The 72089-nt window shown below is 47.6% G+C and overlaps 2 protein-coding genes across 2 annotated transcripts; one reads left to right on the top strand and one right to left on the bottom strand.

Moving 5' to 3' along the window:
* Positions 1 to 20999: 20999 nt before the first annotated feature.
* Positions 21000 to 41682, bottom strand: LOC146021132 (WD repeat-containing protein 90-like). The gene is given in 26 exon segments (XM_083154931.1): positions 21000 to 21157; positions 22230 to 22288; positions 23044 to 23396; positions 26822 to 26941; positions 27169 to 27312; positions 27442 to 27572; positions 27648 to 27813; positions 27911 to 28033; positions 28218 to 28389; positions 28673 to 28784; positions 28869 to 29037; positions 29237 to 29427; positions 30291 to 30450; positions 30841 to 30962; positions 32084 to 32186; positions 32348 to 32424; positions 32641 to 32835; positions 32943 to 33045; positions 33139 to 33143; positions 33359 to 33485; positions 33618 to 33685; positions 33688 to 33739; positions 34016 to 34177; positions 34324 to 34454; positions 40333 to 40463; positions 40997 to 41682. Coding segments are annotated over 26 exon segments (3525 nt in total). The 5' UTR covers positions 41188 to 41682.
* A 1321-nt stretch (positions 41683 to 43003) lies between these two features.
* LOC146021130 (cyclin-dependent kinase 5 activator 1-like) lies at positions 43004 to 44134 on the top strand. Its single transcript, XM_083154930.1, has one exon. The coding sequence runs from the start codon at positions 43004 to 43006 to the stop codon at positions 43982 to 43984; it is 981 nt and encodes a 326-aa protein (XP_083011056.1). The 3' UTR covers positions 43985 to 44134.
* Positions 44135 to 72089: the final 27955 nt, after the last annotated feature.

Here is a 72089-nt window from a genome sequence, read left to right as displayed (position 1 = left end):
CTGCCGGGCGCCCTGGCTGTTTCAGAGGCGGACAAGCCGTGCGGCGCCCCGGGCTGCTGCACGGCTTGTCCGCCTCTAGAAACGGCCCTGACTGTAACTCACAGACCGGATAGAGCGTTCAGCAGGACGGTCACCAGGGGACAGGAATCGCCCAGCTGCAGTCAGGATAGATCTGCAGCGCAACTGTGGAGCCTCCAGCAGCGTGTTCAAACGGCGCCAAATGTCCAAGATGGCCGCCGCGACTGCAGGAACGCTGGGGTATGCCAAGGCCTGCTGAGAAGTACCGCGCGGTAACTCCGCCCCCCGCCTGGCAGCTCCGTCACCCATAATGGCGCCAGGTTTAAAAAACCCTCTGCTGCACCGCCATTTCTGACCTTCCTCTAATAGGAAGGCAGGGTAATACTCACAGTGCTGCGGCCATGCCGTCGGCGGTGGGGCTGGGGGAGGATCGGGTGCACGCTGCGTGAGAGCGGCGCCCGTTACAGCTCCAGAGACGGTGGTCTCTGTCAGCCAGGGAGCCGGGCGCAAACCCTTAAGCAGCAGCCGGCTCCCTCCGGCAGGCTCCCACGTCGCAGGCAGATAGTAGCAGCAACTATCTGCCTGTCCTCAAAGGCAAAACTTGCTGCTTTATGCCCTTATTATCAAAAAGCCCAGGAGATGAGCCAAATGTGACCTGCTCCCTTTTGGGCACGATCTAAGACTGCCTGGGAGGGGAAGTAGAAGGGGAGGAGTTGGTCACACTGATTAATTATTTTAAAGTGCCCATGCTCCCTGTGGTCGCCTTCTATTCCCACAGTGTAACTCCAGTGACACCTAGTGGATGAAGGAGAAATATTTGTTTTACAATAAAAAAATCGTTTTTATGAAAAATCACTGGAAGTACGTCCATATCTAAAGATACCTTGATGTGAGGATCCCCATGCATACGAAAGTAAGCATACAAGTAAGAATACTTGCTTAAAAGATACCTTGATGTGTGTTATAACCTCCTGCTATATGTAAGCATCAAATCAGGGTCAGGTATTAATTATGGGGGATTTTAATTTACCCGACATTGATTGGGAAAACGAAACAGGTAAATCAGCAAGAAGCAATGGGTTCTTAAGCTTACTTAAAGACCAGTTTATTACACAAACGGTAGAAACTCCAACTCGTGATGAGGCACTCTTGGACTTAGTATTAACAAATAACACAGACTTAGTTTCAAATACAAAAGTAATTGAACAATTAGGGAACAGTGATCACAATATGGTTTCACTGGACATCAACTTCAGTAAATTACATCAAAAAGGATCTGCAAAAATACTAAACTTCAGAAACGCGAACTTTGAATTATTCAGGGAAGCCCTAACAGGAATTGGGTGGGAAACTGTTATGGAGGGAAAAAATGCAGAGGAAATGTGGGATACTCTAAAAAAGGTGCTTGATTTACTAACTATTGAATACATTCCTAAAGTAACTAAAGGTAAATTCAACAAAAAAAAGCCACCATGGTTGGACAAAGAAGTAAGGTCAGCTATCAACAATAAAACCAGAGCCTTTAAATTCTATAAAAATAACTTGAATGAGGAGGCGTTCGCAAAATACAAAGAATCAAACAAAACTTGTAAAGGGGTAATCAAAGCAGCTAAAATATTATATGAAGAGTACATAGCCACTGAAAGCAAAATCAACCCAAAGAAGTTTTTTAAATACATAAATAGTAAACGTTTAATTAAGGAAAACATAGGCCCACTAACTGATACTAGTGGAAAAAGTGTTACTGAGGACAAGGGAAAAGCAAAACTGTTAAATGAGTTCTTCTCATCAGTATTTACTAAGGGAGAGCAGACTGTGGAACGAACATTTACCACAAACGGGACAAATAAGCCAGATCTCATTGTGGATTTCACGCCGAAGGAAATAATACTGAGGCTAAGCAAACTCAAAACAAATAAATCACCAGGGCCAGATGGGATTCATCCAAGGGTATTAATGGAATTAAGGGATGAACTAGCTACCCCCCTACATTATATCTTTAGCAAGTCACTATCGTCAGGTATAGTACCAAAAGATTGGAGAATAGCAGAGGTAGTGCCAATATTCAAAAAAGGAAGATCCCGCTAATTACAGACCCGTTAGTTTAACATCAATTGTGGGTAAACTATTTGAAGGATTTTTAAGGGATGGTATCCAGGAATATTTAGATCATCACCGTCTACTCAGTACTAACCAACATGGGTTCGTGAAAAATCGTTCATGCCAAACTAATCTACTAGGGTTCTATGAAGAGGTTAGCAAAAACCTCGACAATGGAAATGCTGTAGATTTGATTTTCCTAGATTTCGCTAAAGCATTTGATACTGTCCCACACAAGAGATTGATTAATAAAATGGAGAACCTAGGATTGGGTGAAAATATCTGCAGATGGGTAGGGAATTGGCTATGTAATAGAGAACAAAGAGTGGTTGTGAATGGTGCCGTATCAGATATGATACCGGTACTAAGTGGAGTGCCCCAGGGTTCGGTTTTGGGGCCCATTTTGTTTAACATTTTTATTAACGATATTGGGATAGGGTTACTCAGCAATGTATCCATCTTTGCGGACGATACAAAACTTAGCAAAGTCATCAAATCATCAGAAGATGTCACCATGCTTCAAAATGATCTTGCAATTCTAGAGGAGTGGGCAAAAAAATGGAAGATGAGGTTCAATGTAGATAAATGTAAGGTTATGCACCTTGGGAGACACAACCAGTGTGCAAGTTACAACCTTAGCGGAGAGGAACTGGGTAATTCCATACTTGAAAAGGATCTAGGAGTCCAAATAGACAGCAAACTGGGATGTAGTGCCCATTGTAATGTAGCTACAAAAAAGGCCAACAAAATTCTGGCATGTATTAAGAGGGGAATGGAAACTAGGGACTCAAGGGTAATTATGCCACTATATAAAGCATTGGTGAGACCTCACCTCGAGGTCGGAGTACAGTTCTGGGCCCCACACTATAAAAAGGACATCATAGAATTAGAAAAAATTCAAAGGCGAGCAACAAAGCTTATTAGAGGAATGGAGAATTTAAGCTACGGGGAGAGATTAAGCAATTTGGGACTATTTACATTAGAAAAGAGACGTTTAAGGGGGACATGCTCAACATGTACAAGTATATCAAGGGCCAATATAAGGAACTGTCACACACCCTCTTTTCTACTAGAAAGGAATCTAGGACACGAGTATAGATTAGAAGAAAAAAGATTTCATTCAGCTAGTAGAAAGAATTTCTTTACGGTCAGAACAGTCAAACTCTGGAACTCTCTTCCCAGAGAGGTGGTAACGGCTGGCTCATTAAATGCGTTCAAGACAAAGTTGGACAAACATTTACTGGAGAAAAACATCCATGGGTACAAATAAGAAATATAATTTGTCTGTAAAATACCAGAACCTACCAAATCAGCAATGGATATCTATACCAGGTTGAACTAGATGGACGCAAGTCTTTTTTCAGCCTTACCTACTATGTAACTATGTATGTCTTATCCCTTGGTGTTTGATAAACACGCGGTGAACCCCTAAAGTTTCTTTAACACAAGGGAAGAGGAGACATTTTTGGTGGCCCTGGAAACCCCGATATATTGAACTTATATACAAACAGGAATACACATTGTTTTATGTTATAAGGAGAGTTATGGTAGACCTACCTTTGTTAACTCCCTTTCCTTGAAGTCCATGGAAACCACAGGGGACATCAGGGTTGTAGGTGGATCCAGGGGGTCCGAGGCACCAATCAGCGAAGCTCTTCAAAGATTTCCCAGCATGCCCGGGCCCTCTCCCCTACAACCCCGCCTCCAGGCCACTACCGCCAGTTTTTGGTAACAAGCCGAGAGCAGGAAGCGGAGAAGAGGACAGAGAACACACATGCCCAGAGACTCATACATACATAGCATGGACATGGAATGGTCGGTACAGGTCACAGTATCAGAACATCACATAAAGGTGAACCTCAGTAGCAAATTAAAGGGAGGGCGCCCTGTGGTTCCCATGGACTTCAAGGAAAGGGAGTTAACAAAGGTAGGTCTACCATAACTCTACTTTTCCTTGTCAGGGTCCATGGGTCCCACAGGGGACATCGGGGATGTCACAAGCCGTATTTTAAGGGAGGGAATTTGCCTGAGGTGTCAGCAGAACCCGACGACCGAAGGAGGCATCCTGGGAGGCAAACGTGTCAAAGGCATAGAATTAAATGAAAGTCTGGACAGATGACCACGCTGCAGCCTTGCACAGCTGTTCGGCAGAAGCACCTCTGCTTGCTGCCCATGAAGGACCAACAGTAGGGTGTGCCTTGATTGAAACCGGGATAGGCCTGTTAGATTGAAGATAGGCCTGTTTTATAGCCATGCGAATCCAGCTGGCAATGGTTTGCTTACCCGCTGGCCAACCTTTTTTGTGAAAACCGTACAGGACAAAAAGGGAATCTGATATCCTGACCGACTTAGTACGGTCAATATAAATGGTCAGAGCCCTGACCACATCCAGCAATCTCTCATCTGGTGAGAGATCATCTGACGTGAACGCTGGCACCACAATTTCCTGGTTCACGTGAAATTTTGACACAACTTTGGGTAGGTAGGAAGACATAGTCCGCAACACTGCCCTATCACTGTGGAAAACCAGAAAGGGTGATTTACAAGACAGGGCGGACAAGTCCGACACCCTGCGTGCGGAGGCAATAGCCAGAAGGAAGACAGTCTTGGCTGTCAACCATTTAAGCTCCACTGATGGTAGTGGTTCAAAAGGTGGTTTGGTTAGTGCTTGTAGCACTAAAGATAGGTCCCACGGAGTAGTGGGAGGAACAAAGGGAGGCTGTATAAGTACAACTCCCTGTAAAAACGTGCGTATATCTGGTAAAAATGCAATCTTTCTCTGAAACCATACTGAGAGGGCTGAAATCTGGACTTTCAGAGAGGCCAGTCTCAGTCCCAAATCCAATCCTTTCTGAAGAAAGGCCAATATTCTGGCTATTTTGAAAATCTTGGGGTCATATTTCTTAGAAGTTACACCAAGTGAAAAAGGAATGCCATGTCCGATAGTATATTCTGGATGATGCTGGCTTGCGAGCCTGGATCATCGTTCTTGTCTCCTTATCAGAAAAGCCTTTGCGCTTTAGTAAGGCAGTTTCAAGAGCCACGCCGTCAAAGACAGGCGTTGAGGGTCTGGATGAAGACATGGCCCCTGACTCAACAGGTCTTGACGAATAGGCAATGGCCAGGGGGTCTGGTGTGTCAGTTGTTGCAGGTCCACGTACCAGTGTCTGCGAGGCCAGTCTGGGGCGATGAGAAGTAGAGTTCCCCCCCTCCTGCTTGAACTTCCTGATTACCCTGGGGATCATGTTTATTGGAGGAAACACGTATGGGAGGTGAAACTTCCAAGGTATGGACAGGGCGTCCGTGAAGCAGGCCAGAGGGTCCCTGGTCCTCTCCCCGAAGCATGGGACTTTGTTGTTGTGTCTGGATGCCATGAGGTCCACGTCTGGCGTGCCCCAGATTTGCGTCAAGCTGACAAACACTTCCGGGTGTAGGGACCACTCCCCCGGGTGGATATCTTGTCGGCTTAAGAAGTCTGCTTCCCAGTTCAGAACTCCTGGGATGAAGACTGCCGACAGGGCTAGAAGATGTTGCTCTGCCCAGACAAGAATCCTGGATACTTCCCGGAGAGCGGCGACACTTCGGGTTCCTCCTTGGCGGTTTATGTATGCCACCGCCGTGGCGCTGTCCGACCTGATCTGAACCGGCTTTCCTTGGAGCAGGTCCTGGGACTGGAGTAGGGCGTTGTAGGCTGCTCGTATCTCTAGAACATTGATGGACAAGCGAGATTTTGAAGCTGTCCACACGCCTTGCAAGGACAGGGATTCTACTACCGCCCCCCAGCCTCTGAGGCTGGCGTCTGAGGTTAGAATTAGCCATTCCTTGAACCAGAATGGTCTTCCCTGGTTGAGATGGTCCATCTGCCCCCACCACAGGAGGGAATCCCTGACTTCCTGTGTTAGGGAGAAGAACGTCTACTTGACGTGTTGTGGTAATCCATCCCATTTCACCAGGACGAGACTCTGGAGCGGACGGGAGGGGAACTGGGCCCACTCGACCATGTCGAATGTGGACACCATCCGGCCCAATATCTTCATGGCCCAGTGAACCGAGACTCTTGGACTCTGAGCAAATGTCTGGATTCGCTGTATTCAATTCCTGGCCTTGTCACTGGGTAGAAACAGCCTCAAGGTTCTGGTGTCCAAGAGAGCTCCCAGATGCAGCATCCTCTGGGAGGGGATCAGAGACGATTTTTCCCAGTTGAGGAGCCACCCGTGACTCTGTAATGTGGAGATTGTTATCTGTAGGTGAGATAATAGGACCTCTGGTAATTTGGCTACAATCAACAGGTCGTCCAGGTAGGGGAAGACCCCGATTCCCTGCCTGTGTAGAAGCTCCGCCATTATTGCCATGATTTTTGTAAAAATCCTTGGCGCCGTTGCTAGGCCGAATGGGAGGGCCTGAAACTGGTAGTGACTCTTGAGAATCGCAAAACGCAGGTACTTCTGGAGGGCTGGTAGAATGGGGATGTGGAGGTATGCATCTCTGATGTCTTAAGAGACAATGTAATCCCCTTCCTCCAAAGCTAGGATGATAGTCCTCAACGTCTCCATCCTGAACTTTGAGACTTACCACCTTGTTTAGTGCCTTGAGATTTAGAATGGGTCGGAACGTACCATTTGGTTTTGGCACCAGAAACAAGGTTGAATAGAAGCCTAGGCCCCTCTGGTGCTGAGGCACGGGAACAATGACCCGAGACCGAAGTAGGGTCTGTAGGATAATTTGCAGTTGTTCTGCTTTGTACGGGTCGTGAGGGAGACCTGTGCAGAAGAACTTTCTTGGGGGAGGCTTTGAGAATGATATGGCGTACCCCTGCGACACTACTTCCCTCACCCAGGCATCCTTTGTAGTGGATAGCCATTGGCGAGCGAAGTACAGGAGTCTGCCTCCCACTTGGGGCTCCCCTTGTGGGAGGCTGACCCAGTCATGCAGAAGGCTAATCGGCCTTGGGAGGGGCCTGTCTGGCTGCCCATGGCTGCTTGGGTTTGGGCTTGCCTGCCTTATGAGAAGGCATGGGTTTGGGGTAGGACTGACCCCGGGCCTTGCCTTGAGGATGAAAGGGCTGAAAGGACTGAGTCCTAGGTCTTTGAGGTAGAGCCGTTGGGAGGCAGGCTGTTTTAAATGCAGCCAAAGAAACCACAATTTTATTTAACTCCTCCCCAAATAAATTTTCCCCTTTAAAGGGTAAAAATTCCAGAATTCTTTTTGACTCCAGGTCCGCCTTCCATGGACGTAGCCAGATAATCCGGCGGGCCAAAACTGAACTAGCGGAGGCTCTGGCAGCTAAAGTGCCGGCGTCCGACATAGCCTCCATAATGTATGATCATGCCTGTCTGATGTGTTGAATACACAATCTTGCATCCTCGGATGCAACTGGAGCCAGTTCGTCCTCTATAACTTGTAACCAAGGTAAGATGGCCTTTGCCGCCCAAGTAGCTGCAATGGTAGGCCTCTGAACTGCCCCTGTATAAGTGAATATTGCCTTGAGAGCATTTTCAAGGCGTCTGTCTGTCTGGTCTCTCAGAGCTGACCCTGAGGATACAGGGAGCACTGAGGGTTTAACCAGTCTGGTCACATGCGCATCCACAGTCGGAGGAATTTCCCATGGAGTGCAATCCACTGGTGGGAGAGGATACCTGGACAATACTTTTCTAGGGATACTAGCCCTTTTTCCTAAGGCCTCCCACTGATCTTTCCTGATTTCTGATAAGTGATCAGAGTGTGGGAACTGGGCCTTGATAACTTTCTGCTTTTTAAAGACATCCCTGGTCTTAGCAGTGGGTTCAGGTTCATCTGCGTCTGACAGGAGTACTTCACGGATAGCGTGAATAAGCCCTGCTATATCAGGGGCCTCAGCGTGAGACGCAGGAGGATCAGAAGGCATAGGATCATCCTGATCATCATATAGGTTAATGTCATCATCATCAGCATTATCGGGGTCATCCCCGCCATCATCTGTATCATCAGAGTCATCCCTGGTTACCGGTAGCAACGGATTTATCAGGGGTCTACTGGGTTGTGCAGCATGTGGCAGTAGCTTTTGCATAGCTGCCGTAGTCTGCTGCAAGGTCTGCACCGTGGTCGACAGAGCATCCACCCATGGTGGAGGGGACTGGACTACAGGGGGTGCTACAGCGTTAGGAAGGCGGTCCACCAGGGTGCCCAACAACTGCTGAAAAGCTGCCCATGGTGGTTGAGGGGCCACCGGGGCATGTGAGTGGCCAGGAGGGATAAAGCAATTGACACATAGCCCATCCTGGATAACATCCATGTCAGACAGACCTGCAGCGCAGCTCTTGCAGGACAAGAGCAAGGGAGATTCTGTCTGGTTGCGCCCCCGTTTGGACATTGTGTAAACACACCCAACAATAGGGGGGTACAGTGCACAACAGGTAACTTCAGTATAAGAGGACCTAGAGTGATTCACTGACTGTATGTGACCTCTGAGGTAAAAACCTCAATTAGAAATAAAGTGGACAGTTAAGAGAAATAAAGTACTAGCACAAAGTGCTCAAGGGTAAATATGCCACTATATAAAGCATTGGTGAGACCTCACCTAGAGTATGGAGTACAGTTCTGGGCCCCACACTATAAAAAGGACATCATAGAATTAGAAAAAGTCCAAAGTCGAGCAACAAAGCTTATTAGGGGAATGGAGAATTTAAGCTACGGGGAGAGATTAAGCAATTTGGGACTATTTACATTAGAAAAGAGACGTTTAAGGGGGGACATGCTCAACATGTACAAGTATATCAAGGGCCAATATAAGGAACTGTCACACACCCTATTTTCTACTAGAAAGGAATCTAGGACGCGAGGGCATGAGTATAGATTAGAAGAAAAAATATTTCATTCAGCTAGTAGAAAGAATTTCTTTACGGTCAGAACAGTCAAACTCTGGAACTCTCTTCCCAGAGAGGTGGTAACGGCTGGCTCATTAAATGCGTTCAAGGCAAAGTTGGACAAACATTGGAGAAAAACATCCATGGGTACAAATAAGAAATATAATTTGTCTGTAAAATACCAGAACCTACCAAATCAGCAATGGATATCTATACCAGGTTGAACTAGATGGACGCAAGTCTTTTTTCAGCCTTACCTACTATGTAACTATGTAACTATGTAAAGTCACATACACACTATTAGCCAATATAAATATAAGCTAACACACCCTATATCAACCACAGTACTCTATGGAGCAAAGGGGGAATGAGGGTGGCTGTGAAAAGTACTACTTAGCCTGTAGCCTGTAGCCGGTTTCACAGGGGAGAGAGATGTGCCCGACCTCTGGAGACCTGCGTGCTGCAGCAATGGCGCCGGTTCAAGAGGGGGGGGCCGGCACAAACATAGTCAGCTAATAGACGGCAGATCTCTGGGAGATTGGCGCCAAAGCTGGGGGAGGGTCTGCAGGCCAAGCGCCACCTCCCCTTGCTGGACTTCCCCCACCGGAGCGGTGGTCTAGTGGGGTCCCTGGCTGAAGCGAGTGCCCACGCAAGCTACCGCGGGCGTCTCCCAGCGCGCCACGGCAGGACAGCGATTTGTGCTTCCTTAGGAAGCCTTATCTGCTCCTGGTCCGGCCACGCTGTCAGGGGGAGACGTCCAGCGGTGCTAGGCGCTGACGTCACCCCCGCCGTCTGCCTCACTGAGCGGGGCTGAGAGGAGGTCAGCGCCGGGAGGAGTGATGCGGACGCTCGCTCCGACGTCAATCACTGATTCAAAAGTGAAGAAAATAAAAAAAATAAAAAATGAGCTTCATATGGGATTACCTCAGAGAAGTAAAGGTGCGTCTGCTTCCTGCAGGCACCAACTAAAAACTGGCGGTAGTAGCCTGGAGGCGGGGTTGTAGGGGAGAGGACCCGGGCATGCTGGGAAATCTTTGAAGAGCTTCGCTGATTGGTGCCTCGGACCCCCTGGATCCGCCTACAACCCCGATGTCCCCTGTGGGACCCATGGACCCTGACAAGGAAATTTTGTTTTTATATATATCTCATCTGGAGGAGATCGGGCAAGGAAATCAGTGACTGCATAATACTCCTGGGACGTAAGCCTTTTCCCCAACAGTGGGCGCTTTTTCCTACTCTAATATTTTTGAGCACTGAATCATGTTGCAGACGGCTGAATGTTGTGAGTCTGACACTTATCCACCAGCCATTGTCACACCTTTTTTAAAGGGGAGGGGGCACCACATTTCAACTTCCTCTGGGCGACTGGGATGACCTTACACCTCTGTGTCAAGCAGGTTACAGACACCAGATGCTGATTTATAGGGATGTCACATTATAACACATGGGGGATCTTAGCAATGAGAACCTCTGCTGGCTGTGAGATCACAGGGATCACGTTACACAGCAATGATGTCAGCTTCAGAAGTTACATATAACCTCACCACAAGGGTACAAGTTGGTGAGATTGGCATCATTGTTGCACAGGCCTGTTATGCGATCGGGTACACTTCTTGCTAAGAGTCAATGTTCATACAGAAGCCTGCGACACAACATAAGAGACCTGTGCGTGGTGCCACATTACCTGCTGCAGAGAACACAGGTCCCAGATTCGGATCGTGTTGTCCTTGGACACAGTGGCCAGCTGAGGCTGAGATGGGTGGGTGGAGAAGGCTAGAAGAGAGTCTGTATGTGAGCGCATTAGAGTCTGGTAACCCCGGGAGGGCACATCCAGAACCCCCAGCTCTCCGCTGCTGGTGCAGGATAGGACGCGCAGACCTTCTGGACTGATGCACACGCAGCTCACCGGACCCTCGTGTTTTGCAGTGGAAGATCAAAGACTGTTACACACTTACCAGGTCTACCTTCCTCAGCCACCAGTAACACCCATTCTCCTACACATCTACCTTCCTCAGGCACCGGTAACACCCATTCTCCTACACGTCTACCTTCCTCAGGCACCGGTAACACCCATTCTCCTACACGTCTACCTTCCTCAGGCACCGGTAACACCTATTCTCCTACACATCTACCTTCCTCAGGCACCGATTACACCCATTCTCCTACACATCTACCTTCCTCAGCCACCGGTAACACCCATTCTCCTACACATCTACCTTCCTCAGGCACCGGTAACACCCATTCTCCTACACGTCTACCTTCCTCAGGCACCGGTAACACCTATTCTCCTACACATCTACCTTCCTCAGCCACCGGTAACACCCATTCTCCAACACATCTACCTTCCTCAGGCACCGGTAACACCCATTCTCCTACACGTCTACCTTCCCCAGGCACCGTGTCACCCATTCTCCTACACGTCTTTCTTCCTCAGGCACCGGTAACACCCATTATCCTTTACGTCTACCTTTCTCGGTAACCGATAACACCCATTCTCCTACACGTCTACCTTCCTCAGGCACCGGTAACACCCATTCTCCTACACGTCTACCTTCCATAGGCATCAGTAACACCCATTCTCCTAAACGTCTACCTTCCTCAGCCACCGGTAACACCTATTCTCCTTCACGTCTACCTTCCTCAGGCACCGGTAACACCCATTCTCCTACACGTCTACCTTCCTTGGCCACCGGTAACACCCATTCTCCTACACGTCTACCTTCCTCGGCCACCGGTAATACCCATTCTCCTACCGTCTACCTTCCTCAGGCACCGGTAACGCCCATTCTCCTACACGTCTACCTTCCTCAGGCACCGGTAACACCCATTCTCCAACACGTCTACCTTCCTCAGGCACCAGTAACACCCATTCTCCAACACGTCTACCTTCCTCAGGCACCAGTAACACCCATTCTCCTAGATGTCTACCTGCCTCAGGCACCGTGTCACCCATTCTCCTACACGTCTACCTTCCTCAGGCACCGGTAACACCCATTCTCCTACACGTCTACCTTCCTCAGGCCCCGGTAACACCCATTCTCCTACACGTCTACCTTCCTCAGGCACCGGTAACACCCATTCTCCAACACGTCTACCTTCCTCAGGCACCAGTAACACCCATTCTCCTACACCAACACAAACAGCTTAGATTTGTACTTAAGCCAAGGTGTGAAATACACAAACGCTAATGATCACCGAAGTAACAACTTACCTGCTTTCTGTCAAATTTGACAAAAAGAACGAAGTGGAAAAGGTTTGGGTTTGTTTGGGGCCAATGTCAAGTGAACATGCGGCCCCCTTATTAGAGTAGTGTCCAGAACTCTTTACCTTTCCAAGTCCACGTAGATGGAAACGTATGAAAAATTAGAAAACAATTGTCAAAGTTGACCTCGATCACGTCCACCTTTTGTCAATTCCACCTATACATCATCGACTTATAAACCAGATCCCTTTGGCACAGGGCAACAGTTGTAATTGGATAGTGTGACAGTGCCGTATGGTCACCGTCCTCAGAAGACTGGGTGAGAGGACCATATATCCAGCTACAGAGAGAGCGTCACTGCAGAGGCTGGTGGACACTAATCACAGGGGGACTCTGAAACTCCTCCCACTATGACAACAGCAAGGGCTACGGTATAACAGATAGACAATGTCTTGGTCCACAGTCACTCGATTGACAAATTCCTCAGTTTTGACTGCAAGCAACTCCTGTTCCCCGATGGGGTAATTCCTCTCTGCCGGGAGGAATTTTTTGGAGAGGAAGGCACAAGGGTGTAATTCTTGATCCTCACCCTTTTGTGACAAGATGGCCCCGATCCCTTCCGACGATGCGTCCACCTCGAGAATGAAGGGCTTGTCGAGGTCTGGTTGGAGGAGGATTGGTGCTGTCATGAATGCTCTCTAACTGCTGGAAGGCAGAGGATGCTTCTGGCGACCATCGGCTTGGATCAGCTCCCTTGCAAGTGAGAGCAGTGAGGGGAGCAGCGATAGTAGAGAAGTTCCGGATAAATCGCCGGTAATAGTTTGAGAACCCTAGGAATCTCTGAATTCCTTTGAGTGTTGTGGGGGCTGACCAGTCTTGGATGGCTCTCACCTTCTCTGGGTCCATCTCTATCCCAGTGGCGGAGAGAATGTGACCCAAGAATGGAATGGACGTGACCTCAAAAACGCACTTCTCCAACTTGCAGAACAGTTGATTTTGGCGAAGACGTCGTAGGACTTCGGACACTGTCTGTCTGTGAAGTTGAAGATTTGGAGAGAAGATGAGTATATCGTCTAGATAGACTATGATGGAGTGGTACAGCAAGTCCCGAAAGATATCATTTACAAACTGTTGGAAGACGGCGGGGGCGTTACAAAGGCCGAAGGGCATCACCAGGTATTCATAGTGACCGTCGCGCGTATTAAAAGCCGTCTTCCACTCGTCACCTGGATGGATCCGGATCAAATTGTAGGCCCCTCGCAGGTCCAATTTAGTAAAGATTACTGCCCCTCTGATCTTGTCGAATAGTTCTGCGATAAGGGGTAAGGGATAGCGGTTTTTAATGGTGATGTCGTTCAGGCCCCTATAGTCGATACATGGCCGAAGACCGCCATCCTTCTTTTTCACAAAGAAAAACCCGGCCCCGGCTGGAGAAGTAGATGGTCGAATGAAACCTTTGTTTAAGTTCTCTTGAATGTACGAGGACATGGCCTCAGTCTCGGGTAGCGACAGGGGATAGATGCGGCCACGAGGAGGGAATTTCCCGGCCACCAGCTCTATCGGGCAGTCCCATGGACGGTGAGGAGGCAGGGTGTCGGCACCACCTTTACTGAAGACATCTGTAAATGAACGATATGGTGCGGGTATTGACAAGGGTGGAACTGAAGAGGATGAAGGACAGTTACCCTCACTTTGTGGATGGGTCTGGTAGACCGGAAGGATCTGAGGAATGCAAGTAGACTGGCAATCTGTTCCCCAGGCCTTGACCTCCATATTGGTCCAATCGATGTGTGGGTTATGTTTGGAGAGCCAGGGAAGGCCCAGGACCATTTGGTGTGAGGACTGTGGAAGAATGAAGAATTCGAGGGTCTCTTGATGTAGAGCTCCTATGAGCAGTGTCACCGGGGTGGTCTGATGGGTGATTTGTCCACTACGAATTCGACTCCCATCCACTGCAGTGAGGACCAGCGAGTGATCCAGGGGTTGTACAGGCAGGGCATGTTGGGTGACAAATGAGGAAGAAAGGAAGTTTCCCGCTGCTCCAGAGTCCAATAGGGCCTGAACTCTTTTTCTCCCTTGGGGACACACAAGGGTAACCGGAATGGTGGAATCAGAAGAAGAGGGAGATGGAAGCAAGACTCCTAATCGGACCTCCCTCGGGGAGATTAGGAGCGGTCGTTTCCCGGCCGCAGCGGGCAGGAAGCCAATAAGTGAGCTGAGGAACCACAGTACATGCACAGATTCTCTCGCCGTCTTCGGGACTTCTCTTCGAGAGAAAGACGGGAGCGGTTGATTTGCATGGGCTCATCTGTTGACACCGCAGGAGGAGGGGTTGGTTTGGAAGCTGGTGCGACATTGGAAGGGAATCGAGGGCGAAGGCGATCAGAGCGATTCCTCTCAAGTTGGCGTTCTTGGAGTCGCAGATCGACCTTGTTACATAATGAAATGAGTTCAGCCAGGGTGGAAGGAGAATCGCGAGTTGCTAACTCGTCCTTGATGCGCCCGGCTAGGCCGTTCCAGAAGGCAGAAACGAGAGCCTCTTCGTTCCATCTGAGTTCGGAAGCCAGGGTTTGAAATTGTACGACATATTGTCCCACTGGGCGACTGCCCTGACGAATCCTTAGGATCTCCGTGGCTGCGGAGGACACTCTGCCAGGCTCGTCGAAGATGCGACGAAAGGAGGCCACAAATTCTTCATAGTTGTTGAGGATGGGATCCGCACGCTCCCAAAGGGGGGACACCCACTCCAGGGCTGGACCCGCCAGTAGGGAGACGATGTAAGCCACCTGAGTCTTGGGAGAGGGGAAATTGAAAGGCTGGAGGGTAAAATGGACGTCACATTGATTCAGGAATCCTCGACACCCCCTCGGGGACTCGTCATATTTACTGGGGGTTGATAGCTGTAGATGGTGAGGAGCAGCTGGCCCAGGAGGAGCAGCAGAGGTCGAAGCTCCGGAGGTTGGTGCTGCCGAAACTGGGGGAGCCGCCTGAGGTGGTGACAAGGTCTGGAGAAATTGAGCCACTTGACGCTGGGTAGCCTCTACCTGTTCCAAGCGAGCCATGATGCCTTGAAGAACATCCGTCATGGAGGCCTGTGCTTCACCCGATTCCATCGGGTCAGTGCAAACTGTCACGGCTAAAGGGCTGGATGGAGTCGTGTGGTGCACAGAAGCCGGAGACGGACCAGGAGGAGTAGGATTGAAACGTGCAGGTTTAATAACAGATTTCATAAATGATAAACTTAACTCAAATACTTCTTTAAGTGACAGTTGGGATAAATTAAATAGAGTCCAGCACAATATTAATAACGAGCAGGTAAATCTGGAAACGTGTACTTGATGAGCCAGAGTACATAGAGGAAGATCCGGAAAGAGGTTGATTTGATGACAGAAGAAATGGATCCAGATGACTGAAAGATGATGGAATGAATGAGTTGTATGAAGGAGGGCAGCGGAATGCTGTGCAGGGTAATTCTGGGACACAAGCAGGAACAAGCACTAGGTAGGACTTGCAGCATTGGTGTCAGGAGAAAACTTCCTTGTAGCAAGATGCAGGGAGCAAGGCACCAGAGTCAGGAGAGAAAGAGCCAGGATCCGGGAATCAGCTAGGAGTTGTGAATGACTCCAAAGACTCATTGCACTGACACTGAACAGCCTAGGCAGATCCCTTATATCCCCAGGGGACGGCTGCCATTGGCTGTCAGCGCAGGATGAGGAGGGAACCTCCACTCTGGGCCAATCTGTCTCCTGCCCACAACCAAGATGGCGACGCCGGCCTTCCAGCACCACTATCTGCAAAGACACCGCTACCCGACGCTCCCCTGCTGCCATCCCTACCCAGAGCTGCCGCTACCCGCACACCGCAGACCGGAGCCTGCACACGCTAGCCGGCGGCGGGCGCGGACGGGTGAGTACTGTATCCGCCGCGCTCCGTCGCGGCTACGTGTGACAGATACGGATGGTTCATCAACTGGCGTAAGTCCAGCATGATTCCCTCCCAGCACATGATTCTCCTGGGTACCCTTCTGGATACCTCGTCGCAACAGGTTTTCCTCCCCATGACAACAGAGAGTCTGTTCAGGACTTAGTGCGAATGTTTCTATATCTAAGGACCGTCTCCATTCACCTTGCATGTGCCTTCCCTCCATTCAGAGGTATTTCACCAGTTGGTGGTGCGGTGGGTTTGGCCTCAGATCGACCTGTTTGCCTCACAGCAAAACCACAAGGTTCTTTGTTACGGAGCATCCACAAGAGACCCAGTGCATTTCTAATAGGCGCACTGGCGGTTCCGTGGCCATTTCAAACAGTGTATCTCTTTCCTCCGATTGCCCTGCTTCAGTGGGTTCTTCAAAAGATTCAGGTGGAAAGGGTAATAGCCATTCTGGTTGCACCCAACTGGCCGAAGCGAGCGTGGTTCGCAGATCTCAAGGATCTCTCCAGTGCACCCCCGTGGCGTCTACCTCTACAGCCAGACTTACTCATGCAAGGCCTTTGTCTTCACCCAGACCTTTCCCGTCTGAACTTGATGGCATGGCGGTTGAGCGATCGGTCATAAAGGGTAGAGGTTTTTCAGACCAAATTATTTATACTATGATTGCTGCTCGTAAACCGTCTACAGTTAGCGTTTACCACAGGGTGTGGCGGACTTATTTTGCGTGGTGTTTAACGCGTCATTTGCCTAGGCAATATTTTTTGTCAAGGTTATCAACTTTTTACAAGAGGGACTGGATACAGGATTGCGTCTGGCATCCTTAAAGGTCCAGGTATCCGCCTTGTCTGTTTTATTTCAAAAGAGGATTGCTCTGTCTTCTTAAGACTTTACTGCAGGGTGTTTTACACTTGCAGCCTCCTTATGTTTCCTCCAGTTCACCCTTGGGATTAGATTATTGTTCTCGAGGCTTTACAGAAGGCTCCGTTTGAGCCTTTGGCGGAGGCCGCTTTTGCTTTAGATGACGTGGAAGACGGTTTTTCTCCTAGCCATGGCTTCGGCTCGGAGGGTTTCGGACATAGGTGCTTTATCAGTTAAGACACCTTTTGTAGTTTTCCACGAAGACCGGGCGGTACTCCGTTCTCGTTTGGACTATCTTCCTAAAGTAGTATCCAGTTTCCATTTGAATCAGGAGATTGTTGTCCCGGCTTTTTTTCCTTCTGGTTCTTCTTCCGACGATTTGGATGTTGTTACATTAGATGTTGTGTGTGCATTACGCCTTTATGTTCGGAGAACCAAGGCTCTCCGAAAAACTTATTCTTTGTTTATTCTTTATGATGGGCGTAAGAGAGGCTGGCCAGCCTCTAAACAGTCTATTCCACGATGGATCAGAACGCCCATTCGTCAAGCCTATCTTTTCTCGGGTAAGCCAGTTCCGGTCTCCGTTAGATCCCATTCTACTCGCTCAGTAGCAGCGTCCTGGGCGGCGGGCCAGGGTGCTTCTGCTGAGCAGATTTACAGTGCAGCTACCTGGTCTTCTCTACATACAGTTATCCGTTTTTACAGGTTTGACTCCTTCGCCACTGCTGATGCAGCATTTGGTAGAGGAGTCCTCAGTGCAGTTAGGGAGCGTTCCCACCCTTGAGGGACTGCTTTAGTACATCCCAAGGTACCAGTGGTCCACCATAGGCTGAAGGAAAAAACAGGAATTTTGGTCTTACCTGTTAATTCTGTTTTTCTGAAGCCATGGTGGATAACTGGGCACCCACCCTTCGCTCTTATCTGCTCTGTTTGAGTGTATCTCGGTCTTGTTTCTTCAAGACTCTGGTATTGGGGTGTGTGTGTATGTGTGTGTGGGTCGGCTTCGCCTTTTCCTGTTCCTTGGGCTTTGGTAGTAAGTAAACTGATTAGCCTGGGGGCAGGGCAGGGTATTAAGGAGACCATCCCAGCTGCACTCTCAGAAGTTTAACTCCTTGGTGCCCGGTCTGGAGGACCTACAATATCCCATGGTACCAGTGATTCACCATGGCTTCAGAAAAACAGAATTAACAGGTAAGACCAAAATTCCTGTTATCCACTACGCAAGGAGTTGATATTATATAGTGTGGCGAGCGCAGCAAGCCACAGAGCCCCGCGGATTACTGTGCTCGCCACACTACAGTATATAAAATCAACTCCATGCATAGTGGATAGTGGAGTTATGAACAGGCAAAAAATTGCATCGGATCGCATCTGATATATCGACGACGACCCCCATAGAGAGAAAATAGAATAGGTGGCGAGCATAGCCCGTGCCCGCTGTCTGAGACCGGCCAGTCGGGATCCCGGGATAATGACTGTCGGGATCCCAACTGTCGGTGCAACATACCATATTTCCCAATCTTGATTCTTAAGGCTTGTACACAGATGGTATAATCAAACTGACTGGAGTACTAATGAAGTCACCTGTGCTTAAGCATGCATATCCTGAAAACATGGACTGATAAGGCGTCTAAAGGCTCATACACACTACAAGATTATGGGGTCGATCCTATTAGGTCCAAAGGGTGCGAGGTGCCGTTTAAACGCTGAAAACGGCACCCGAATTATGCCGATCTGGCACCCTTTGCTGGGTGAAATTTTCTTAAAATTGCATGCACCCCCATGGAGGTGAGAGCGCTTTTAAAAAAATTCAGCCTGCCGTAAAGTGCGGCCAATACCGTGATGATTCGCACGCACGAAGGTTTAGACGCGAACCTGGAGTGACAATTGCTATGCACCAGGTGCACCGTCCGCCAGGTATACGACATGCGAGCGCGCACCTTTCGCGACCATTCAGCGGGCCGATTACCAGCGCTCTGCACCAGCATCCTACACGAAGCCTGCTCCGGGGTACACCCCGCCACATAGCAATGGGATGAGCGAGCGAGAAACTACAATATGGTGGGCTGGCTGAGAGTGGCTCCATCTGTACAGAAATTATTATTAATTATTATTAACCCCTTCCCGACATTTGACGTACATTTACGTCATGGTCGGGAAGTACTTCCCGACACATGGCGTAAATGTACGTCATGACTTCAAATTGACACCCCGTCTCGAGACGAGGTGGCAGAGGGACAATGTCTGCTGTCCCTGACAGCAGACATCCTCCCTCATTGCCCAGGGGGGGCAGCGATGCCTCCCGTCTTGGGCGATCGCTGCTATTGGCCGTTAAAAAGTTAATAGCCAAAAGCACCGTTGAAATGCATTGAGTCAAAAATTTAGACTCTGCTGCCCCCTTGCGTCCAAAAAAAATAAAGGCGGTTTAAATAATGATTTAAAAATAAAGAATATATATGGTCTTTGTTAGTTATTAACTATTTTGAGTGATATGATTATTTGTCTCACAAGCAGAAAATGGAACATTTTGCAAATAGCAAAATGTTCCATTTTTTCACGACACTTTGGAATTTTCCCCCCCCCAAAAAAAACTGTATCGACCAAATTTCACCACTAATTTAAAGTACAATGTGTCACGGGAAAACAATCTCAAAATCACTGGGATAAGTAAAAGCAAAAAAAAGTTATACCCACTTAAGTGATACATGTCAGATTTGAAAAAAATGGCTCTGTCAGGAAGGCAAAAACTGGCTGCGTCACCTTTGGACTGGTAACATGGTTGATGAGGTTGAAAAAATACATTAGTCCATCAAATTCAACCTATTCTTGAATTACTGCTGTGCACAGATTAGATTTAATGTTGAATAGAATTTTAAAATAGACCCAAATGAATTCACTATCTATCTACCGATACCCAAAATTGTATATTAGACCAGAAAGGAACAAGAACAAATAGAGCACTTCTCATTTAGCTGGGGTCTGGCAATAGAAATGCCAAATGCCAGCCCCCGCCATCCACCGGAAAGGGGGGGGGGCGTGCGCACGAGACGACACTCTCGTGCCCCATTCCGACGGAGCCCTCCGACGCCCACTTCAGCTGCCCCCAGCTCCCCCTAACCCTGCCTGTCTCTCTGAAGCGGAGACGGGCTGGGATTCTGCCGCCCACCACCAAATGCAGGGGACGCGCGTACGTGCGAGACGCTCACGCGTCCCTGTCGGATTGAGCGTCTCTCCGCCGGCGATTCCCAGAATTACTGAGATGAGCTCCATCTGTACATTATAATTAATGGTTATATCCCTGGATACTTTTTCTTCTAAGCATTTGTCTAACCCCTTTATCACTATATGACCCTTCACACAAACCTGGAACCTTCACACAAACCTGGAACGCCAGTAGCGATCGGCGTCTTACACACAATAACGCACAGCGCGCAAACGCCAAAACTTACTGAGAAGAAAAAACGTGAAAAATCCATCTGTTTTTTAAATGTACAAAACATAAAAGCAGCTTCCAGTAGCTCCTGCGGGAATACAATCGCTAGGTCGACATACATTATGTCGACAACTAAAGGTCAACACAAGCATTAGGTCAACAATGGGAAGGTCGGCAGTCAAAAGGTCAACATGAGGTTTTTCACGTTTATTTGAGCTATTTCATACCCTACATCCACTAGGGCGTAGAGGGAGAATATAATAGTGTGCCCAGAGAAACGAGTCACCGTGCCCGAAGCATGGCGAGGGCAGTGACTCATGCCAGGGGACTCATGTCGACCTTTTGACGGTCTACTTTCCCATTGTCGATTTAATGTAAGTAGACCTTCACAATGTCGACCCATAACCCCCCTGCGTTATACCGTTTTAGTTTTTTTTTATTTAAATTTAAAAATTCTAATAAAACATTACATTATGGCAAAGGTAACAAATATTTACACGGTGTATATACAAAAGGCACTTTCTTATCTAGCTCCTAGTATTGGAGAGCAGTAATTGGGGCGACTGTCCGGACAGTGGTGGGATTAGCTACAGGACCCCCAGAGTTACACGGTGCATTATGAATTCTGTATGTCCCAGACAAGCACTTGGTTATAGGACGCGGTGAAGAGAAGGTTGCCTGAAGGAGATACTCGGCAGAGATGTACGCAGTCGTCGTGAGCTGAAAAGTCTTGTTGTGTGCCCGTGGACGAGTCAATGACGCGCAGGAGTCGCTCTGTGGAGAAGTAACGCAGGTTACCATGGCGGGGAAACCAAGGAGCATAAAAAGCGAAATATTGTGTAAACAAATTTAAGAAAACTTATTCCTATAGTACATTAATAAATAGTTTTAATTAGATGGATTCTTATAATTTTTTTTTTTTGCTAGAAATTAGGATTGACACAATACAACATTTAGGTTATATGCACATTTTAATCCAGTGGTTCCCAAAATTTTGTAATTGAGAAATTTAGAAACAAAATATTAAATGGAGTAAATTGTTTTTATATGTCATCCTGAAGGTGCGCACACACACTGGGTGATGTCATCCTGAAGGTGCGTACACACACTGGGTGATGTCATCCTGAAGGTGCGTACACACACTGGGTGATGTCATCCTGAAGGTGCGCGCACACACTGGGTGATGTCATCCTGAAGGTGCGCACACACACTTGGTGATGTCATCCTGAAGGTGCGTACACACACTGGGTGATGTCATCCTGAAGGTGCACACACACACTGGGTGATGTCATCCTGAAGGTGTGTACACACACTGGGTGATGTCATCCTGAAGGTGCGCACACACACACTGGGTGATGTCATCCTGAAGGTGCGTACACACACTGGGTGATGTCATCCTGAAGGTGCGTACACACACTGGGTGATGTCATCCTGAAGGTGCGTACACACACAGGGTGATGTCATCCTGAAGGTGCGTACACACACTGGGTGATGTCATCCTGAAGGTGCATACACACACTGGGTGATGTCATCCTGAAGGTGCGTACACACACTGGGTGATGTCATCCTGAAGGTGCGTACATACACTGAGCGTTTTTGCCCATGAATGTTTTTGGCCAATAAATCAGTTAGTGCATACAAACTGAGCAATTTTCACACTGGCCCAGCGATTTCCAGGGTGATTGTCAGCGATGACCAGTCTCACCGCTCATAGTCCGCCCATACACACTAGGGGATTTTGGGCACGAAGTAGCTTGAAACGGGAAAGGTGAGCCACTTTTTTGGAGCCACTTTATTAATCAATGGTGAATGTCCTGGATAATTTCCTTACTATAAATGAAGGTACCACTCTCCAAAGGTGTAGAATGGAAGTAATCCATTGAATGGCTTATGTGATAGCACTGGCTGATGTTAGACATATAAGGATAAACGTGTATAGTTATGGGCAGCATCAGACTGTATCGCCCATCACCCAACCCAAATACACAGCAGCTTGTAAACCCCTGAAGAACCTAATCAGTGACAGACTGCACATACGTACAGCCCATAGTACACATGCCCGGGCCCTATTCAATGCTGTCTTTCCAGACAGCATTGAGCAGGGTTTCTCGACAGAACGAGCCCGACCTCACAAGCTGTCGGCTGCAGCTCGTCACTTCCCGGCCACGCCCCCTTCTCCCTCCCCGGCAGGTGGGACATTGAATCCCGCCTGCATGTTCTCAGTCGAGCTCACCGAGAACGGGATAGGGTCATGACCTACACATGGAATACCCCCCTTATAATGACCTTACTATAATATATTGTGAGATTTCTAAAATAATTGCTCACTGACGACATTTGATCTGATTATAAACTAGTAAATAGTTATCGGTGCGCGTCAAAATGACCGAACGGAGCAGCACTGGACTTGTTCTGCTGGGCGCCATCTAGTGGCCACGGGTGCACACAACACTGAGGAGCAGTGTTAATTAATTATTTTAGACAAATAATTAATGGGGACAAAAACATATCTATTGTGCAATTACATTGTCATTAGAATCCATTAGAAGAGACATTAACCCCTTGAGTGGTGGGTTATGCTAGGGCAGGACAAACCCACAAGGGCAAATTTGTCCTGCCCCAGCAAAACCTACCACAGAACGTAGGAGCCCCCGCCTCACCTTCGCTCCGGATGAGCTCCCCTGCCACCAGTCACAGCAGTCACAGCAGTGACCACAGGCGGCAGACTCGAGGATGTTCGCGGCGGCTGGAGAGCCTGAACTCCTGAGCGCCCCAGAGTCCCCCCCGAACATCCCCGGGGTCTGGGGAGCTCCGGCGCACGATTGCCAGAGCGGAGGTGATGGGGAGGCGGGCAGAAGCAACAAGGGGGGGGGGGGGTGTAATTTTGGCTGCTTATTGCAACTTGAATACTAATATCTGAGGACTTACCGCTGCTGCCCAGGGCTAGGAGTGAGGCTGCTGGTGACATGGAGAGAGATGTGGCGAAATGCGACAGTGGGATACTCAACAGGACCTGTAGGAGAGAGATGTGAAGAGAGAGAGACAATGTCAGGGTGGGGATGTCCACAGGCTGTTTTGTGTAGTGAATATTACAAACATATGCATAAAATAGCAGGAAAGGAGTCAGTGGCAAACAGTCCAGGCGGTAACTGTGCAGCAACCTGACATGTCCTCCGCTCCCAGTTGTAGCTCGGTTATTCCTCCATTTGGTTTTGTAATCTAACAGCAGGCAGAGACACCCTCGCTGTTCTACCCCACACTCAGCTACTCCGTGTACTGGTTAATCAAGCCACCTGGCCAATTCGGAGAGATCAGCAGAGGAGGCCATATACAGTAGGACACACAACACCACACAGACACAAGCACATGTTACATCTGCCCCACCTGCAGTGCAGCATGGTTTTCTCCATTTGCTAAGAAAGCAGCTTTGCAATCAGGTCGGAACTAGACCCATAGAAAGAAAAGTAGGTGCACTCGCCCAACAGATCTAATGAGAATTGTAATGTAACACTCCCTAACCTACCACAGTAACTGCTGCCACTGATCTAACCCTCCCTAACCTACCACAGTAACTGCTCCTACTGATCTAACACTCCCTAACCTACCACAGTAACTGCTGCCACTGATCTAACCCTCCCTAACCTACCACAGAAACTGCTCCCACTGATCTAACACTCCCTAACCTACCACAGTAACTGCTCCCACTGATCTAACACTCCGTAACCTACCACAGTAACTGCTGCCACTGATCTAACACTCCCTAACCTACCACAGTAACTGCTGCCACTGATCTAACCCTCCCAACCCTACCACAGTAACTGCTCCCACTGATCGAACACTCCCTAACCTAGCACAGTAACTGCTGCCACTTATCTAACACTCCGTAACCTACCACAGTAACTGCTGCCACTGATCTAACCCTCCCTAACCCACCACAGTAACTGCTCCCACTGATCTAACCCTCCCTAACCTACCACAGTAACTGCTCCCACTTATCTAACACTCCCTAACCTACCACAGTAACTGCTCCCACTGATCTAACCCTCCCTAACCTACCACAGTAACTGCTGCCACTTATCTTACCCTCCCTAACCTACCACAGTAACTGCTGCCACTGATCTAACCCTCCCTAACCTACCACAGTAACTGCTCCCACTGATCTAACACTCCCTAACCTACCACAGTAACTGCTGCCACTGATCTAACCCTCCCTAACCTACCACAGTAACTGCTGCCACTGATCTAACACTCCCTAACCTACCACAGTAACTGCTGCCACTGATCTAACACTCCATAACCTACCACAGTAACTGCTGCCACTGATCTAACACTCCCTAACCCACCACAGTAACTGCTCCCGCTTATCTAACCCTCCCTAACCTACCACAGTAATTGCTGCCACTTATCTAACCCTCCCTTACCTACCACAGTAACTGCTCCCACTAATCTAACACTCCCTAACCTACCACAGTAACTGCTGCCACTGATCTGAAAACTCCATAACCTACCACAGTAGCTGCTCCCACTGATCTAACCCTCCCTAACCTACCACAGTAACTGCTGCCACTGATCTAACACTCCCTTACCTACCACAGTAATTGCTCCCACTGATCTAGCCTACCACAGTAACTGCTCCCACTGATCTAACCCTCCCTAACCTACCACAGTAACTGCTGCCACTGATCTAACACTCCGTTACCTACCACAGTAACTGCTCCCACTAATCTAACCCTCCCTAACCTACCACAGTGACTGCTGCCACTGATCTGACACTCCCTAACCTACCACAGTATCTGCTGCCACTGATCTAACCCTCCCTAACCTACCACAGTAACTGCTGCCACTGATCTGACACTCTCTAACCTACCACAGCAACTGCTCTAACACTCCCTAACCTACCACAGTAACTGCTGCCACTGATCTAACACTCCTTAACCTACCACAGTAACTGCTGCCACTGATCTAACACTCCTTAACCTACCACAGTAACTGCTGCCACTGATCTAACAGTCTCTAACCTACCACAGTAACTGCTCCCACTTATCTAACACTCCCTAACCTACCACAGTAACTGCTCCCACTTATACCCCTTTCACACCAGCCAAAATCCCGGCAAAAGGGCTAGGGGGTACTTACCCACGTTGCAGGTCCTCTATGTGCTGTCAGGCCGGGGATCCGCACAGGCGGCGGGCGCAAATGACATGACAGCGACAGATGAAGATGATGCAGCTCTCTGGCGCCCTCACTGCCGCCAGAGAGCTGCGTCATCTGCACCCGCCATCTGACCTGTCATCTGCGCCCGCCGCCTGTGTGGATCCCTGGCCTGCACCGAGGACCAGCAACCAGGGCAAGTACTCGCCGCCTGCCCGCCTCCTTCACACACCAGAAAATGCAGGGACTTTTCTGTTGTGCAAGGGACCAACTCGGGAATGGCCTGGCATTTCTGGTGTGAAAGAGGTATTGAAACACCAAGCGCCCCCCTTGCACGCCGTGATCCCCCGCACGCATGCAAATGGATGTTTTGCATATACATCCACTCACAGTCTTGCGTGCAGGGACAAAATTATTCAATGGTCGCCGACCATCAAATGATTTTGCAAGTGCTCGCAGACCTAAGACTCGTCTGTGGTGTCGTAGATCTGCTGGCTCCCTGTACGGAAAGCGGGCGTGTTCAGTCCCCTGCAGGGGAGCGCGAGGACCAGAATAAGGTCCAATGTGTGTACTTGGTGATACAGTCTGTGACGGTGACCCGGCATTGATAAGTACATACACAATTGTTGATGCCGGAGTGGAAGAGGACGATGGTGGGGGGAGCGCAGGCCATGCAGCATGGCCGTGGTTAACGAGGTTATGGGGGAGGGGGGAGGGGGTCATTATGGATGTGCGGGAGCTGTACACACACTGGACGTGATGGTGATAAGGGACCTCCCTCTTACTTTCTCGTCTAGTGTGTATCTCTCACATGTGTGATGCATTGGGGTGGTTTGGTGGGGTGTCCCACGCCCTGGACCTAATGATTAGAATATTAGGGACCTACCAGATGAGGTTAGCTGGATGTGGTGGGTCGGCCTATAATTTCAGCCAAAATGACACAAAGAACCTCACTTCTACTTAAAGTTAAATTGCTAAATGATTACATATCTAATTAGTAATGTGCTTCCGTGTGTGGCACTACAAGTCTCAGCATGAGAGCACCTTTCATTACTTCTAGTTAGGTTTTTCAGTCTAGGCCCGGGCGTAGTTAATACCCTGGCTAAATCACTGACTGGTCAGCTGGCAAAGGCTACAAGAACAGCTACAGCATGACAAGTTTTCAGGAACACCTGGAGGAAGAACAGGGATGAAAGCATGAGACTACAGGAGTAGCTGAGGGCAGGAGCTGGGAGAACGGAGGCAGAGTTACGAGAAACAGCCGATGCCATCCCAGTATAGCAGTACCTGCTTCTGTGCCAGGCTATAGAACAGAACTTCCTTCTGTATCCCAAATCCTGTGTACACCACCGTGCCTGGCTGCCACGGGCAGAACGCTGCCAGGGTGGGAATGGGGGTCTCCGCTTCCTGTGTGACAAAACAAACTTTAGGCAACTGCATCAGATGTAAGGACGCAGGACTACAAACAATGGTAACATGTATCAGATAAAGAGACGTACAGGCGACTCGCGTGACATCAGCATATAATGCTACAGGCCATGTGTATGATACAGCAGCCTGGTAGTACATGTGTAACTGCACCAGGTGTATATATACCATGCAATGTGGTCTCCAGCCGCAGTCTCACCACTCACCTTTTCACTGTCTGGAGCTGGGAAACTCAACCAATCCAAGAGTTCGCACTTGTCTTTTAGCCAATCAGAGGCCCAGACACTTACACGCCTGTCCAAACTGGCCGCCAACCAGATCTCTCCTCCCTGCAGGCCTAGTTCCTCAGGCTTTAAAAGATAGAAACATAAGTAACTGTCATATTCCATCGCCCCCTAGCTGTAACATCTGAGATGTGCACCAGGTAATACAAGGGTGCAAACACAGTACAGGCTGCAGTCTGACAGCCCATTTGGTACCTTTCTAGGTGAGCACTGGATGGTGGTGATGGGGGAACCCTTGTGGTCACTCAGTATCTGGATAGTCATTCCTGTACGCGGGCTGCTGATGGCCATCAGTCCATCCTTCCCGCCGGACAGCAGTACGTCACCTGTATAAAAGTATGGCCATCACTGACACAAGAACCATAGCCAGAGACACGTGGATGGGCCCAGCAGTCACTAACCAGTCTGGGAGAAGGCAATGGCGGTCACGGCACAAGGGTGAGGATGAATCTTCATCTCCATCTCAGTCTTAGACACACTGAAGATTCGGATTGTCCCATCGCTGTAACCGGCGGCGATCCTCTGCCCGGTGCTGGCATGGCGGCTCCAGTCCAGACACAAGCAGCTCTGTGGAATAAGGAGTATACCATGCTGTAATAGCAGTAACCTTACACCGGGCACGGCAGATCTCCGAGCAGGAGATGTACAATGAGGCTGGTGGTACCTGGTTAAGGACTTGGAACTGAAGAAGCAGCTCGCAGCTATGGAGGGACCAGACCCGGACGCTGCCATCTTCCCCGCATGTCGCACAGTGCGTCTCCCCCGGACCCACCACCAAATCCGTCACCTACAGAGACAGAAAATTCTCTGTTCTAAGAAGGGATCAAGTAGTTACCAAACTATGGGGCCATTTATCAACGAGTGATAAAACCCGTTGTGTATAGAACTCAGTGCGTATCATAAATGGGGCTCCAGCCAATCAGCTCTCAACTTATGGATGAATTTGCTCTCCCAGAATAATGTGTCTGTACCTTGTTCCTATGACCACTGATGAGTCGGATGCTGCTATTCTCCACCCAGTTGATGTACCATAACGTGCTAGCTGTGGTACCCACGATACCCATCTCCAGGGCATCGTCAAAGGTCGCACTGACAACGGCGCCATCTAGTGTCATCTCTTGTTCCATTAGGACAGACGAGGAGCTACAGAGAAGCAATAAATCACAGTCCAACCAGAAATAATGGAAAACATTTCCTTGCACAAAGCAACCAGGCGTATAGCACGGCAGATTGTACCATTCACATGGGGGGGGATCACTGGTGTGCAAAGTGCACCCATCACCATTACATAGCGGCAGCAGTTACTCTCCTAAGAGTCACAGTAAATTCCTACAGAGAGATCCAGTTCATTGCCCTGTCCTGCATGCGCCAAGCCTTCCATCGCTGCGGTTGGTGGCGCGTCGCAGTCACACAATAACTCCCGTACCTGGCCTCGGACCCCTTTTCTCTCAGCTCCTGCACCGCAGCCACAGACCACAGCCTTATCCTGCGAGTGTTACTACCAGTCACCAGCCTGTTGCCTCTGCACAGCAGAACACCTTGGGGCGGATAGAAATAAAAGAATTATCCTCTAGTAAAATGAACGCAGTTCTTGCCGGACAGCTGAAGGAGCTAGCACTCACCGATCTCCCCCTGGTCCGCTTCCCACGTCATAAAGCATCGGTGAGTCTGGGCATCCCACACGCACACCTGCCCTGTGCTGCAGCCCGTATACAGCAGAGAGGTGGGGTTATAGGTGAGGGACGTCAGCTCTGCCGAGCCAACCTCATCCGGTACCACGGCTCTGTATAACTGGGATAAGACAGGGAGGGGGACATGGATGCATCAATGGGTCTGTGGCTACACTTGGGACCGACACGATCTCGCAGTTCCACAGTGAGCAGACACAAGTAAGAGCGTTCATTACAGAGGCCCTTACTAGAGTAGAAAGCAGGACTTCACCAATCACATATTCTGTAGCTTTTGCTGTCCAATGGGAAAGCTTGCTTACCTTCAGCTGAGATGATGTCCCATTTTCCTCTAGGCGACAGAAATTTACAGCAGCGGTGCCCACACAAGCCAAAGTGTTGGCATGTGTCGGGTTAAAGGCGACGGCGTGCACAGGCTGGATCATCTTACTACTGGCCAACAGCTCGTAGGTCCTGGTGCTCCACAGTGCAAGCTTCCCATCCCGGAAATCTCCTGCCAGACATAAACACTGATTTACGGGAGAACTCCACCGAGTGCCAACAAATGCTGCCCAGACCGCCACCGCCATTGATGGACCGGCCAGAAACAAAGGAGGGAAAGTCATTTTATTTTATTGTATTTATGTTTATTTGAAGGGACTTCAAATAAAAGGCGAAAGAGCAACCACTAAAGGCCTAATTCAAATCTGATCGCTAGGCTGGGTTCCCTCATAGCCTAGTGACCAGGTCAGCGCCACCTGACCGGAAGATTCCTCCCCCCCTTCGGTAATAAAACTCAGTCAGAACTACGAGTGTGTGTTTGGCGTATAAATCTAGTACGCTAAACAAAAACATCCATGTGGCGGTAATCGCTGGCCTGTCACATTTATATGGAACCCAGAGGTCAATAGTAGATTTCAGGAAATGCTGCGGATCCAGATCACAGAGAATAAACGCCATCTTCCCTTCCGCAGTTTGAGTGCTGACAATGGTGGGAGTCTAAACAATATATAGTACTTATGGTTCAGTAAGAACGTAATGCCTCATACAGATGGTTCCATGTGGTCTATTTTTCGATTTTATTCTGCTTATATAATCAAAACCGAATCGTAATCGAACGGAAATCAAAACACATGAGATTCCGATGTGTGGCCCCGCGACATCGATATCAAATAGAAAAATAACCTGTGCAGGCAAACCTATATAGTACAGATCTGTCCGATATAGTCCAAATCCAATGTGATTGCCTTGCTGTGCGAGTCGATCCAGATCGGATCGGGATCGAATAGCAAGGCAATCGCACCTTGTGTGCCCCCATTAAGAAACATGTGACAGCTGGATGACCAATGACTAATCTCCAATGAGCTGCATACTGACCGACAGTGACGAGAAGCCGGTCATCCCGGGAGAAGCTCATGGCCTGCACCTCCGCCTGGTGATACTGCAGGATTTTCTTACAGACGCCTTCTTGTGTGTCCCAGATTCTAATCTGGCACAGAGAACACCCATCACCCGAGCCTGATGAGGACGCCAGAATCTAGGCATAAATAATACAAAAGGCTACAGTGCTCAGAACATAATAATAATCTTATTTATATAGAGCTCTTTCTCCAATGGGACTCAAGGATCTTAACAGATCGAATGAATATAGTACAGTACAGGAACAATGAAGTACAGAAAAGATTTTCATAAACTCCAGAGAGCATGGAGATTCTTAAGGGAATTAAAAACTCAGTAGGTTTATCTTGAAGATGATTCGTCCAGGTAAAGTCAGTGGAGGGAGTAGAGAATGGGAGTTATGTGGCTAGAACGGGGCTGGTTGGGGCAATAGAAGTAAGAGTGAGGCAATATAATGGTGTGACAGAAATCTTGTGAGATTTACTGATGCACATAAATGACAAGAAGGGAACAGTTGGGCCATACTCACCATGGCATCATGAGTCAGTGCCAGGGTAGAGATCTCCTCGGGGTGTCCCAACCAGTGTCGCTGCATCCCAGAATGCAGATCCTCCACCACAATCACACAGCCGCACGTGTACGCAAAGAACCCTGCACAGTACACGGCAATCACTGACAATCCCATTCACGTCCTATCACCGCCATTAACAATGATCACACCCTCGCACCCCTACGGACAGTCGGACCCCTCCATATTCTTAGGACAGCATCACAATGGAAATGTTATTCTTGCATCATATCCTTTTCTCTGAATGGGACACGGAGGGGTAGTAAATTTACTAAGATGGGAGTTCTATTGAAGATGGAATGTTGCCCGTAGCAACCAATCAGATTCTATCTCTGTGAGAGATGTGCAAAATATCCGCTAATAATGCCAGCGTCACTCTCATTTGTTATATAAATGCAAATAAAAATGTGGTGTAAAAAAAGATTACATTTCCTGTATAAGGGAACATTACCGGTCATTATGATGGATACAAATGTGCGCTTGGCAAATTTCCCACGATGTTGACAAATTCACTCAAAGGGGTTAAAATGTTAGTGTACTTTTAACTAGAGCAAAACCGGATGGGCACTCGGTGTTCCCCAATGGGTTCGAAGAAGGATACAATATAAGGATCCCATTTTCTCTCTCATGGGGGACATAGGACCATGGCAATATTCCCAAAGCTGCCTCTACATATGAAGTGTCAAAGCTCAGCATGCCACGGTGGAAAGAAAGCAAAAATTTCAATTAAAAAAAAAGGAGACTGCAGTCATTTGAGCTACTGTGACATCACTGTGTTTAAACTAGTGAGTGTCTTTGCAAAGCCTCGGGACACACTAGCACTGCATGTTGGCCAGGTTTCACAGAATCCCAAGTAAAATAATCAGCACCACCTGTGGATCTTATAAAATGTGTCAGTCAGCAATGAATACACCTGTGCCTCGACATGGATATATGGAAAACATGTACTGTCAGTTTGTCCTGAGGACTGGATTGGAGAAGCACAGCCCAGGTGTATGGAGCGCACCATGGAGCATTTCTGCAGTGCAAGTCCAGCAAGCTGTCAGTCAGTGAGTGTGGCGCACGTCTCTCTGCCAGGGGGCAGTAACAGGAAGCATGCATATTATATATCCCAGTAACGCAGCCTTTCATATACACTGTCACACAGTGGCTGCAGCGTACAGTATAAGACATGTGGAGCCGAGGCTGTGTATATATCATGTACCTGTATCTGGGTTCCACGCCATGTTCCCTCTGCCGTTACCATTGTAACCAATGACTGCTTTCAGCTGCAATATTTCCTGGCCGGGCGGAGGTGGGCACATTCCCTGCACAATACACAAGGTGCAATGACATCAATTCACCAGCCAATCAACGCCTGTCATTTTTCAAACGTAGCTGATTGGCTGGTGCATTACCACCTCCTACTCTGTCTCCACTTTATCCCTGCACCAGGCGTAATACCTCTGCCCCACTGTGAGCTTCTTACCTTTGCCAAGCAGGGGGCTTTGAAACGAGGGTTGAAATGAGTGTAAGCATCAGGACGGGGCGTCTCCTGCCTCACAGCTAATGAAGGAACACAGGAGATAAGATCATATAGAATGTGCGCACAAACTGGGGAGTATGGAGGACAAGGACGTCCATAGTCCGCTCAGCAATCAGCCGTCTCTGACAGGTGCTTAGCGCCCACTCATCTCCGCATACAGGGAACATGCATTGCTCTGCACATCAGCACCGTTGGGTTACGGTGATTCTGTCTGACAATGTTGGGTTCATCATTACCTTCTCCCTGACTGCTGCTGATGGTCCTAGAACCCCAGGGCAGCTTGGACCTATTGGGCTGGCTCTCTATAATGATCAGAGATGACTGCCCATCACTTTCCAGTGGATCTCGCAATTCCACCTCTTCCACCACAGATTCTGCGTGCGCAGCTCCGGCCGCCACCGCGTCCCCATCATCGGACTCTGAAAGGAGCCCTGCAAGCAGCGAGATAGGAGGACAGCAATGAAAGAGTGCACAGATGATATCTCACAGGGGTGTTTTATACCGCACCATACCATATTACAGCGATAGTTCCTCTCACCTGCATAACCTGTATGCTGCACTGGGCTGATATCCAGGCGCGGAGGGGAGGAGATACAAGGACGAGGAGCTGTGCCCCTTGGCACTCCGCTAGAGATGAATATCTATGGGACCTGTTACGGGAGAACCAGATTAGGTTCATGGGGTGCGGCCAAATCACCTGCAGCCAGTAATGACCACTCTACGGATCCACTTACCAGTGCTGGAATGGATGGCAGAGGGTAAAGGACCATTTACACTCGACTGGCGGGAAAACGTTGAACCTCCACCAGGGATGAAGCTAGGAAAATAAAATAAAAATTGTCTTTTAGTATATAAGTAAAGAAAAACTAGCAGGCTAATAACAATTAAAAGTTACCAAAAACACACATACAAAATAAAAGGAGCACATAAATAAAAAAAATAAAAAAATATTACCTTCTAACTGGAACATCGGGGGCCGCTTCAAGTCCAAAATAAAAATGGCGTCCCCAGCAGTGATCACACTCTGCTGATCTGGGGAGAAGTCCGCTTGCTGCACAGGTTCCGAGTGTCCGATGAACACCTGAAAGGGGGGAGGAGCCAAGATACAGGGACGTGAATGCACAGATGCATCATGGGAGGACGATAAACCATAGCAACCACAGAATGACACCACAAAGAGGAGAAACCAGACAGCGTTATTTGGTCACGTTACCTGTGGGCGGGTGATTCCAGCCAGACTATAGTTCCAGACTTTGATAATTCGGTCCCCAGCAATCAGCAGTTGTCGTCACTCACTGCCAGGGTGTAGCAGTGCTGTTTATGTACTTGTGTCACCTGAGGAAGATCAGAGGTGTCACCTACATGTGGGACATCACCACAACAACAACGGTTTTACCAAACACCTGTAAATCTGGTTCTTTATTTACCCAACACTGACATGCGGATAGACAGATGTACCACCTGAGTCTGCTGCTTCTGAGATATCCAAAATGTAAATGTGTATTTATTACGATCATTTACCGCTTGTCTCCTGGTGAAACGCGTAACCTGCTGCAGTGTTTATGTAGACCAAAGTGCTAAATCTGATGTTTTATGGTCTAGAACCCTCACCTCTCTGGTGAGACGTCCGGTCTTAGGATCCAGCCACAAGATCTTGTTGCCGGAAGTGGAGACCAGCAAGTGATAGGGGCGAAGCGGGCTGAATGCGAGGCTCAGGGCACAGTCCAGCTTAGTGCTGCCTAGATCCAGGATGCTGACATCAATGCGCAGGAGCTGAAATAACAAGAACAACAAGTGACGAGGAGGCAGAGAGAACCGGCTCTTCCAAGAGAGCTCCTGCTACAGAAGAGGAGGACGAGGTGTACTGGGGTCAGAGGGCAGACACTAAACTGGGCTTTAGGCCAATGTTCTAGAGGTACCTCATCTAATGACCGGCCGTGCATGACAGTCACGGTGTACTCGATAGGTCCGACGAACGCCAGGAGACATCCGTCCATGCTCAGCGACAGAGACTGGGGCCCCTGCTCGGAGTTCTTGCACACCACGTTACCTGCGCATTAGACAGTGTTTAGACCTTTGCGGCCTGACAGAAGAGAAGGGAACAGAGGATATAGGGTACGTCAAGGAGAGGGGTGAAGAGAAGCATTTGGATGATCAAGAAGGATTCCGGCTTCACAGCACTGGGGCAATGTGACGGGTCACATGTATTGCGCTGTGTAATATGTGAGCGTCCATCTAGCATCCCTTGTGTGTGGGATTGTCTTATAGGTAAATTCAACTTTGTCACAGGCATACGTGCAGACTATCTCTCTCTGCTGTAACATCCACATGCTTTTGAACTCTACTGGGTACATTTGCAAGCAAGTGTCTTCACTGCAGAACATTGCATCCCTTGTGTGTGGGATTGTCTTATAGTTAAATTCAACCAAATATCTGATCTGTGTAAATAACAACAGTACCTTGCCTGTGTGTAGTGAGGCATGTATTTTTTATTCTAAAAGAGATATAGTATCCTGGAATGCCAGAACTGTTTTTGTAAGCCACTTTTATTGCACTGTATAGCAGGGGGTGGGGACTGAGGGTGTAGATTCCAATTATTGGAAATTGGGAAGAAGGCATTGTTAGAGTATCTTAGTTCTCATTGCATACGGCTGTGGCCATAGTTTAGCTGTGGCCCTGTATTGAATGGGACCGTTTTAAAGTGGGAAAACAGAGTCATAACTACGAGCGTTATACCTGCGTTGCACCGAAGGAAAACTGAAGGCAAACTACTACAAATCAACAAAAACACACATGGACTGCATTGATACCTCAAGAGTATGTAATTCATCTCCAATATGCTCTCTTTATTTCTGTGTTATGCAAACTCTTGTATGATTTGAAAAGTTCTGATGTAATGAATTGATTGTAATTGTTATTACTTGTTTGGGGACGTTGTTCAGTGAAGCATAGTTTAGTGTTGCATTCTGCCTGATGTCTACTCAAACACAGTGCAAATTATCTCCTTTGACCATTTGGCCGTTAGTGTTCAGGTGTAGCCTGACCTGAACAGACTCACTATATTCTTAGAATTAGTGACCTGCAGCTTTTCTGAACAGTAAAAAATAAAAACAGACATTGAACAACATCATCAAACAGGTAATTTCAACTTTAGATTTCGAATTTGTACTGTATGAACATGGCTAGGAATAACAGATGCACAGGCAAAATTTTTAAAACTATGTGTGCAAATGTGGTGCACCGGAAAGGTCGGCCAGTAACCCTCTGTATTACCTTGATACTGGAGCTGGACAGATGTCTTCTTTCTTCTTGGCGGCTGAGACAATAAACAGGCTGAGGGTATGCTTCAAGGGTGTTTATTAACCGGAATACCCGTAGTCTGAGGTAGGTAACCAACTTACTTGTCACAGGTAAAACACTCACAACAATGTAACAGCATATATTTGGCAAACATTAACAATGTCAGTATCGCCTCAAATAAAGTGCGTATGCAACCGGGCACTTGCTAACAGTTAGGTAAACCCGTATAATTATACTCCAATACTTAGGTTAGACTCCGTTACTTAATTAAAGGTCCTCTCGCCGTGACTGATCCACATTAGCTCTGTTATGTTACGTGCAAGCGGCACAGGTACTATTTCACGTGGGCAAACCCAAATCTACGCTCGGATGTGAATCAGCCAGACAACTTGAGGAATACTCTAACACTTCTCTCGCTAAAAGTCACGAGAATACTCAACACAATTGCACTTCAATATACCTTGCAATCTAAATCACGTTAACATTAAACCACATAAATATTGCAGACAATATAAATCACTTCAACATTAAACCCACAACAGTGTCACGTGACTGGGTACCCAATGAGTGTGTCTTTAACCACTGCCTCTGAGGCAGGCCTGTGCACAGGCCTAGTGTTGAAGTCTGTTAGAGGCCTCTATTCCGCTACTGCGCAGTCCGTTAGAACCTAAAACAGTCTCCCTGGTTGGATACAGATGACACGGAAGGAAAAATGTCCTAAATCCAGAAAGCACTTAAGTCTCTGCTTGAGGATTGGCAAGGGAAGTTCCTGATTTGAGCCACAAGATGGCGCTGTAGGGTCTCTATTAAGAAAATGGCAGTACTCTGCTTAGTGGGGTGCCTGGTTTTTACAGTACAGGGGTCAGGTCCTTGTAAGGGGTTCTCAGTGGCTGAGGATCTCTGTCGCTGTCCCTCCGCTCCCACACTATACTATCTGGGTCTGTGAGTCACTGTGCTGACCTGTGAAGGGGGTGCAGCCAAGACTTGTGGTCAAGAGTATGGGGAGGCAGTATCTGGTGTGCTTGCCTGCGCAGGCCTTGGAGGATCAGGGTGCATATGCGTGGCACTTACTGTTTGGATGCGGCACCTGCCATCCCGGATAACTGCTGGGCTCGTGTGGGTGCAAGGGGATTCCTCCTGGGGCCTTCTGCACTATCAGTGCTGCGGTGCGGGGCCCCGGAGCGTCCCGCCAGCTGCTGGGACCCTGGTCCGCTTGTCACTGCGGTTGCTGCGGTGGGGTCGGCGCCGGGCAATCTGTCCATCACCGCCGGGCCTCAGGTCACTGTGCGGCGGCTGTGGGGATCGTGCGCCTCTCTCTCTGGCTGCTGCCGGGGGCTCCTTGATGACACGGCTCGATGCTGCGGCTGGTCTCTCGCGCCGCCGGGTCTCCTCCTGGCTCCCGCCGTCCGTCACACGTGCCCGGCTCAGCCTCTCTCGTCTCTGCCGGACTTCTGCTCGCTTCACACGCTGCCCTCCGACTTCTCTCTAGGCAGCTCCCGCACGCACGCTGCCCAGGTCAGTGCTTCCTTCCCTCGCTCTTTTTGCGTGCTGGGGCCAAGGAACACCCCTCTCTCCTCTCGCTCCCGGTTCCTCCAATCATGGGGCATCTCCTCCCCTCTTCCTTTCGCGCCCTGCTTCAGCTGCAGGATTAACCCTGTGAGGCCCTGCTGTAATGTGACTGCCTGGGATACGGTTGCCTAGCAACTCTTCTGTGGGGTACTACATGGCCATGTCTTGGGGCAGCACCCCAGAGTACACACAGGGTCTGGGGTGTCACAAAAACGCTAGAAGTCTAGGAGACAAAATTCCTGATCTAATTGCAATAATGACAAGGGATGACCTAGACATTGTGGCTATCACAGAGACATGGTGGAATGAGAACAATGGCTGGGACGTAGCTATACCAGGATACAATTTATTTAGGAAGGACAGAATGGGAAGAATCGGAGGAGGGGTAGCAATGTATGTAAAGAAAAACATAAATGCTACTTTAATACAAAACATTGAAGAAAAAACTGAGGCCCTTTGGGTGACCATAGAAATGGGGGAGAAGGACATTATTCGTACTGGGGTCATCTATAGGCCACCAGGCCAGGGGCAGGATTTGGACAGGAGCCTATTGCTTGATGTCACTAAAATGGCTTTAAAGGGAGAAGTCATAATCATGGGAGACTTTAATCTACCTGATGTGAATTGGGAGGAGTCTTTTGCAAGATCATCTACAAGTGGCAAATTTCTAAATTCCCTACAGGGAGCCTCTCTCAAGCAATTGGTGAGGGAGCCTACTCGCAAAGACTCAATATTAGATTTAATACTCACAAATGGTGACAGGATATCAGACATATATGTGGGTGAGAACCTGGGATCCAGTGATCATCAAGCAGTATGGTTTAGTATCAAGGCAGGGTCCAACTCCAGTCACACAAAAACTAAGGTGTTGGATTTTAGGAAGGCTGACTTTGCAAAAATGGGGAGATGTTTAAGCGACTCATTAGCAGATTGGAGGAACGTGAAAGGAGTGCAGGAGAGGTGGAAAAAATTAAAAAGTGCAATACTAAAGGCAACGGACCTTTGTATCAAAAGGGTTAAGAAAAGTACCAGGAAAAGGAAGCCAGTGTGGTTTACAAAAGAGGTATCAACTAGTGTAAAAGCAAAAAAGATGGCCTTTGGGACATACAAGCAGACTCAAAATAATAATGACAAAGAAGTGTATCTTGCCAGATGCAAAGAGGCTAAGAAAGTGATCAGGCGTGCCAAGGCACAAGCTGAGGAGAAAATGGCTCAGTCGGTAGATAAAGGAAACAAAACTTTTTTTAAGTATATAAGTGAAAGGAGAAAATCAAATGGAGGTATAATAAGACTGCGGACAGACACTGAGAATTTGGTGGAGGGAGACAAGGCAATTGCAGATCATCTAAATAATTACTTTTGCTCTGTATTCACTATAGAAGGAGAAGGGAAGGGACCACAGTTAAGTTGCAAGGACATTCAGAAAAATAAGGTAGATGGAGGTACATTTACTAGGGAGAAAGTCCTAACAGAACTTTCAAGACTGAAAGTGGATAAATCAATGGGGCCAGACGGAGTGCATCCAAGGATACTAAAAGAACTAAAAGATGTGTTGGTAGCGCCATTAACAGATTTATTCAACCAGTAACTAGATACAGGTGCAGTTCCAGAGGACTGGAGAAAAGCAAATGTAGTTCCACTGCACAAAAGCGGAAGCAAAGAAGAAGCAAGTAACTACAGACCAGTGAGCCTTACATCAGTAGTAGGGAAAATAATGGAAACACTATTAAAAGAAAGAATAGTGGAATATCTTAAATTAAACAATTTACAGGATCCAAAACAGCATGGTTTTACTGCAGGGAGATCGTGCCAAACAAGTCTTATTGACTTTTTTGACTCCGTGACCAAAATACTAGATGAAATGGGGGCTGTAGATGTGGCATATCTAGACTTTAGTAAGGCATTTGACACTGTCCCACATCGCAGGCTGCTAAATAAACTTGAAAGTGTGGGATTGGATTATAAAACAATTAAATGGATAAGAACCTGGTTGCAGGATAGGAAAAAGTTGTCGTAAATGGAGTGCATTCTATGGAGGGACATGTTACCAGTGGAGTACCCCAGGGATCTGTACTTGGACCAGTGCTCTTTAATATCTTTGTTAGTGACATTGCAAATGGTATTGAAGGGAAAGTATGCCTTTTTGCAGTTGATACAAAGATATGCAACAGAGTAGACACACCAGGAGGGGTAAATCAAATGACTGATGATCTAAGTAAACTTGAGAATTGGTCAAGAGACTGGCAACTACAGTTTAATGCTAAAAAATGCAAAATTATGCACTTGGGACTCAAAAACCCAAAGGCTTAATATAGTATCAAGGGTACTATAATGGAAACTACTGAGGAGGAAAGAGATCTAGGAGTCACTATTTCAAGTGACTTAAAGGCAGGGAGGCAATGTAACAAAGCAATGAGGAAGGCTAGTCAGATGCTTGGTTGCATAGTGAGAGGAATCAGTAGCAGAAAAAAAGACGTAATAATGCCACTTTATAGGTCATTGGTATGACCTCATCCAGAGTATTGTGTCCAGTTCTGGAGGCCATATCTTCAGAAGGATATAAATACATTGGAGAGTGTACAAAGAAGGGCAACTAAAATGGTTCATGGCCTACATCACAAAACTTACCTGGATAGACTAAAAGATCTTAACATGTATAGTTTGGAGCAGAGAAGGGAAAGGGGGGACATGATAGAAATCTTCAAATATATCAAGGGTTTTAACATAGTACAGGTGGGAAATTTTCTTCAAAGGAAAACAAGTAATAAAACACAAGGACATGCACTGAAACTGGAGGGAGGTAGGTTCAGGGGAAATGTTAGAAAGAATTACTTCACAGAAAGGGTAGTGGATAAGTGGAATAGCCTCCCATCAGAGGTGGTAGAGGCTAAGACAGTAGAACAATTTAAACATGCTTGGGATAGGCACATGAATATCCTTACAAAGAAATAAGGATTAAAAAGGGTTGAGTTTACCTGAAGGGTAAAAAAGGGGCAGACTAGATGGGCCAAATGGTTCTTATCTGCCGTCAAATTCTATGTTTCTATGTCATCACTCACCAAGCACCCGCAGAACATGCTGTTCCTGGTGTCCAATGCTGTAGAGAGCCAGAGATCCCGCAGTGCAGGCACTGTACATCAGCCCGCCATCAGGAGAGAAGAGAAGGCCAGTAATGGCACCTCGGTGCTGCCTGGTGTACAAACAGATCAATAGAAAATACTGTCATGATGGGAGTGACTGACAGCCGCCCGTCATCTGCTCAGGATGTAATGAAGGGTCTCCCGCTGAGCACCAGTGACAGTACGGGGTCTTTTCGGGAAAGTACATTTCTATTAAACATAGGACAAATATTGGGGATGATTCTGGTCTACTCCCAATTGTGCGAGTTCGGCCCCGTCCCGGTGCTCTGGGGACCGCGCTTGTGCATGGTCTATTATGCGCATGTGCCGCCCCCTTTGCGGATGGATTCGGTGACTTACATAGTCGCCGAGCTGTATGCAAGCTCGCAAGTTTGCAGCTTACCAAGCCAACCTGAATGGGGCCCATTGTACCAGGAGCCACACTTCTTCATACATGGGGCAGAAGCAGTATCAGTGCACATAATGGTGCGGATACCGCGTCCCCCCATAACGAGCCTTCTTACATCCACCCCGTTGTCTCTTCCATCCAGCACAGCTACACCCCGGCCAGAGAACCGGCTAGGAGTGAGAAAGCCGCACTTACTTGTGTTCCTGCTGCATAGTGGTAGCCGTCACATCAAAGTATCTCACCACCCCGCTGCTGAAGCCGCATGCCAGGGCCTGCCAGGCAGGGTGAAAGGTCACAGTGCACGGAGTCTCCTCATTGGCTGTGAAGTCATACAGCTGCAAACACACACAAGAGCAGAGAATAAATTGTACACTTTGCGGATACATAAGAGAGACCTTTTATCAGAGACAATGGACCAAGGGGTAGAACGCTTTCTCCAGGGCATTGTCACTATAACCAATAGGATTGTGCTATTTGGGTGGAGAACCTGCTTTCTTTCAGTGTAACAGCACATTTTACTAGCACCACAATATTAGGGCAACATACATTGGGTCCACCACTAAAGGTCATGGATGGAAGGTTGACACAAGCATAAGACCGACAGTGTCTAGGACCACATGGGCTTTTCACAAATACCATCTACAAAGTTGCCGGCATGTTCTGTGAGCGCAATGATACAAACCGTCACACAATCCATTTTAATTCCAGGTTGTGAAGCAACAAAAATATTTAAAAAAATTCCAGGGGCGTGAACACTTTTGCAAGGCACTGTAGCAACTGAATTGGTGTTTTTGGCATTAGAAAGATACAGTCATGTGACCCACTGTACAATTACCTACAGTCAGTTATTACTAATACTATATTATATGAGAAAACAGGCGCTGTCCATAAGCACACGGGCGCGGCCCATAAGCACACGGGCGCGGCCCATAAGCACACGGGCGCTGCCCATAAGCACACGGGCGCTGCCCATAAGCACACGGGCGCTGCCCATAAGCACACGGGCGCTGCCCATAAGCACACGGGCGCTGCCCATAAGCACACGGGCGCTGCCCATAAGCACACGGGCGCTGCCCATAAGCACACGGGCGCTGTCCATAAGCACACGGGCGCTGCCCATAAGCACACAGGCGCTGTCCATAAGCACACAGGCGCGGCCCATAAGCACACAGGCGCTGTCCATAAGCACACAGGCGCGGCCCATAAACACACAGGCGCGGTGCATAAGCACACAGACGCGGTCCATAAGCACACAGGCGCGGTCCATAAGCACACAGGCGCGGTCCATAAGCACACATGTGTCCGCCAAACACCCAATACTCAGTCAGTGCACCTTCAGTTTCTGTTACTACAATGCCAGTGGAAATAGCCATTGAGTCGCTATTATCTCAGCGTTTCATCCACAGACATGAATGATCTGCTGCTATCTCATAATAAAAGGGGAAACAATTCTAAATAAATAGGAGGAGAAGGCTAGGTTCATTACTGACGCATACCTCCCAAAATGACCCATTCCAGGAGGTACAAAATGCTCTGTATCTGGACTTCCTAGCCAGCGACAGTTGCAGCCACAGCACAGCCCAAAGTGCCAAGAGGGGTGGCACACCAACTGTCAGTGAGTCCCTGGCTGTAGTCAGTGTTTGGAGTGACAGTTGATCTAGCTCCCCTGTAGAATTTTGGACCGTGCTGCAGCTGCACATCTGCAGCTGGAAAGGAAGTCCAGGAACAGAGCATTTTGTCCCTCCTGAAATGGGTCATGTTGGAAGGTATGCTGACGGGAAATAGTTTTTTTTATTTGGTGAATTTCAACTAATTATATCTCAGATTATTCAAATGTCCAATCTAATTTTCTATCTTTTAAAAGGATTATCTTCCTTATAGGGCTCTAAATAGGGTGATAATACATTCTATATTGCACTAATTTTAATCACTGTTTGAAATTACCTAGATATCATCAGTGGCATAAATAACACATAACAATCAGCCTGTGATGTCACAATCAGCATGTGATGTCACAATGCCCAGTGTAAGCAGAGAACACCTCTGGCTACAATCTGCTGGACTCATTTGCTGCCTTGGACTGAACCAGGAAGCATCATATACAACGTGCTGGAAACAGACCCTTATTATTGGAGTATATTCAGCAATCAGAGCCACCACAGACCACAATCAGTGCTATAAAGAACATTACACTGAATAAGAATGTGGAATTGCTTGACATTCCCATGCTGCCACAAGGCAAGCACCCCTGGTGAAGACACATCAAGTGGGGCCAAGCCCACGGCTATCGAGAACAGTGAGATAGGAAGATCTGCCAAGAGACAGTCGCTCTTCGGCCGAATGAGGCGATGTATGACTAAAAGAAGGCCGCGCATAAATGGCCAGGTTGATGTTACCCATCTTGTCAATGAGAGCCTAAAGAAATCCATCTCCTGTGTTGACTTATCAATCTACACACAGGACTCACAAGATACTATTGCCAAGAAGCCTGTCTGTGAGCCTGCAGAAGAAAAGCAAGAGTTATCACCACCAGAATGCAAGAAACCTGACTGTGAGCCTGCTGAAGAAAAGCAAGAGTTATCACCACCAGAATGCAAGAAGCCTGACTGTGAGCCTGCTGAAGAAAAGCAAGAGTTATCACCACCAGAATGCAAGAAGCCTGACTGTGAGCCTGCTGAAGAAAAGCAAGAGTTATCACCACCAGAATGCAAGAAGGTGCAAGCATCCACCGGCGAGCTGCTGGCCTGTCTTTCGGTGTTCCTCTGTCGCAGGTGCAAGCAGCGGGTGTCACCAATACGCATTGCTGAATGGATGGTGTCTGTAGACAAATCTCTCACTGGAACCTGGCAGCCCTTTGGCTTCCTCACACCGACCAATTTAATGTTTCTGTACATGCTCTGCCGTGAAGTGATTGCATCAGAGCTGGACACCAAGCGGGAACTAATGGAAACACTGTCAACCTGTCTGTACATCTCATATTCATACATGGGCAGTGAACTAAACTGCCCAATGAGCAATTTCATAATTGACAGCTCGAGGGAAGCCTTCTGGAACCGTGTCCTCTCTATTCTCAACCTAATGAGTGCAAAAATGCTCCGCTTCCATATGGATCCCAAATATTTCATCCAGATCTTGGAGGATCTTAAAGGTGAAGGTGGAGAGCTGCTCATACAATCAGTTTAAGACAGTACAGCTCTGGCTTGGGAACCAAAAAGAGACCCACATACAGGCTTGGGAACCGAAGACAAAGAGACCCACATACAGGCTTGGGAACCGAAGACAAAGAGACCCACGTACAGGCTTGGGAACCAAAGACAAAGAGACCCACATACAGGCTTGGGAACCAAAGACAAAAAGACCCACCTACAGGCTTGGGAACCGAAGACAAAGAGACCCACATACAGGCTTGGGAACCAAAAAGAGACCCACATACAGGCTTGGGAACCGAAGACAAAGAGACCCACCTACAGGCTTGGGAACCGAAGACAAAGAGACCCACATACAGGCTTGGCAACCAAAGACAAGGAGACCCACATAATGGCTTGGGAACCAAAAAGAGACCCACATACAGGCTTGGGAACCGAAGACAAAGAGACCCACATACAGGCTTGGGAACCGAAGACAAAGAGACCCACATACAGGCTTGGGAACCGAAGACAAAGAGACCCAAATACAGGCTTGGGAACCGAAGACAAAGAGACCCACATACAGGCTTGGGAACCGAAGACAAAGAGACCCACATACAGGCTTGGGAACCGAAGACAAAGAGACCCACACACAGGCTTGGGAACCGAAGACAAAGAGACCCACATACAGGCTTGGGAACCAAAGACAAAGAGACCCACATACAGGCTTGGGAACCAAAAAGAGACCCAAATACAGGCTTGGGAACCGAAGACAAAGAGACCCACATACAGGCTTGGGAACCGAAGACAAAGAGACCCACATACAGGCTTGGGAACCTGAGACAAAGACACCCACACCCCTCCCCTTCCCCTTCCCCTTTCCCCCTCCCCACCCGTGGCTGTTATTGCATGGCTATCGGGCGTGGCCCCTTGGCGATGGGGTTACCAGTTCTGTAAGAATTGGTAGTGGCACAGCCACCATGGACCAACGCAATATTTTTTTAAGAAGTCTAATGCTGGGTACACACTAGACAATATTCCAGCGATAGTGTCGCTCATGATTCCCATGAACTCACTGACAAACGATATCTTGGGGAAACAAAAAATAAAATCTTCTAAGGTAACATAAGTGGCCACATCCAGGAGTATACTGTAACTGACCATAGAGCAGGCATGTCCAAACTATGGCCCTCCAGCTGTTGTGAAACTACAAGTCCCTCCATAGCTTTGCTATTAGGGACCACTACAACTATGGCAAGGCATGCTGGGATGTGTAGTTTCACAACAGCTGGAGGCCACAGTTTGGCCATTCCTGCCATAGAGCCAGGATTGAGCTGCATGGATAGAGGACATTGGGGTCACTAACAACCTGCGGGAGCGCGCACCATTAACAATATAGTGCGTACACACTAGACAATAGGCAGCATACACACCAAGTAATACACGCGGGTCGTTAACAACAACACCACAAACTGATGACCGCATACTTTACGAACTGGCTTCTACCTACATGTAATTGATGGGAGTCCCGGTATATAATACACAAACACAATTAGCGGGAAGAAGATCGCTTTATTGGGAAACTCTAAAATTAAAGGTAAGTGCACGACACTCAAAGAGCAACACGAAAAGCGTATTCTACTTTCCCCTGCATTGTGCAAGCTGATCTAATACGGCTTCTATAAGGAATGTACTGTAGCCCGCTGCATACTGCAACCTTCATGGCTGAGCAGTGGGGCAGGAGATCAGGCAAACGGAGATGCAGAAGGGAAGTCAGACAATGCAACAAGCCCAGTTACACACAGGAGAACAGGAATGGGATTGCAATTCTAGCTTTAGGAAAGTAAAATAGATGGAGGTAAAAGTTTGGCCTATTTATTAGGGCTGGATGATATAACCAATAGTGTGGCTGTGCCCCCTGATATAGGACCTAGATCAGTAGTGAGCGCAGATATGCAAACATTTTATTTTTAAATCGCTATTTTGGGGCTACTGGTATTATGCAAGCGCTTCGCTACCTCTCACAGCACTCGCATTATAGCGATGTATTTGCTACATTTCTGCTATTGCATTGTGGGGAGGGCGCCCCAAAAGTACAGATGAAGCTGAATCAGGCCCATAATCCGCACCTCTATTACAAGCACAAGGTCTCTACATACAACAAAACAATGACACATATCCCCACTAACATTGAACAATGCACTAAAACAGGATTTGACAACATCCAGACAGTGTTTCTGCAGGAAAACACAAAAGAAAAAAGTTTGGTACCGTGTTAGCCAGTTGATAAGAAAAGTTTTATTGTTCCTCAGTGAGAAAAACAAAATAGCAATCTAGCAAATATGATACCTTTTAATGGCTAACAAAAATAAATGTTGTTAAAATGCAAGCTTTCGAGACTACTTAGGTCTCTTCCTCAGGCATGGTATAACACATTCATGCCACCCCAGGTCTCTGTACCTATCCTGCCTGCCCCATACGTAGCCATTGCATGTCTGTGCTTGGTGTGTCACTGAGTGCAGTTGTACCCAATCTGTTCCTAGGCACCCTGGGGTGCCTCCAGGCACATGGCAGAACCAAAACAAATGATTTATGGTCACACTGATTGGCAGCCAATAACACCGGTTTTGCCTATTATTAAATGAGTGGTTAGCTAGAACAACAACTATGGGGAAGGGTATGCAATAGTGTTCAATCTCGGCTGTGTTAGCAGGGTGAGGCGGTGTTGGCAGGGTGAGGCGGTGTTGGCAGGGTGAGGCTGTGTTGGCAGGGTGAGGCCGTGTTGGCAGGGTGAGGCTGTGTTGGTAGGGTGAGGCTGTGTTGGCAGGGTGAGGCTGTGTTGGCAGGGTGAGGCCGTGTTGGTAGGGTGAGGCGGTGTTGGCAGGGTGAGGCTGTGTTAACAGGCTGAGGCGGTGTTGGCAGGGTGAGGCTGTGTTGGCAGGGTGAGGCCGAGTTGGCAGGGTGAGGCCGTGTTGGCAGGGTGAGGCCGTGTTGGCAGGGTGAGGCCGTGTTGGTAGGGTGAGGCTGTGTTAGCAGGGTGAGGCTGTGTTAGCAGGGTGAGGCTGTGTTAGCAGGGTGAGGCCGTGTTGGCAGGGTGAGGCGGTGTTGGTAGGGTGAGGCGGTGTTGGCAGGGTGATGCTGTGTTGGCAGGGTGAGGCTGTGTTGGCAGGGTGAGGATGTGTTGGCAGGTTTAGGCTGTGTTGGGGCTGTGTTAGCAGGGTGAGGCTGTGTTGGCAGGGTGAGGCTGTGTTGGGGCTGTGTTAGCAGGGTGAGGCTGTGTTGGGAGGGTGAGGCGGTGTTAGCAGGGTGAGGCCGTGTTGGCAGGATGAGGCTGTGTTGGGGCTGTGTTAGCAGGGTGAGGCGGTGTTGTCAGGGTGAGGCTGTGTTGGCAGGGTGAGGCGGTGTTAGCAGGGTGAGGCCGTGTTGGCAGGGTGAGGCTGTGTTGGCGAGGAATGCCCCAATAGAGAAGTTAGCAGGAGGGCCTGCCCACATTAGTGATGTCATTGGGCCCAGCCCAGGGCCCCCTATCCCCCAGCACTGTGCCCTCCTGTAATCCTGCAGGGATCACTACAGACAGTGTCTAGATAAACAGAGAATAGGTCGACCTCAAAAGGTCGACATTCAATAGGTCAACATGAAAAAGGTAGACACATAAAAAGATCAACATGAGTTGTTGTTTTCTTTAATTGTTGTGAATGTCGGCATGGACCCCACGTAGTGTAATGCGTATGCTCACTGGGCTCGCTATAATATTCTCCTCCTATGCCGACAGGGATTTTTAATTCATGTCGACCTTTTATGGTAGACCTATTGACTGTCTATCTAGACACTGTAGATCTAGCAACCAGATATTACAGCAGCAGAGTCACAAACTGTGGAAGTCGAGTTGCACACACGCCATTTTAGGATAGTATGGCCGCCATTTTGGTTCGCAGAGTTGCGCTAATAAAGTTTCCATACCCGATTCTGTGTGACAAAGTGGACCAGAAGAGTAGCCATACTATCACACATAAATTCATAAATACATACTGACACTAAGTAAAATGTAGTTAAAGGTTTAGACGCCACACATAGCTTAGTTAGCCCTGCATACATCTGTCTGTATCATGTTTAGTACCGTTCCGTTCCGTTTCTTATGCGTAGTATTCCGGTCATTGCGAATATTTCGCAATAGACACGGCCCGATAGTTATGGACATAATTCCATATTCCCAAGACAGTTTCGGTTGAAAGTATATAACAAAGGAATCTAGATGTAACCGGTTTCTACAGCTGTTTACAATCCCTGCCGACGATACTAACGAACAAAGGACTCCTAAAGTTCACTCCCCTGCACCTAGTCAAAGCAGGTGTATCATCTTACCCCCCAATCACAGCGGACCTGACATACGATCTCTGACCAATTGGAATGGCCTTTGACCTCCCCTTTCTGACCCTATAAGATAGGAGACCCAGGGCTGCCTCGGCCACTTCGGCACATCTTTCTTTCCCTGACCTTCAACCGGGCTATAGTTCAATCCTGAACGATAGCGAGCTCTGACCGGACTGCGCTTCGCATATTTGATGAGACGGTAACGGTTGCATTCACGTACTTATACTTATTGTATTGTTGGCTGATTGTATCCTGTATCTGTTTTTCTTCCCTTAGTAGAGTCTAATTATTGTATTCATTGTTAGTCTATTGCATTACCTGTTATACCTGTATCTTCTATTCCTGTAACCCCCTTTTGTCCATTAGGGACTTAAATACAACCTTTTACGGAGTTCTTACCTCCTTATTTCTATACAGTGGTTTGTGTCTGTTATTCGCACTTAGCGATAAAGGTATATTACGGACACAGTCCTTAAAGGTATATTCGCAGATTAGAGACAAAGTACTGCGAAGGGATCTCTTATTAAGGTATTGGTTCTTGGGTGTATAATACACAATAAAAGGTACGCTACGCTGCGCTACGCTTTGTTCGCACGTAGTTAGGTTTAAAGGGTACGCAGGTTGCGGACATAATACGTAACCTGCGCTTTTCACTTATTGTTTCTTTGGTTATAATTCATCGGCATTAACAATTGAGGGCTCGTCCGTCCGTTTCACATTCCAGAACTCAGTACCAGGCGTGCGAACCGACCTATACCAGCAAAAGGGTGGAAGTATTATTATCCATTGCTGGATAGGCCGGGTCCGCGGCGGTGCGGGGTTCGGGAAGTGCTAGCGTTGAACTCGAAGCACAATAAGTGAAAGCCAAGTGTTTTAAAGCATATCATATCTAAGTGTTTAGTAAACTGTACTTCTGCCTGCCACAAGTAGTTTAACGGGGTATAGTGTCTTGGGTTGCTTGTTTATTACAGTATATGTGCCACGTGCGATAAAGTTCGCACACGTGGAAACAAAGGCCTGTGTTTTATTATAGTACATAGAGGATCCCTTCTGTGCAAAACTATAACTTTTATTGTTAGTTACTGCAGGGTCAGGGACTCCGCCACGTGGCGATAAGTTCTGGGCCTTTTACAGTAACGTAAAGCGTCTATTGTGTATTACGCAAGGTGCGCGCGCACGTGCCCATATCGGAAATTCTCGCATCTTTGTACGTGATTTACGGATTAAGTGCGGGATTTATTTCACATCTTGATACGTAACTTTCGGACGGAGTTAAGGGATTTATTCCACATTTAGGCGCAATTACTGCGTATAGCGAAACCCGAGTGCAACCTTGCAAATACACTATAGAACACGTGGGTGGCCGATTTCATCGGCGGCCTGTGAACAACGCATGTACACACGTGGCTCTTCATTGGCACTGCACATGCAGCACACATAGGAACTCAAAAGGTGAACAGTGTTAAACCACTAACCTTATTTAAAACAGTATAGTAATATACTGTGGATAAGGCGGTGATTAATAAAATAAAATAAGTTTTTTTTCTTTTTGTTCATTTTTCAAAAACAAGCAACTCAAGCATTATTTTAATAGATTCCTATAGCTTTTTATAAGGGATTTATACCTGCATAAGTATCTAGTGAAAAGCTACCAGCCTGGGAAGATTTTCTGTACAGAAATATTTCAACAATAAGCATAAGACCAAGGTGTAACTAGCGCCCAGTGTGAAAAATAACTGAGGCGAACGGGTGTGTGACGGCACGACTCAAGCGCAGTGTAGTCCAGTGTAGGACAGTCCAGTTAGGACAGGGTTCACGTGACGACGTGCCCATAGGAACTGCCCCTTCAGTGGAACTGATCCGCTAGGAGGGTACAAGAAGATACATCGGAACCCAGTGATCCGATTAGCTACTTTAGAAAATCCAGTTTTTGGGGGTACAGGAAAACAAGTTTGTTGTACCCTGGAAAAATTAGGCCGCACCTTGCAAGTTGACTAGAAGTTCGCTGCTAGTTGAAAGACTTGGTGATTGAGTATCATACCTCGTATCCTTCGCACCCGCTTGATTGTGGGACTGTTCTAGGAAGCTGTAGAAGTGAGTGTTTGGGGAGCTCTCAGACAAGTAATAACCCACCGATATCTATTAAGCTGTGAACGTTTATTCCTGTAATTATGGGTAATAACGGGTCACGCTGTGATAACGTGCATGTTAGGGAGGAAGCAAGCCGGCCAAAAGGATCGGCGGCTTTTATTATGTGCAGGAAGCACGGTGAACGCGCAGTTGTTTACCAAAATAAATGGAGAAAAATGACACAAGGCAGCAAATTAGAATTTCCCAGTGTTGGTGGCTTTGATCCAGAAATCTTATCAGCAGTAAAAGATGAAATATGTCTACTCTCCAGTCTTAAGGAGAGAATGAAGCACATAGATATTCTTAAATTGTGGCAGAAGGAAGGACAGGAACAATGGGGAATCAGAGGTCTGGCAATACCAGATACAATCAGCCACAATAAAAATGCAACCGCTGCCGCAATAGAATCAGCTCCCCCACCCCCATATGTGCCGAAGGGGTTAATGACTCATAAGAAAGACATGAGTAATAATGTATCCGTTGCTAACTTGTACCCTGTCTTATCCCCTTATAAGGAAACCCGAGAGGAAAACGAGCAGCTGTTGGCACTGGCCGTCTCCCATGCACTTAACATGCTTGAGGGAAAAGCTCAACCCGCTGCTGGGGCTCCAGCACAGGAGGAGGAGACGGCTGATGCCAACAGCATAGTATTAGACACAGGTAAGTACACACAACACAGCACAGAGATAGTTGTTCCTGGGATGTTGTCCAATGGTGCAGGGGGGATACAGATCCACCCTCTGCACACAGTGGAACCTCCTTGTGGACGGGGAGACGGGGATGAGGTAATGCCTGTAAAGGATAGTGACATGCACAATACATGGACACGATTGGAACGTCATTCAATCATCAAAAATTTCCCTGATCCCAGCAAAGATCTGGCAAAGTGTCAGAAATTTGTAAGGGAGCGAGGAAATTCAGATGAGCCCACCAATAAGGATTGGCGATACATGTTGCGAGCTTGCCTCCCTTCACACATAGATGTCCAGAAGTTCATTCGAGACAGTGGTGTGGAGGGCGATAAGATTTTAACTGAACAGGGCAACCAGGAAAATATACGCCTAATAAATATACAATTGGGTGTATATTTCCCAGCGATGGTTGAAAATACCCTAGGGTTCACCATCACACAGAAAGATGGTGAGTCCACCAGCGGATATTTCAACTGTGCCTTACAGGCGTTGCCAAAACACTCTGGTATCCCCAGCCCCAGGGACAACATACATCTTAAGGGAGGGATTGTCTCTGTGCTGATACAAGGTCTTAGGGGAAATCTGAGAACCAACATAGAAACCATTCACCCCAACTGCAGACAGATGTCAATACACACTTTAAAGAAATCTGCTGTTGATCTGGACAAACGATTTATGACAGAAAGACAAAACCAAATGGTATGTTTCAAATGTGGAAACAAAGGACACATAGCCAGACATTGCAGGGTAAGTAACCATAGGAAACATAACACATATGTAAGTAACTGGGAGGCACAATGGGAGAAGACAGGTAGGTCTCAACACATAGCCATAGCCCCACCTAATAGCCAACGCCGCCCTAAGCATGACACATATATGCAAACAGGGAGTAGGACACACATACACCCCACATCCAGGTAACATAAGACAATATCTGAGGGAGGAGCCTCAGATATGGGTAAGTGGAATAGTTTAAATATAAAGTTTTTTTTTTGTATCAAACCCGTTAACAACATTCCCTCCTGGTCTAGGTTGTGCCAAGCAATTAGTAGCAGCAATTGGGGTAACAGGAAAAATACAGCATTACCCACTGACGAAACCAGCAGATGTTACAAGCGGGCCTCTGCATACCAAACACTCTTTTCTGTTGGCTGCAGCGGCCCCGACTAACCTCCTGGGTAGAGATTTACTATGTAAAATGGGATGTGTCATCTATTGCACCCCTGATGGGGTATTTCTGGACACTCCTAGAAATCTTACACAAGAAGTGCAAGATATGCTGGACAGTCCTCAGAGGCTAATGTTGTATTCCACTGTTATAGAGTCAAATCCATCTAAGGTAGCTAAAAACTACAGCACAAATACCGAGTTCCCTTTAAACTAAAGATGGGAAGGACACAGGATCAATGGCAACCATAGCTTCAATAGAAACCCTGTTAAAAACAGAAAGTATAGCGCCCCAAAGTACAGCTTCACCATTTGAAATCTGAGGTTGAGCTGGAAAAATACCCAGTGAAATAACAAGGTTCCCAAAAGAGAACTTTGAGCTAAATACCCCTAGACACAGCCCATAGTCACAACCACACTGGGAAACAGAAAGAAAGGGAGGGCTTACAAATCAGAACAGGAGTTGAAAAGGGTAAGAACCAAATAGTTGAGAGCCAATTCCCCCATAGTGCTAAATCCTGGTGTCATAAAAATAAAAGAAAAATTTCCTGTTGAAAATAAATGTACACATTACTGTCATAAAAATTTTCTACTTTTTTTTGAGTTTTTCTCTCTCTCTTTTTCCAATTTTTTCTCCTTCCCCTACTCTTCTGTTCCAGAAACCTCAGAGAGCCACCAAGCCCCTCCCCCGGGTCTTGCAAGATCGCACACTGTCCTTACGGCCCACAAATGGGTAAATACCAATACAATGGGTTAATGATCTATTGTTATGTCCTTTCCTCATCCACAGCACCAGCAGTTGGCGATAGACAACTTCTGGTGTATCCTCCTGAGGCAGGACATAAGGTATCTCAGGACGGATTGCGGTTGCGCCTGAACAAGAGGGGGGGGGGAGGGGGGGAAATCTGGGACACATTAGTAACCATAAACCCACAAATCATAGAAAAATAGTTTGAAAGATCTGTCGCACTCCCAGCAGAGAAATACCCATTGTGAATATGCGGTACCCCATAAAGCGAGTAGTCAATATATATATTTTTCAGTAAATCTTGAACAAAGTCCCAGTAACTTTAAGCATTGCTCCTAATGTTACCCAGGGCAACCACAGCCACCATCTTGTGAAAAGCAGTCCAAGTAATGCACAAAGTATTCCCCTTCTACAAAGAATGAAAAGGGTTGTAAAACGCATTTACATATAAATAGGTACAATCGCAAAACCCATGCCTTCACAGACAAATGTGGATAGTAAAGAAGAAGAAACAGGCCTGATTACAGCCTTTTGCCATGGGTAAAACTGACACAAGAGACCATGTGATTTAGAATATTAGACCTGCTGAGGGGGCGACAGATATAGTGACGTAAGAAACCTGGTGATGCCAGCCTGACCAATGTCGTACTGCAGTGTGCAATTAAACCCTATTACTTGAGCACTTCATACTTGTCTACACAGTGTAGTTGCCATAGCACTACTGGTAAACAAAACTGAGAATGTGGTGTTGGGGTGTGTTTTAACTGTTTATGCTCCTCATATAGTCTGGACACTCCTAAAATTCTGCCTAAACATGTGAAAAATATTCATCAGCCAAGTTCACTAAATGGGAACTTGCATTGATGCTACCAGTAAAATGGGTAATATTGTAAACCCAGCAAAACTCTTACTAGGTGTGCCCGCCAAGGCACAAAGGGTGGATTGATGCTGAGGTTGCTGGAATTATGGAATTTAGTGGGAGCCGAGACGAATATGATTGCATGACATGTTTGAATCAGACCTTTGCAGCATGCCCCCAAAGGGTGGCAACAACCCATTGGAAGAGGTAATTCATTTTTTTTTTTCCTCTCTCTCCCTCGTTCTTTCCACAACACCGAGAGGGGAAAATTGTACACTGGCTATACCGTAATAGATGGAAAAGGCATAGTAGAGGCTGAACCCATTGGACGTCTCACTCAGCAACAGCAGTCTCATTAGTAGTACTGCGGGCTGAGAGAAAAAAAACAGCCAATATTCATGCCGACTCCAAGTATGTTTGTTGGGGTAATACAGAAGATCTTAGGCCCTATGGCGCCTCAGATGTTTTGTTTCAGTAGCTGGCACTCCAGTGGCACAAGCGTTGTAAGTTTAAAAGATTCCTGACAGTCACACAGCTGCCGGACAGAGTGGCTGTTATCAAGTGTAAAGCCCACATCTTCGATGAGGATTCAGTGTCACTTGATAATGAACATGCTGGCAAGGCAGCTGGGTGAGCCATGCGCTCTGCGGATAATGTTTGTGTTCCCCCTGTAAATGTCAGTATATTCACATAGAAATACAAGATTTGTGTCCCCTGCAGGAGAAGCAGTCTGGAAGCCGAAGGGATGTGGACAGGAATAGAAAGATGGACAAGGAAAACCAGTGACTCTGAGAACATGCCAAACTGTCAGGACAGAGATAGCCCATGGCCTGACGTGTCTTGACAGGGAAGGTATGAGGAAAATTAGTCCGAAATTACTGGTGTGCCCACAGACAGGTAAGACGACAGGATCATGCCTTACTTGTCTGGGGGAAAGAAACTGCAACGGCTGTTCCCACAGAGCCATCTCCACATCCCTCCTCCAGCAGGATCCTCTGCAGGTAATACAAAATTGGCTTTGTACAGTCCACTCTAGAAGCATTCTAGTTTTTTTTTTTTTTTTATATATATATATATATATATATATATATATATATATATATATGTGTTGACGTTTGTGTGTATAGATATGGCAGCCCAGAAGCACCCTTGAGTATGCAAGTATATATATATGAAAGGTTTAAGTCATGTGTGAACCTTTAGGGACTGATGGTACACCCCATAATCTCTTTTTATAGTAGTAGAATCACTCTCAGAACTCCACCTCATTTGTCCCCATCGAAACATTGCTTGGCGGGCAGCCACAGGTTATGGTAATCCCACAAGGAGATCCTAGACCACAAATGCAAGTGATGTATCCACACCTGGAAAACTGCAGCAAAAGGACTTTGTTGACACCTGTTGTGAACTGTCATAACCATGAACCAGGAGATGTTGTTGTTTCCCCTGCTTTGCCATATACAGGTTGCTTGATAGACCTTTGGAAAGAACCACCCCAAATCTTGTTGACCAGCACTGCCTCAATAACAAAGTCGCAGAGAGAGATTCGGGTACGTTCGTCCTACTGCCAAAGGAACAGAAAGCCAGAAGGTCCTTACACTCGAGGGCGAAAGAGAGAAATCGCTAAGAGGCACCATTTCGGGAGGACTGGAGAGCAGCTAAGGTCAAGCAACCTGTACAAGCTACAAAAGGGACTGTGACACACCCCACTGGTAACAGGTTGGAAGGATCATTTACAAAAAATTTTTCCTTTCTCAGTTTTCTCTATTGTTGTGGGTCCTATTCTTGTCTCCCCCCCCCACTATCCGTTCTTATCTTCAAAATCAAGGACACCGCCGCCGCACTGCTGCCAGGCATTGGACGGACGATACAGAGTTCTGAGAGTGTGTTACCCGTCCCAGTTTAGGTCATGGTAGAATCTATAAACTTGACACATTACCCAGGACCGGATGTTTGATAGTGATAATACCATCATACTTAAAAGCATACCAAAAAAGAGAGACAACAAAGAGTTCAAGGGTCTGTTGTCACAAACAATACCTACCAAAGGATGCCATATCTGAAAAAAACAATTGTATATAGTGTAACCACCCCTGTTTTTATTTTTATCCCAAAATTGTACATTATCCTTCGTGACCCTGAGTAGATTGTTCGATAAATGCGGCCCATTGTTTATCCATGATCCTGGATCGGCCAAGAGCAGATGGTTTACTCCCCTTATATGTTTATTTCATGGATCCCAATTTCTCTGTTAGGATTATGAATTTCTGTATTGTCGTGTAAAATGTTTTGTACTGTAACAGTTTTATATTTACTGTTAAAGGGTGGACTGTGGAAGTCGAGTTGCACACACGCCATTTTAGGATAGTATGGCCGCCATTTTGGTTCGCAGAGTTGCGCTAATAAAGTTTCCATACCCGATTCTGTGTGACAAAGTGGACCAGAAGAGTAGCCATACTATCACACATAAATTCATAAATACATACTGACACTAAGTAAAATGTAGTTAAAGGTTTAGACGCCACACATAGCTTAGTTAGCCCTGCATACATCTGTCTGTATCATATTTAGTACCGTTCCGTTCCGTTTCTTATGCGTAGTATTCCGGTCATTGCGAATATTTCGCAATAGACACGGCCCGATCGTTATGGACATAATTCCATATTCCCAAGACAGTTTCGGTTGAAAGTATATAACAAAGGAATCTAGATGTAACCGGTTTCTACAGCTGTTTACAATCCCTGCCGACGATACTAACGAACAAAGGACTCCTAAAGTTCACTCCCCTGCACCTAGTCAAACCAGGTGTATCATCTTACCCCCCAATCACAGCGGACCTGACATACGATCTCTGACCAATTGGAATGGCCTTTGACCTCCCCTTTCTGACCCTATAAGATAGGAGACCCAGGGCTGCCTCGGCCACTTCGGCACATCTTTCTTTCCCTGACCTTCAACCGGGCTATAGTTCAATCCTGAACGATAGCGAGCTCTGACCGGACTGCGCTTCGCATATTTGATGAGACGGTAACGGTTGCATTCACGGTACTTATACTTATTGTATTGTTGGCTGATTGTATCCTGTATCTGTTTTTCTTCCCTTAGTAGAGTCTAATTATTGTATTCATTGTTAGTCTATTGCATTACCTGTTATACCTGTATCTTCTATTCCTGTAACCCCCTTTTGTCCATTAGGGACTTAAATACAACCTTTTACGGAGTTCTTACCTCCTTATTTCTATACAGTGGTTTGTGTCTGTTATTCGCACTTAGCGATAAAGGTATATTACGGACACAGTCCTTAAAGGTATATTCGCAGATTAGAGACAAAGTACTGCGAAGGGATCTCTTATTAAGGTATTGGTTCTTGGGTGTATAATACACAATAAAAGGTACGCTACGCTGCGCTACGCTTTGTTCGCACGTAGTTAGGTTTAAAGGGTACGCAGGTTGCGGACATAATACGTAACCTGCGCTTTTCACTTATTGTTTCTTTGGTTATAATTCATCGGCATTAACAAAACAGATTTACTGTAAGCTCAGCCTTGAGGCCCAGCCACATCCCTGGCCCATTAACCAAGCTTCAGAAGTCACACCAGGGGTGTAACTCCCAGAGGGAATGGAGACTCCTGCCTCCGGGCTCCTAGAGGGGCACCTGCTGGTTCACAGTGGGATCCCTGCTCTTCCAATGGAGCTTTGTAACGCACCCTCTGCTGCTGCACAGTTACTCAGCTCTGTCCCAGGAGCCCTGCTAACACCTGCAATAGGGGACAGGACAGCTCCTGCCTGGTACTGCTCAGCCTGCGCTGCAGAACGCAACGGTGCACCCACCGCTGCTGCTGGACTGTGGGATGGGACCCACCAATGAGCACTGAATCATGCTGCAGACGGTTGAATATTGTGAGCCATTGTCACGCAGGTTACGGACACTAGATGCTGATTTATAGGGATGTCACATTATTACACATGGGGAGCTCAGCAATGAGAACCTCTGCTGGCTGTGAGATCACAGGGATCACGTTACACAGCAATGATGTCAGCTTCAGAAGTTACATATAACCTCACCACAAGGGTACAAGTTGGTGAGATTGGCATCATTGTTGCACAGGCCTGTTAGCCGATCGGGTACACTTCTTGCTAAGAGTCAATGTTCATACAGAAGCCTGCGACACAACATAAGAGACCTGTGCGTGGTGCCACATTACCTGCTGCAGAGAACATAGGTCCCAGATTCGGATCGTGTTGTCCTTGGACACAGTGGCCAGCTGAGGCTGAGATGGGTGGGTGGAGAAGGCTAGAAGAGAGTCTGTATGTGAGCGCATTAGAGTCTGGTAACCCCGGGAGGGCACATCCAGAACCCCCAGCTCTCCGCTTCTAGTGCAGGATAGGACGCGCAGACCTTCTGGACTGATGCACACGCAGCTCACCGGACCCTCGTGTTCTGCAGTGGAAGAGCAAAGACTGTTACACACTTATCAGGTCTACCTTCCTCAGCCACCAGTAACACCCATTCTCCTACACATCTACCTTCCTCAGCCACCGGTAACACCCATTCTCCTACACATCTACCTTCCTCAGGCACCGGTTACACCCATTCTCCTACACGTCTACCTTCCTCAGGCACCGGTAACACCCATTCTCCTACACATCTACCTTCCTCAGCCACCGGTAACACCCATTCTCCTACACATCTACCTTCCTCAGGCACCGGTAACACCCATTCTCCTACACATCTACCTTCCTCAGGCACCGGTAACATCCATTCTCCTACACATCTACCTTCCTCAGGCACCGGTTACACCCATTCTCCTACACGTCTACCTTCCTCAGGCACCGGTAACACCCATTCTCCTACACGTCTACCTTCCCCAGGCACCGGTAACACCTATTCTCCTACACGTCTACCTTCCTCAGGCACCGGTTACACCCATTCTCCCAGACGTCTACCTTCCTCAGGCACCGGTAACACCCATTCTCCCACACATCTACCTTCCTCAGCCACCGGTAACACCCATTCTCCCACACATCTACCTTCCTCAGGCACCGGTTACACCCATTCTCCTACACGTCTACCTTCCTCAGGCACCGGTTACACCCATTCTCCTACACGTCTACCTTCCTCAGGCACCGGTAACACCCATTCTCCTACACATCTACCTTCCTCAGGCACCGGTAACACCCATTCTCCTACACATCTACCTTCCTCAGGCACCGGTAACACCCATTCTCCTACACATCTACCTTCCTCAGCCACGGTAACACCCATTCTCCTACACATCTACAGTACCTTCCTCAGGCACCGGTTACACCCATTCTCCTACACGTCTACCTTCCTCAGGCACCAGTAACACCCATTCTCCTACACATCTACCTTCCTAAGGCACCGGTTACACCCATTCTCCTACACGTCTACCTTCCTCAGGCACCAGTAACACCCATTCTCCTACACGTCTACCTTCCTCAGGCACCGGTAACACCCATTCTCCTAAGCGTCTACCTTCCTCAGGCACCGGTAACACCCATTCTCCAACATGTCTACCTTCCTCAGGCACCTGTAACACCCATTATCCTTTACGTCTACCTTTCTCGGTAACCGGTAACACCCATTCTCCTACACGTCTACCTTCCTCAGGCACCGGTAACACCCATTCTCCTACACGTCTACCTTCCATAGGCACCGGTAACACCCATTCTCCTAAACATCTACCTTCCTCAGCCACCGGTAACACCCATTCGCCTACACGTCTACCTTCCTCGGCCACCGGTAACACCCATTCTCCTACACGTCTACCTTCCTCGGCCACCGGTAACACCCATTCTCCTACACGTCTACCTTCCTCAGCCACCGGTAACACCCATTCTCCTACACGTCTACCTTCCTCGGCCACCGGTAACACCCATTCTCCTACATGTCTACCTTCCTCGGCCACCGGTAACACCCATTCTCCTACACGTCTACCTTCCTCAGGCACCGGTAACACCCATTCTCCTACACGTCTACCTTCCTCAGGCACCGGTAACACCCATTCTCCTACACGTCTATCTTCCTCAGGCACCGGTAACACCCATTCTCCGACATGTCTACCTTCCTCAGGCACCGTGTCACCCATTCTCCTACACGTCTACCTTCCTCAGTCACCGGTAACACCCATTCTCCTACACGTCTACCTTCCTCAGGCCCCGGTAACACCCATTCTCCTACACGTCTACCTTCCTCAGGCACCGGTAACACCCATTCTCCTACACGTCTACCTTCCTCAGGCACCAGTAACACCCATTCTCCTACAAGTCTACCATCCTCAGGCACCGGTAACACCCATTCTCCTACACGTCTACCTTCCTCAGGCACCGGTAACACCTATTCTCCTACACGTCTACCTTCCTCAGGCACCGGTAACACCCATTCTCCTACACCAACACAAACAGCTTAGATTTGTACTTAAGCCAAGGTGTGAAATACACAAACGCTAATGATCACCGAAGTAACAACTTACCTGCTTCCTGTCAAATCTGACAAAAAGAACGAAGTGGAAAAGGTTTGTGTTTGTTTGGGGCCAATGTCAAGTGAACATGCGGCCCCCCTTATTAGAGTAGTGTCCAGAACTCTTTACCTTTCCAAGTCCACGTAGTTGGAAACGTATGAAAAATTAGAAATCAATTGTCAAAGTTGACCGCGTGCACGTCCACCTTTTGTCAATTCGACCTATACATCATCGATTTATAATCCAGATCCCTTTGGCACAGGGCAACATTTGTAATTGGATAGTGTGACAGTGCCGTATGGTCACCGTCCTCAGAAGACTGGGTGAGAGGACCATATATCCAGCTACAGAGAGAGCGCCACTGCAGAGGCTGGTGGACACTAATCACAGGGAGACTCTGAAACTCCTCCCACTATGACAACAGCAAGGGCTACGGTATAACAGATAGACAATGTCTAGGTCCACAGCCACAGGATTGACAAATTCCTCAGGTGCACTGTTCAGAGAAATCTCTTCCAGTTCCGAGTCTTGCCTTTTTGGTCACTTCATTGCAATTTGTGTGATCACAAGGGAGATGGCAGTGATAACAGCCCACTTGCTACTGCAAGGGATTTGAATCCTGACGTACAGTAACTAGACGATATTCTCCAATGGCAAACTCTCAGGCCAGTCTTCAGGAACATGTCAATCTGACAGTAACAATTTTACAGGGATACGGATGGTTCATCAACTGGCGTAAGTCCAGCATGATTCCCTCCCAGCATATGATTCTCCTGGGTACCCTTCTGGATACCTCGTCGCAACAGGTTTTCCTCCCCAGGACAACAGAGAGTCTGTTCAGGACTTAGTGCGGATGTTCCTATATCTAAGGACCGTCTCCATTCACCTTGCATGTGCCTTCCCTCCATTCAGAGGTATTTCACCAGTTGGTGGTGCGGTGGGTTTGGCCTCAGATCGACCTGTTTGCCTCACAGCAAAACCACAAGGTTCTTTGTTACGGAGCATCCACAAGAGACCCGGTGCATTTCTAATAGGCGCACTGGCGGTTCCGTGGCCATTTCAAACAGTGTATATCTTTCCTCCGATTGCCCTGCTTCAGTGGGTTCTTCAAAAGATTCAGGTGGAAAGGGTAATAGCCATTCTGGTTGCACCCAACTGGCCGAAGCGAGCGTGGTTCGCAGATCTCAAGGATCTCTCCAGTGCACCCCCGTGGCGTCTACCTCTACAGCCAGACTTACTCATGCAAGGCCTTTGTCTTCACCCAGACCTTTCCCGTCTGAATTTGATGGCATGGCGGTTGAGCGGTCGGTCATAAAGGGTAGAGGTTTTTCAGACCAAATTATTTATACTATGATTTCTGCTCGTAAACCGTCTACAGTTAGCGTTTACCACAGGGTGTGGCGGACTTATTTTGCGTGGTGTTTAACGCGTCATTTGCCTAGGCAATATTTTTTGTCAAGGTTATTGACTTTTTACAAAGTGACTGAATACAGGATTGCGTCTGGCATCCTTAAAGGTCCAGGTATCCGCCTTGTCTGTTTTATTTCAAAAGAGGATTGCTCAGTCTTCTTAAGACTTTCCTGCAGGGTGTTTTACACTTGCAGCCTCCTTATGTTTCCTCCAGTTCACCCTTGGGATTTGATCAGGGGCTAGCTGGCAAATTTTAGCCTGGGGGGCAAGTCCAGAGCACTGGCCCATAAGCACTGGCCCATAATTAACAGCGCATCATCGATTCCGGGAGAAATATTGCCGCAAATGGGTGAATAATTCCATAAGAGGGCGGAGCTACGATTGCGACCCACAATCAGACAAAAAAATAAAAAATTAAAACACTCCATTAGAGAGGGGGTGGGTTCCTGAGGGCTGGGAAAACCCCCTGCTCCACATGTATAATAATAGCAGGACACGACAGGCTGCTCCTCCTGTATAATCATAACAGGGCACAACAACAACAACATCAGGACTCCACAGGCTGCTCCCCCTGCACAACAACATCAGGACTCCACAGGCTGCTCCCCCTGCACAACAACATCAGGACTCCACAGGCTGCTCCCCCTGCACAACAACATCAGGACTCCACAGGATGCTCCCCCTGCACAACAACATCAGGACTCCACAGGCTGCTCCCCCTGCACAACAACATCAGGACTCCACAGGCTGCTCCCCCTGCACAACAACATCAGGACTCCACAGGCTGCTTCCCCTGCACAACAACATCAGGACTCCACAGGCTGCTTCCCCTGCACAACAACATCAGGACTCCACAGGCTGCTCCCCCTGCAAAATAACAGGAGGACAGCAGAAATAAAAAATTTTTAGTTAGATCAGGGCTGGGCAATTGCAGCCCTCCAGATGTTGAGGAACTACACATCCCAGCATGCCTTGCATCAGTTTCAGCATGGCCACATAGCAAAACTAATGCAAAGCATCCTGGGATGTGTAGTTCCACAACATCTGGAGGGCCGCAATTGCCCAGCCCTGAGTTAGATGCTCACCTGCTTAAGCTGCTTTTGCCTTTGAAGTTTCTCCCCCCGTTCCTGCTGTGGCTCCCCGATTCTCTTCCTTCCATGTGCCGCAGCCACAGGCTGAACACCTCAGCCTGTCCTCCATTCGCCAGATCCTCTACAGACGCCTGGGTGGGCGGCGTCAGCGTCCTGACGTCCCCACACAGCATCTGTCATGGGCAGTAATCAGGAGAAACAGGCCGCCGGGCCCTCCTCCACGTAGCCCTGGAGGCCGGCCGCCATGTTTCTGAAGCAGCGGCCATGTTTGCAGCTTCCCGATTCTGTTCCCTCCTTGTGCCGCAGCCACAGGCTGAACACCTCAGCCTGTCCTCCATCCGCCAGATCCTCTACAGATGCCTGGGTGGGCGGCGTCAGCGTCCTGACGTCCCCACACAGCATCTGTCATGGGCAGTAATCAGGAGGAACAGGCGGCCTGCAAGACTACTGGTAGAGCGACCTGGGGGGCATATGGCACCCTGCCCCCCGGCCCAGCCCGCCCCTGGATTTGATTATTGTTCTCGAGGCTTTACAGAAGGCTCCGTTTGAGCCTTTGGCGGAGGCCGCTTTTGCATTGGTTGACGTGGAAGACGGTTTTTCTCCTGGCCATGGCTTCGGCTCGGAGGGTTTCGGACATAGGTGCTTTATCAGTTAAGACACCTTTTCAGTTAAGACACCGGGCGGTACTCCGTACTCGTTTGGACTATCTTCCTAAAGTAGTATCCAGGAGATTGTTGTCTCGGCTTTTTTTCCTTCTGGTTCTTCTTCCGACGATTTGGATGTTGTTACTTTAGATGTTGTGTGTGCATTACGCCTTTATGTTCGGAGAACCAAGGCTCTCCGAAAAACGTATTCTTTGTTTATTCTTTATGATGGGCGTAAGAGAGGCTGGCCAGCCTCTAAACAGTCCATTCCACGATGGATCAGAACGCCCATTCGTCAAGCCTATCTTTTCTCGGGTAAGCCAGTTCCGGTCTCCGTTAGATCCCATTCTACTCGCTCAGTAGCAGCGTCCTGGGCGGCGGGCCAGGGTGCTTCTGCTGAGCAGATTTGCAGTGCAGCTACCTGGTCTTCTCTACATACGTTTATCCGTTTTTACAGGTTTGACTCCTTCGCCACTGCTGATGCAGCATTTGGTAGAGGAGTCCTCAGTGCAGTTAGGGAGCGTTCCCACCCTTGAGGGACTGCTTTAGTACGTCCCATGGTACCAGTGGTCCACCATAGGCTGAAGGAAAAAACAGGAATTTTGGTCTTACCTGTTAATTCTGTTTTTCTGAAGCCATGGTGGATAAATGGGCACCCACACTTCGCTCTTATCTGCTGTGTTTGAGTGTATCTCTGTCTTGTTTCTTCAAGACTCTGGTATTGGGGTGTGTGTGTGGGTCGGCTTCGCCTTTTCCTGTTCCTTGGGCTTTGGTAGTAAGTAAACTGATTAGCCTGGGGGCAGGGCAGGGTATTAAGGAGACCATCCCAGCTGCACTCTCAGAAGTTTAACTCCTTGGTGCCCGGTCTGGAGGACCTACAATATCCCATGGTACCAGTGATTCACCATGGCTTCAGAAAAACAGAATTAACAGGTAAGACCAAAATTCCTGTTATCCACTACGCAAGGAGTTGATATTATATGGTGTGGCGAGCGCAGCAAGCCACCGAGCCCTGCGGATTACTGCGCTCGCCACACTATATAAAATCAACTCCATGCATAGTGGATAGTGGAGTTATGAACAGGCAAAAAAATTGCATCGGATCGCATCTGATATATCGGCCGCCGTGACACTAAACAAGTACCAAATTTTGCATTAATTACAGATTTATCTGTATTTATTCCCAGGACGCAGTGTTCATTTGTTGTTTTCTGTGTGTAGCCCAGGAGTTACTTGGTGACTGCGATAGAATCAGGCTGAACAGGGCCGGAGCTGATGTCACATGACTTCCCTTCCAATGCCTGGGCACGCCTGCGTTTTCCCTTCCAATGCCTGGGCACGCCTGCGTTTTCCCTTCCAATGCCTGGGCACGCCTGCGTTTTCCCTTCCAATGCCTGGGCACGCCTGCGTTTTCCCTTCCAATGCCTGGGCACGCCTGCATTTTCCCTTCCAATGCCTGGGCACGCCTGCGTTTTCCATAGACAGGACTGGTATAGCATTCTAAAACAAGGTGGAGACTGAAGGCTTCTTAAGTGCATTAAAAAGAATTAACAAAACTTCCAATGCAATGCTTGTGTCATGGACACGTACTGTATATCTAAAGGAGTGATCCACATCCAGCGAGGGGGCGTTCTACGGGCATGGGCATAGAAGTGGTGATGCGGAGGAAGCCAGATCCTTTCTTAGAGAGAGAATAGAATAGAGAGAGAATAGAATAGGTGGCGAGCATAGCCCGTGCCCGCTGTCTGAGACCGGCCAGTCGGGATCCCGGGATAATGACTGTCGGGATCCCAACTGTCGGTGAAACATACCACACCCTCTTTAACCAGGGTTTCCCAATCTTGATTCTTAAGGCTTGTACACAGATGGTATAATCAAACTGACTGGGGTACTAATGAAGTCACCTGTGCTTAAGCATGCATATCCTGAAAACATGGACTGATAAGGCGTCTAAAGGCTCATACACACTACAAGATTATGGGGTCGATCCTATTAGGTCCGAAGGGTGCGAGGTGCCGTTTAAACGCTGAAAACGGCACCCGAATTATGCCGATCTGGCACCCTTCGCTGGGCCAAATTTTCTTAAAATTGCATGCACCCCCATGGAGGTGCGAGCGCTTTTAAAAAATTCAGGCCGCCGTAAAGTGCGCCCAATACAGTGATGATTCGCACTCACGAAGGTTTAGACGTGAACCTGGAGTGACAATTGCTATGCACCAGGTGCACCGTCCGCCAGGTATAGGACATGCGAGCGCGCACCTTTCGCGACCATTCAGCGGGCCATTTTCCAGCGCTCTGCACCAGTATCCTACACGAAGCCTGCTCCGGGGTACACCCCGCCACATAGCAATGGGATGAGCGAGCGAGAAACTACAATATGGTGGGCTGGCTGAGAGTGGCTCCATCTGTACAGAAATTATTATTAACTACTTCCCGACATTTGACGTATATATACGTCATGGCCGGGATGTACTTCCCGACACATGACGTATATATACGTCATGACTTTAAACTGTCCCCGCGTCTATAGACGCGGGGACAGAGGGACGATGTCTGCTGTCCCTGACAGCAGACATGTCCCTGCATGCCCAGGGGGGGCTGCGATGCCGCCCCCCCGTCGGCGATCGCTGTGATTGGCTTTTCAGTGTGAACAGCCATTCACAGCGTTTTCCTGTGTTACCGGCGAATCAGACGCTCGGTAACACAGGTGTCAATCACCGCCGGGCGTCAGGGGGCATGAGGGGGTCATCGGTGACGACGACACCTCACCCCACCTGCCCCCAAGGCTGTGATTGGTCCGTGGGACCAACGGACCAATCACAGCCAAGGCGCGTGATTTAAACTAACGGTGACTGCACTGCAGACGCCATTCCGGTCTGGAATTGCGTGCAGAGCGGTCACCGTGCCAATCTGTCGTGATACATACCTGATCCTTGCCTGAAACTTACCTGATCACCGCTGGTAGCGTCCTGCCAGCAGCTGGATACTTCCTGGATCTTGTGACTTCTGTGTGTGCTGCTGCAGCAGTGTCATAGAGTCACAGATCGTGAGAGATAGGGACAGATAGTGACAGAGAGTGATAGAGAGTGATAGAGAGTGCTATATTTTGTGTCTGCTGCACCCCCTTTTGTGCTGATCACTATATCTGAGGTGATCAGCAACTTTTTGGGGGTGCAGAGGTTTTTTTTTTATATATATACCTGTCAGTTGCAGCAAAGGTTGTGCTGCCTGTGCAACTGACTGCTGCCCCCCCCCCCCCCCCCCCTGCTGCCCCCCTTTTGTGCTGATTGTGCTGATTAATTAACTGATCAGCAACTTTTTGGGGGTCCAGGGTTTTTTTTTTTATATATATACCTGTCAGTTGCACCAAAGGTTGTGCTGCGTGTGCAACTGACTGCTGCCCCCCCTTTTGTGCTGGTCAGTTTAAATTAATCAGCAACTTTTTGGGGGTCCAGGGTTTTTTTTTTATATATATATATACCCTTTGTATATATATAAAAGGTTGTGTGTCTGCTGCCCCTCACTGCTAATCAGTGGTGCATCACTGCATCACTGATCTGCAGTTTTTTTTTTTTTTGGAGAGTGCAGTGGGGTTTTGTTTTTACACCCACGTTGCTTGTGTGGGTGTCCTGTGGCCGCTGAGCGCTGATCAGTGACGTACAATCACTGAACAGCATTTTTGGCACAGGGTTGATATCATATTTTTTCTGCAGTTTTTTTAAATTGTTTTTTTTTTTTGGAGAGTGCTGTGGAAATTTTTTTTAAATTGTTTTTACACCCACGTTGCTTTTGTGGGTGTCCTGTGGCCGCTGATCAGTGACGTACAATCACTGAACAGCATTTTTGGCACAGGTTGATATCATTTTTTTTCTGCAGTTTTTTTTAAATTGTTTTTTTGTTTTGTTTTTACACCCACGTTGTTTTTGTGGGTGTCCTGTTGCCTTTGAGCGCTGTTCAGTGACGGACGTTACTGACCAACATCTGTGCTCAATTTTTGGCGCAGGACCTTTTTTTTTTTTTTTTTAACCCCTTCAATTTTTTTTTTTTTTTTATTGGGATCAAATTCCTGTATAAAGTATTTTTTTTTTTCTGCACTACATACACACTACACACTACATACCCCCCGTGTTGAAATAAAGTTTGTACCCCCCCTTCACTATACACGTGTTGAAACATTACACTTACAGAAACACAAAAATAAAAATGGCATCCCAAATGTCATCCAGAAGAATGTATTCAGCGGAGGAGGCATATGCCATGCTTGCCTCTGACTCTGACACAGCCAGTGATGCAAGCGGGGAATTTGAAGGATTCGCCTTAAGCTCCTCTTCCTCCTCTGCTGATGAGGGACCCCCTCAAAGACGCCCCCGTAGAGCAGCTGAGACCCCCCCCCAAATGATTGATCCCGTATGGAGCCCACCGCCAGACAATTTTGAGCCCCAGGTTCCTGAGTTTTTGGCCATCCCAGGAATCCAATTTGATTCAGCAGGTCTCAGAGAAATTGACTTTTTCAAATTATTTTTCTCTGATGATTTTATAAATTTAATGGTGGACCAAAGTAATTTATATGCCCAGCAGTTTATTGCTCAAAACCCCATGTCATCATTTGCTAGGTGGACCCCTGTAGATGCAGTAGAGATGATGACGTTTTGGGGTCTGGTGTTACATATGGGCATAGTAAAAAAGCCAGAAATTAGGCAATATTGGAGTACAGATGTTCTGTACAGCACCCCATTTTACCGTATGGCCATGACTCGGGCTCGTTTTGAGATAATCCTTAAATTTTTACATTACACCGATAATACACTGTGCCCACCCAGAGATGATCCCACCTTTGACCGGCTATTCAAAGTCAGGCCGGTCATTGATCATTTCAGTGCCAAATTTGCAGAGATGTACATCCCTGAAAAATTTATTTGTATTGACGAGTCCCTTATACATTTTAAAGGAAGGGTTAAATTCCGCCAGTACCTTCCCAGTAAGAGGGCAAGGTATGGCATAAAAATGTATAAGCTGTGTGAAAGCACCTCAGGGTACACCCACAGGTTTAGGGTATATGAAGGGAAGGATTCAAGAATTGAACCGCCAGAATGCCCCCCCTCCCTCGTAGGTGTTAGTGGAAAAATTGTCTGGGATTTAGTGCACCCCTTCCTGGATAAAGGTTATCACCTCTATGTGGATAACTTTTACACTAGCATCCCCCTGTTTAAGGCCCTTGGTTCAAGAGGTACAGCAGCTTGCGGTACTGTGCGTAAGAACCAAAGAGGCCTCCCAAAAACGCACATTGCCCAAGTAATGAGAAGGGGTGAAAGCAGGGGAATATGCACCGAAAATATGTTGTTGGTCAAATATAAGGACAAGAGGGATGTCCTTATACTGACAACAATTCATGGAGACAGTACCACCTCCGTCCCTGTACGAGGTACCAGTACCCACACCTCAAAACCTAATTGTATCCTAGATTACAATAGGTACATGGGCGGAGTGGATCTTTCAGATCAGGTACTGAAGCCGTACAGTGCCCTGCGGAAATCAAAAATCTGGTACAAGAAGCTGGCCGTGTATATCATCCAGATGGCACTGTATAACGCTTACGTGCTATTCCGTTCTACCAGCCAGAGGGGGACATTTATGCACTTTCAAGAGGAAGTCATAAAGGGCCTAATATTTGGGAACCAGCAGGCAGAGGGCCCCAGTACTTCTAGTACTGGCCCCCGTATTGTACCAGGGCAGCATTTTCCTAACGAAATCCCCTCCACTGCAAGAAAGGGCAGGACACAAAAAAGGTGCAAAGTTTGCTATAAAAAGGGAATAAGAAAGGAAACTATTTTCCACTGTGAAACTTGCCCCGACAAACCCGGCCTATGTATAAAGGAGTGTTTTAAAATATACCACACATCTATGGATTATTAGGTTCATCATTTCACCGTGCTTCGGGGGTCTTGCTAATGCGACATAGCACCCACCAACATTCCACCAGAATCTGAGCTGCAAAATCCAAAAATCACTCCTTCCCTTCTGAGTCCTGCCATGCACCCAACTGGTATTTTTTGGTCACATATGAGGCATTGCCATACTCGGGAGAAATTGGGGCACAGATTTTGGGGTGCTTTTTCTCCTTCATACCTTCTGAAAATGAAAAATTTTGAGCCAGAACTGCATTTTTGTGTAAAAAAATGTAATTTTTCATTTTCACTGCCCAGTTGTATCAAAATTGGTGAAACCCCTGGGGGTTTGAAATGTACACTATACCCCTAGATGAATTCCCTGAGGGGTGTAGTTTGCAAAATGGGGTCACTTGTGGGGGGGTTCCACTGTATTGGTGCTTTGGGGGTCTTGCTAATGCGACATAGCACCCACCAACATTCCACCAGAATCTGTGCTGCAAAATCCAAAAATCACTCCTTCCCTTCTGAGTCCTGCCATGCACCCAACTGGTATTTTTTGGTCACATATGAGGCATTGCCGTACTCGGGAGAAATTGGGGCACAGATTTTGGGGTGCTTTTTCTCCTTCATACCTTCTGAAAATGAAAAATTTTGAGCCAGAACTGCATTTTTGTGTAAAAAAATGTAATTTTTCATTTTCACTGCCCAGTTTTATCAAAATTGGTGAAACCCCTGGGGGTTTGAAATGTACACAATACCCCTAGATGAATTCGCTGAGGGGTGTAGTTTGCAAAATGGGGTCACTTGTGGGGGGGGTTCCACTGTATTGGTGCTTGGGGGGTCTTGCTAATGCGACATAGCACCCACCAACATTCCACCAGAATCTGAGCTGCAAAATCCAAAAATCACTCCTTCCCTTCTGAGTCCTGCCATGCACCCAAATGGTATTTTTTGGTCACATGTGAGGCATTGCCGTACTCGGGAGAAATTGGGGCACAGATTTTGGGGTGCTTTTTCTCCTTCATACCTTCTGAAAATGAAAAATGTTGAGCCAGAACTGCATTTTTGTGTAAAAAAATGTAATTTTTCATTTTCACTGCCCAGTTGTATCAAAATTGGTGAAACCCCTGGGGGTTTGAAATGTACACTATACCCCTAGATGAATTCCCTGAGGGGTGTAGTTTGCAAAATGGGGTCACTTGTGGGGGGGTTCCACTGTATTGGTGCTTGGGGGGTCTTGCTAATGTGACATAGCACCCACCAACATTCCACCAGAATCTGAGCTGCAAAATCCAAAAATCACTCCTTCCCTTCTGAGTCCTGCCATGCACCCAAATGGTATTTTTTGGTCACATGTGAGGCATTGCCGTACTCGGGAGAAATTGGGGCACAGATTTTGGGGTGCTTTTTCTCCTTCATACCTTCTGAAAATGAAAAATTTTGAGCCAGAACTGCATTTTTGTGTAAAAAAATGTAATTTTTCATTTTCACTGCCCAGTTGTATCAAAATTGGTGAAACCCCTGGGGGTTTGAAATGTACACTATACCCCTAGATGAATTCCCTGAGGGGTGTAGTTTGCAAAATGGGGTCACTTGTGGGGGGGTTCCACTGTATTGGTGCTTGGGGGGGTCTTGCTAATGCGACATAGCACCCACCAACATTCCACCAGAATCTGAGCTGCAAAATCCAAAAACCACTCCTTCCCTTCTGAGTCCTGCCATGCACCCAAATGGTATTTTTTGGTCACATGTGAGGCATTGCCGTACTCGGGAGAAATTGGGGCACAGATTTTGGGGTGCTTTTTCTCCTTCATACCTTCTGAAAATGAAAAATTTTGAGCCAGAACTGCATTTTTGTGTAAAAAAATGTAATTTTTCATTTTCACTGCCCAGTTGTATCAAAATTGGTGAAACCCCTGGGGGTTTGAAATGTACACTATACCCCTAGATGAATTCCCTGAGGGGTGTAGTTTGCAAAATGGGGTCACTTGTGGGGGGGTTCCTAAATTTTAGCATCTTATGGTGCCTAGAAACCTACATGGTGCCTAAAAAATAATCTCATAAAAAGGAGGCTCCAAAATCAAGTAGGTGCTCCTTCTATTATGAAGCCTGTGGTTTGGTCAACGTGCACACTAGGGCCACATATAGGATATTTATGAAAACAAAAGAATTGGGGGAATCAATTTTTAGTCACATTTCTCTAGTAAAATCTACTGTGTTCCTTAGAAAAATGTATTAAAATTGCAAATCTGCAAAAAAAATGAAATTTCACCTACACTTTGTTTTAATTCCTGTGAAACACCTAAAGGGTTAACAAACTTCCAAAATGCTGTTTTGAATACTGTGAGGGGTGCAGTTTTTGAAATGGCATCATTTATGGGGGTGTCTCACATACAAGTCCCTCAAAGTCACATCAGAACTGAACTGGTCCCTAAAAAAATCAGTGTTTGAAATTTTCTTGAAAATTTAAGAATTGGCTATTCATATTGTAAGCCTCCTAGTGTCCAAAAAAATTAAAAGGAAGTTGAAATAATGATGGAAACATAAAGTAGACATATGGTCTATGTTAGTTATTAACTATTTTGAGTGGTATGATTATTTGTCTCACAAGCAGAAAATTTAACATTTTGCAAATTGCTAAATTTTCCATTTTTTTACGACATTTTGGTATTTTTCACAAA

The sequence above is a fragment of the Crinia signifera genome, chromosome 7 (genome assembly GCF_055691185.1).
Source record: "Crinia signifera chromosome 7, ASM5569118v1, whole genome shotgun sequence".
Lineage (NCBI taxonomy): Eukaryota > Metazoa > Chordata > Amphibia > Anura > Myobatrachidae > Crinia > Crinia signifera.
Note: the sequence above shows the minus strand (reverse complement) of the source record. Positions and strands in the feature narration are given on the sequence as shown.

Bases quoted from the DNA above. Each gene is read 5' to 3' on its own strand.
- LOC146021130 (XM_083154930.1), top strand. From the start codon at position 43,004: ATGTGGAATTGCTTGACATTCCCATGCTGCCACAAGGCAAGCACCCCT.